Below are 52,454 nucleotides of genomic sequence, written 5' to 3' on the forward strand. Positions count from 1 at the left end.
AGAACATTGCCCAAAGCATCACACTGCCTCCGCCGGCTTGCCTTCTTCTCTTCTCAGTGCATCCGGGTGCCGCATGTTCTCCAGGTAAGCGACGCACCCAGCCATCCACGCGATGTAAAAGGAAACTTGATTCATCACACCAGCCACCTTCCGTTGCTCCATTTTCATGCTTGTAACACATTAACATTAATATATCCCACCAATAATACGATTATCGTTGTTAATCACTTCACCTTTCAGCGGTCATAATGTTATGGCTGATCGGTTGATTCTTCCACTTTAATAATAATAATAATATAAAAGTTGCCTCCGTTATTTCCTGCGATATGTAGGGGCTGTCATGTTGTCACGCAACATATTTTAAATGAATGCCTCACACAAGGATACTTGTGGTGCCCTCCATGTGAGTTCCGGGAGAGTCCATACAAAACCAACCGGTAGGAGAAACTGACTTTATTTTCCAGGGATCTCAACAAAGGACGCTGTGCATAACTCTCTGTACATAGACCGAATGAGATTATAACAATTACAGATTGCCTTGATGCAGGGCCGGCCCGACAATGGAGCCGAGTGGGGCAACAGCTCCAGGTGGCACTTTTGAAGGGGCGGCACTTCGCCGCCCCAAGCCCTTTTTTTTTTTTTTTTTTTTTTTTTTTTTTTTAAGCGAAAGAGAGAGAGGGGCGCCGAGTGGTTTTCGCTTACCAAGCTGTCATTACCCGCTCGGCGCCCCTCTCTCTCTCCTCTGCGGCGAGTCTCCCTGTTCGGTCTCGGTGCCGGCATGTAATGCTGAGTGCCGGAAGATTTCCGGCGCTCAGGATTACAAGCCGGCACCGAGACCGAACAGGGAGACTCGTCGCAGGACTGCTGAAAGGTAAGTACAAGGGGGGGGGTGGCAGGGACGGAGAGAGAGGAAGGGTAGATAAGGGGGGGGCGGCATTTTAAAATTCGTCCCAGGTGGCATTTTGCCTTGGGCCGGCCCTGCCTTGATGGCTAATTCTATAACACTTTCCTTAGGTAAAGCAGCCGATGGAAAGCGGTTTATACGTTCATTTGGGTAAATCTTATCTTCCGTAACATTCATGCAGAATTCATACTGGACGGAATCATTTACCTGGCGAAAGTCCTGTTAATTCATGTTATATGTTTATAAGGAAAGTTACTTTGAAATGTTCACTCACAATCAGAGATTACAGAATATCCCCAACTTTCCGGAAACTGAGAGTCATTTAATTAGAAGCCTGCTAATGCGAATGGCGGAATTAACGATCGTAAGAGCCGCCTCCTCTGCTGTCGCTGAAAATAGAGATGTGGTGTGATTAAGCTGATTGCAATCAAGCTGCAGCTACCCCATCGTATTCTCTTCCCGGAGTAAATATTTATATAAAATACCCTTTTCTGCCACACATACATTTGATGTGACCATAAATCAGTGTGTGTGTGTATATATATATAGATATATATGTATGTATATTCTGCATATATAGATAGTATATACAATATATAGTCACAAGGGACTGGGTGCTTAACCATCACAGCAGGGAAAACAATGCTCTAATTTATTGTTTTTTTGCGGATGTATTATGGTTGCGTGTACACATTTTGCACAAAAATTACTCTATCACGAAAAATGACCAACACTTTAACCTCAAATAACCTTAATTTGCAAGCAAATAAATGGGCCAAGCATTAAAAAAAAAAAAAACCTGCAGTTTTTATTGTACACAGAATAAAATCTATAGCAATTCTGGGCTAGGATCTTTCATTTGCATACAATACTTTGTTTTCTAAAATAATTTCTGGAATCATGATCATATACGGTATTTTGGATTCGGTGACAAATTAGACAACTTTGTGAGAGCATTTTTTTCTCCTCTAAAACTCAAATTTTCTCTCTGTGGGGAATACGTAGTCGGAGAGGGATGGTACATTCTAGCCCGGGTGCCAGGTAAAGCCGAGCGATTCCTGACCCTCTCTGTAACTAATATGCACACTAGCACACTTACACACACAGACACTCACTCTGACACGCTAACACTAGCACATTGGCACACTTACACACACATTAATATGTCCTCATACCATCACACCTCCCCACACTTACACATATACAATCACTCTAACACACTTATACATACTCACATTAAAACACCCTCACTCTATCATCACACTTTACACCGTCACACTTTCATTCTTGACATGCTGCTGGCTACTTGCACACACATTGCGCTCCCATCTCTTGGGGGGGGGGGGAACATTCCAACTATGACCAGTCCTATTTTCTCCTGGGGAAATTCCAATCCTGGCCACCGAGAACGTATATTGTTATTATTTACACGTAATATTTTAATATTTGTCACAAAGAAAATTGTAAAGAAAATACAATGAAATATGATAAATACAAAGATGATGGCTCATCTAGTCTTTCATGTCATAAAGACTCAAACCTTAACCCCTTAATCAAAATGCATTGTTTTCAACGGGTTTAGGGACTGCCCATTGCCCTTAAGGGGTTAATCAGCCGTTCGTTGTCTTCAGGAGCCGTATGCCTATCCCATGCACGTTTCAATTCCCTTACTGTATTAGCCCCTACCACCTCTGTTAAGAGGCTGTTCCATTTACTTACCACCCTCTCAGTAAAGTGTATTTGACACAATTGACACAATTCAGTAAATAAAAATGGGTTATAAAAAAACGTAATATAAAGAGAGTGTAGATCGGTTGGAAATTGGCTTGGGGTTTTTTTTATTATTGAAACTAGGCAGCTGCATCTAATGATTTTTTAAGTAATCTGAACCATCTGTCTCACTATCCTGCACAGTTCACCCTCTAATCCAGATTATGGCTGACAAACCACTTTTGGCGTATAGTCCTCATTGACAGAGCGTCCTTCACCGTCTCATGGCATTGGACGCACCTCATTCTGTATTCCTCCGTTCTTGGGTTTATGTTCAGAGATAGAGAATAAAAAAAACCCCAAAAAAACATGGCTTTTCTTATAAAGAGTGCGGTAAGCAGTCAGATGAAGAATTTGGGCCTCGGAGGATCGAGTGAAGAGAAGAAGGAGGATGGAGAGGCTTCTGACCCAGCAGCAGCCCAAGGGATGACCCGGGACGAATATGAAGAATATCAAAGACAGCTGGTGGAAGAGAAGTGAGTATATACATCCAACCTATGTACTATGCACTGACTCGTTTAATGTACGTGTTTGCTATATAACCTATATCATTTGTAAAAAAAAAAAAAAAAGAAAAAATTATAAAAATAATAATAAAATGTTTAAGAAGGAAAATTGTAATTTCCGAATGAAAGCAAAAAATGTGTTTTTTAACCCGTATGAGAGGAATACACAAACCCGTCCGTCATTTAAGATTACCCAATATGGGGATTTTTAGGGGCTCGTGACATTTCACGAATCCTGCATTTTTCTGATCAGTACATTAAATAGAGTGGCCTTTGAAGAGCCTGTTTTGATTAAATGAAGAGGGTATCGTCATCAGATTTATATTGAGCTCATTATCTCTTATTGGTGTCCGTGACAAAGCCGCAAGACTAATGATATTGCCTGATCGGAAAATGCAAGTTTGAACATCTCCAGGTGATGTATCCTGGATAATTCCTCGGATACAATCTCTTCCTTCCATTCCATTCCTCGAGTGATACGCGTTGAGAGACGTTAGACAATGTCCTACACGGTTGGGACGACCACTCTGATCAATGGTCATTGTTACTATGTATGTAGAATATTGTGAAACTGACCCTTACCAAACATTCCATAGTTTGGTATATTAAATAAACATGGGTAAGAAGTCTCCTCTTTTGTTTTGGTGTAAGAAGTATAGAGATAACATAGCTCGGCTTCCAGAAGGTAAAATGGTCCCACGGGTTTTGTAGGGGCTTGTAATACACGTCACTAGGAAAAGGTCGGTATCCACCATGGAGTACACGTCAGCGATATTGTCTCTGTAGGTCACTGAGATTGCACTTATAATATTGTGTTGTATTGTGTTGATTATAGTGCGCCTGCCATGGAAAAATAAAATGGGTGCAGGTTAAAAATGCCAAAATATTTTTACAGTCTAAATTTCTAGAACTTTTATAATTGATTAACGGATGTGGGATTTAAATGCCCGGGATGTATCGCAGGCACTGACATCTAGGGTTTCTCAAACTGTATTGCGTAGAAATATAATTTGATCTATACATTTGCTAGTAATTCATCTTTAACATTGTATAGATGAAAGTTCTGTTTCTTATTTTGTCATCCACTTGTCTGGGTGACAGGCCCATGTTAAAAAAAGACACAAAGTCAGAACTTAAGGCCATCCTAGCGGTAGCAAACCTGTGACGAACTGCATATCTGCAGGTTCTGGATGCCATTAGTCCTTATCCAGGCCTCTCTCGCAATGAACGCAAAAGTGATTGCGCAATGGCAGAAATCACAGAAGGTGTTTTTTGGATCCATTCTCTGACCTCGTTTGAAGCCAGAAATTCAAACACTGGGCCTTCATTTTCACTACATTCTTGGTTGGTGTAACTTTATGATTATTTCCTGCTCATCTAGCTTGATCTTTTGGGTTTTGACCTGGTGATTCCTGTGACCTTGACCTTGCCTAGTGATTTCGTTTTGACGCTCCAGTCCTTTGGTTATTGACCCGGTTTGTTCCTCAGTTTTGCCTCTCTATGCGGATTTGGCCTCTGACATCCTGGTTCCAGTTTCTGACCCAGTTGGTATCCTGACCTCTCTTGGTGGCTCCAGTGTTCTCTTTCCATACTTCCAGACTTTCCTGATCGGAAAATGCAAGTCTGAACATCCCCAGGTGATGTATCCTGGATAATTCCTTGGATACAATCTCTTCCTTCCATTCCTCGGGTGATACGCGTTGAGAGACATTAGACAACGTCCTACACAGTTGGGAAGACCACTCTGAGCGATGGCAATTGTTACGATGTATGTAGAAAAAGGTGGACCTGACCCTTACCAAACATTTCATAGTTGCTATATTTAATAAATATAATATAAGAATGCTTTTTTTCATTTAGATCATTTACATTGCGCTATGATGACTTCTCCATTGGTCACTCTTTCTAGATTCATGTTACTACTGCAATATGTGCTGATTTCTCTCTCAGGTTCTTCCTTAACAAGCTGGTGCTTTCATTCCATCTCAAAGATTATCCTTAAACGAGGCTTCCCAACTCAAACCACTCAAGAGTCACCCATCTGTTGTAGAGTAAACCCCACTTTTCCAGTGAGGCTTTCACTGTTTTTTGCAGATATTGTAGAACAACTCCAGTGCTGAGGTTTAGCTGGAGGTAGAATTACCTGCGTCATTTAACAGACTTGCGGGGAACAGCAGGCTGGCACATTATGGCCCAGGAGACAAGTAAAGCAAAGTTCGGATTGGCCTTTTTGGAGAATCTTTACCAGCCCTGGTGTGATTGTCTCCATGCCACCAGGCGAGCCCACCGATGGTTCTGTTCTCTTAAAATTCTGTTTTTACCTTCTCTGTATTCTGTTTGGTTTGCAGGATGGAGAGGGATGCCAAGTTTACGCAGAAGAAGGCAGAAAGAGCGACAATGAGAGTACATATTAGGGAAAAATATAGGCTTCCACAGGTAAAACAAAAGTATTAAAATAATCACCTACCATGGCCTCACTCCTGCTGTCTAGTGTCTCCCACCAAACCTTTTCACTGTTCAGCCAAATTATATAATTTATTTAAATAATGTCTACGCTGGGATACAGTTGTGTGGCTGGTCCAAGCCTTGTAGATCATAAGCTCTTGTAAGCAGGTTCCAAATTGTACAGATGGTGTTATAAAAATCAATGAAGAAATAATTTCCCTATGAGTCACTAACATGGTTGAAAACAGTGGGTTAGCCATAGTCATTGCAAGGGGTGCAGCTTCAACAAGACCCTAAATCCTTTTGGACTCGGTGACATTGTTCTTCCCCGGGACCATTTTTTGTTGGGTTTTCACCACCAGTTTGGTTTAAAGACATTCTGTGCGATGATGATGTCATAACCCTGCAGCCAGTACTTCCATGTGACTAGTGAGGTCTATCAGAAGGAATATACGTTCTCTGCTTATTCCAGTCGTTCATATGTCTTGTAGAAGGTACATCTTGAAATATTTTAAAAATTTCATACCTTAAAAAATACTGGTAGCTACATGTTTTTTTTTTAGATTTCTATTTGGTGTGAGCAGACATCTACTGGTTAATATTTTCTGGATTATTCTGTCTGCTCTTGGGGAGAAATCAGTTTTTGTTTAAGGATTTGACCTATAATGGAGGAAAAAAAGTTAAATATTACGTTTTTATTGACACGCAGGGTAGCCGGAGCCCACAAGTTCCCAGGTATGGTGACGTGGTTACAAGACGTTGCTATGAGAAGGATTTTAACAAGCTTTGTGACCTATCAACATACCCAAGTCTTCTATTCCCCACTAGGTTAACCAGGCATACATGTAGGGCAGTAGGTCCGGTCGGGCGGTAGCCCCTGGGTTGCTTTACTAGGGCCTATTCGGTGATCAGCTTCCGTATGAAGATGAGACAGTAACTGTTCTGCATTGTGATAGTCCAGTATTGTTTAAGGGCTAGTAAAGAATCATGGTAAGTGCTAAAAAAAAGCAAGGCACACAAGTGGGTAAAACTTCCTCCCCAAGCTATATTATGGAAGGGACTCATGTCAGGCTACCTACAAGGTCCAAACATCAAATTACTTTCTTCCAATCAGTAATACAATCTGTCTGTCATAATCAGAGCTAAAAAATGTATCTGGGTCAAACGCTGCTTATCTAGGGCTCCAGGTTAGTGTCTTCAATCTCCAAACGGGGCAGCAGTGTTTGGCCATGCTGATCTCCAACCCAGACCCTCCCTACTCCCTGTCCATTTTCCTTACCAGGCATAGTCTTGCCCCTGTGCATGGTTACTCATGCCCCCTTATCATAATGGGAGGGCTGCCACCTTCTGGCCCATGGGGGAGGAAAGGCCAAGTGGCCCCATCTGCCCCTTGCTTCCTCCCCCTGGTAATTAACATACGCACTAGAACACTCCCAAACACTTATGCTACCAAAGAGTTACACATTCCCATTCATTCCAACACACACTCATGCCAACACACACACTCCCACATATGTGCTCATCCTCATACACAAACACAATCATCTCAAACCCGTTTACACATACATTTACACATACACAATCATACTAACACATACACAATCATATTAATACACACACTTCCACATATACACTCATGCTAACACACTCCCTCTAACATAAACACTTACATTTCTAACATGTCTGACGCCCCGAAGGAACATTTTCTAAGATGAGATGATATTTAATGCTCATTTTCATAACACCTGACCAAGTGACTTTTTATTGGTCCCGGCATTAACTTGGGTTCTGTATTTTCAGAGTGAAAGGGATGAAAACCAGATACAGATGGCAGGTGATGACGTGGAATTACCGGAGGAGCTCCAAAAAATGGTTGCTGAAGATCAAGATGAGGAGGAAGAAAAACACTCAATTTTTGGACACATCCAAAACATTCAAAACATGGACATGGACACTCTTAAAGAAAAGGCCACAGCAACATTCACTGAAATTAAGCAAACGGCAGAAGAGAAGTGTCACCTTATGTAACTCCAGAGCCGTCCGGGAGAAATTCTGCTAGGCTTTGGAACTTTGGACACCATGTTTCCTAGCGTTGAGCCATTCTGCATCGTGTACCCATCCCCCTATGGAACAATATGGCTGCCGGTGCATTGAGGAGTGAAAATGAAATTTAGGACAACCAAAATCAATTTCAAATCCCCCTATCTTTTAAGCCACCAATAAAATATAATAGCTATTATTATATTCCCTGAAAAGGGAAACATTTGTTTGTTTTTTTTACATTTTGCCAAAAATGCTGTAATTTGGAAAATAATTCACCAAATAAAATATGGATAGTTTCCCGTACAAGGTAGCTGACTTATTTCATTATGGCTTTTTCTTGTTTTTTAATGATGAATGAGATCTGGGCCATTTCTGCTACAATGCTGATTCTCAAAGAAATTTAAGTTTTTCTAATCATATCAAAGTATATATTTGTCACAAATTACAACGTACATAATTCCTTTCCATCAGCAAATGTACTTAGCGTCACATGGCATCTACACTAGATCGTTTGTGTTGAATTTGGTCTACACTCACTCAAGAGTGAAGAAGATGGGCACGAGATGGATGCTCACAAATAAAATAATTAAGCCAAAATGTCTGAAAAATACATGTTCCTGCACCACGTTCCCAAGGACAGTTATTCGGTTGCGTTTCCATGAATTCTGGCAAAATCATCTTTTTCGTCCAGACCCGCATTGCAGTGGTTTTGGTTTCATAAAAAGAATGTTGTTTAAAATGTTTGACCATCCCTAGGAATTTCCTTAATTAATAGTGTTATAATAATTTAAGCAAATAAGACTAATAAATATAATACTGCTATATTATTTATGTTATGTTACTGAAAGGAAGGATCCAGCCATGGAGCATGAACCCCTAGTGGTTATATGTGGAATTGCATATAAAACTTTAACTTTTGGGGTATGGCGTCTTGCATCTGCATCGCTAACATAATCGTCAGTATAGAATTCAATGTTAGCTGTAAAGCAAATAAGAAGCTACTAGAAAGGGGTGCAAGGTACCCAACACAGAAGATCTTGAGAAGTTTTTAGTTCTTGGCACGTGCCAACAAAGAGGGTCCGTGGCTGCTAACGGGTTAACTGTTTGTATATATGTTATTATCAGCAAAGTTTTAGGCAGACCTGTATTACAGGTGTAGCTTGGTAGCAATCAACAAACTTTGCAGAAGAACTGGCTTCTTTAGCGTCTGGAGGATTAGGTCAAAGTGATTACCGACTAAACCCCATTAATCCTTTTCACATTAAATGATGCATTTAACAAACCGACTGACACAGTGTAACAATCAAAAGCCGTTCACCTGCACAAAAGAAGCGCTGCTTGCTAACAAGACAGAGTTAGTAACACCCAAGTAAGCATATTGTCAATACCCACTCCGCAGATAGGAGGAGTCATTTTAGTTAAGCGTCTTTAAACACAGATTTTTTAAAATAAAAAAATTGGAATGAAAATGTGATAAGCACGATGTCCAAAAAAACCCCTTTGTGTAGCCTTTATGAGTATGTGACGTACTTCTATATCATTTTTAGAATCGGAGATGTTACATTTTTAGCTCTTTTCTTCAGGGAATGGATTCAGCAGGGATTGGTCAAAAAAGGTACCGATCTCAATCTCTCCAGACCATGGATGACCAGAATGAATTTAAAAATGGACATCCTTATAAAAGGCTGCTTGAACCAAACAGCAACAATCAGCAACTCGACAACAGGAGAGAGATAACCTAATGGAGAGAGATAAAGACCCTGAGAACGGGAAGTAAAGATTACTGCTCCCAAGGTGCACTCAGCTTTTATCCCATATTATGATTCCTTTCATTCTTCGCTGGCCCCGAGAAAAAGTTTGTTATCCCAGAAATTCACGTTTGGCATTTTTATGTTGTTGAAGTGCTTGTATTTGCTCTAAAAAATCTAAGTGGTCTTGGGACCATCTTTGGGACCCCAATATGCTGGTGTCTCTTTCCTCACCCCGATGGCCCTCTTTTTCCTGATAAGTGTTTGTAAAAGTCCCAATAATGTGTGTATAAACAGCACACAATGTGTTAAATTATGGAAATTGTTCTAAACGCCCAATGGCATAAACGGCTATCAGTAGGAGAATTGCTTGAGGGAGAAAACTTGATCCTTTGGCCTTAAGGCTAAGGACCCAAAGAAGCCAGATGTGTATTTTTGGAGTCCCCAGGTGAGATCCCCCTGGGTGTTCATCACATGGCGTCCTCGGTGAGGGGTACACCGAGCACTCGCTGTTAATAGGGCTGGTTAGCGCACTCTAATACCACCGATGGGCTGGTGCACGCCCTGAAAACACCACAGAGGAGCCGGGTCCCTGAAAACTTGCTGGTGGACAATGTGGGTTGCGTTTTGGACTCCCACATCCCCTTGAAGTTTTTGGAGGGGGACCTAGAAGACCCAGCCCTGCTTTGTTTTGTTTTTTTTTGTCAGTGATATCATATCTCTTTGAGGAGTGTGGCCCCTGAAGAAGATTAGGGACCGGCATTGCTCTATAGCCTTACTATCATACTTGGGAACTTTATGGCCACCCTTTTGCAGGATGCCGGCAGGAAGTCACGCTGATGTCAGTGGGCCGTCCTGCTGATATTTCGCACAGCGGTGTTGAAGGGGAAATGGGCGGGGAGTGGCCGAGTGGGCGGGAATGGAGTTTTCCAGACCCGGAGACCCAGAGAAGTGTCTCTTCTCCCGGAGTTTCCAGGTATGCTTACTACCCATTCCTCAGCGACAATAAAAACAGTGATACCTCTGGCTCCTGAATTAAATTACTTTGCTCCATTTTTTTTCCCTCCAATACTTTTTAATGGAGTTATAAAAGGAGACCTCTCCCTGCTGCGTTTACTCATTAGTATGTAAAGTTCTTGCACATGCTCAGTAGCACTCCCATCGACCAGCTGCTTCAACTCCCATTGGTGTAAATGGGAATTCAGAAATGCCCGGCTTATACAGGGTTTATTTTAGGTTTTATGTTTATTTCAACATTGCAGGGCACTTTGTATGATTCAATTCCGATAAATGTGCTAAAAAAAACAAAAATTTAGGGAAAATACATTTTCAAAAGGATGCCTCCCCATTGCACCCTTAAAAAAAATAGAAAATTAATATTACAACTACATTTTACAGAGATGTTAAATACCTAAAAAAAAATTCTCCAAATATTTTCATACTAAATGTCAGACTAAATGTCTAAAAGTGTTATCAAAAGAAAGGCTGAGCTTAACAACAACAATAACGGTTGACATGCCCGGGGTTTACAATTCAAAATACCCTTATGGTGAAGAAAAGGGTTAATTCTGGAGTAGAAGAGCCCCTCGAGCTTCTATTGTATAGGAACAAGGGTCTGCAGCAAGAGGGGTCCATCTGTAGCAAACAGCTCAATCCTTCTGAACAATCATGCAGATGGCCACGAGAGACAAAAGAGGATCTGTCACTTACTGCTTATAACACAATTTACAGAAAGAGTAGTAGATAAGCAGAACAGCCTCCCAACAGAGGTGGTAAAGATTAATACAGAGAGGGAATCTAAACATGCATGGGATAGGTATAAAGCTGAGTCTTTACATCAGGAAAGACAGGCAGGCTAGATGGGCCAAATGTTTCTATAATTTATATAATTTACAAAAACTATCTCTATATTAATGTGTAAACGCTATTTATTTACAGTATTTCAACTACAAAATATGGGATTCGAAAAAAACTGATCCTCTAATATCTTACAATCATTAGGTTTGGACAATGTTAGGTATGGACAAGTTACAGGTTGGTCCCCAACGCACTCACCTAGTTCATACCTGTGATCAAGCAGGCACTGAATACACATCTGATGTAAAGTTTCATGCAGACTATTAAGCTGATTTAGAGACTTTTATGTTGTTATTGTAAATGTGCAAGCAGGGTGAGGGTTAACCTACGGTAATAGTTCTAGTATATACATTCGGCCCATTTAGCCTGCACAGTGATGTAAAGACTCAGACCTTAATCAGTCATCAGTCCCTGCTTGGATTCAGGTAGCCATACCATCACGTCACTGTATTAACCTCTACCACTTCTAATGGGAGGCGGTTCCATGGATCTAGCACCCTCCCTGTAAAGACCCTTTGAATGTATGTACTGTAAGAAGCGCTGCGTACATTGTCGGCGATATATAAATAAATTGATATAATGATGGAGGTGATAATAATACGCCCATGCGCGGGCTGCGTTGGGGGTAATATTTCGGTTTGCGGCGTGCGAAAGGGAAACCAGAGGGTGATCATCATAGAAAGTAACTGGATGGGCAGATTACTGGGCGAGTCACATGGTGCCTGTGGAGGTAACTGGGATTTGCATTCTTGCTGCTAATAGGATCTGCTCAGCTCAGACTGTCATCCCATCAAGCTAAACGTCTCTGTTGGGCCCTCTCAAGCAATCCGAATTCAATTAAGCTAATTGGAAAACAAGTAAAGAAGGATTGCATTAATATAGCTTTGCTTAGAGAAACTCCAAAACCATCCTCCGTTGGGAAATCACACACTGCGCGGTGCGCTATGCGCATTATTATATATGCAAGGGATGCAGAACTGCAAATAAGGACTGTGTGATGCGCAGCTTTGCAGGTGCAAAGTATCTTAAAGGCACCTTAGTGAAAGGGGGATGAAGAGGAGACCTTATCTCCAGGATTCAGTTGTGTGGACTCCAACTCTCACCATGCTCATCCTGCACTGGCAGACTAAAACTCCCGCCATGATAACCTAATCTGTGAGAGCATGATGGGAGTTGCAGTATGCAGAATGCGTCACATGCGAAACACGCATTTATTAGCAATTGTAATGCAACAACCAAGTGTTGGCAATCTTCATGAATAAGTTTATAGTGGGGTGTTTCATTAATACCATGGCACTGAAAGGGTTAAACATACAGCTCATTCGGGGTTTGCCAGCATGGCCACTTGGAATACAATTCTCATGGATCTTAACTACCAAGAATACATTGTTACTGATTGAATAAAAAATATTAACAAAAAAATAATTGGTGGCATTAAATAATACAATTTAGGTGTATTTGTAGGTATGACCAGAAAGTGCAGCCTAAATAACCAGTGCCTTGGCATGGTGGGAGTTGCAGTGCGGTGTCAGAGGCTCCCTGTTCCTGGCTATCGCACATTCCATAAGGAAATTCCATAAGGAAATACCTTGAAAGCTGGTGAGTTAGGGGTGGAAGACGTTTAACCTTTTAAGTGCCAGAGTTCTGATCACCTCTGACCTAGGATCTCCCCAACTGTGATTATTGGGATTCATAAAATACCCAGTCCTTTATTTGCAAAATTAATTATTATTCTACTTAAAATGTTATTAATGTTTGCATCTTATTAAGCAGCCAGGCTGACCCCCAATTACTATTAAAAAAAAAAAAAGTTTTAGCTGCTTTGTCATAGCTTAACAATCAGAACTTATTGACATAGCGAGGTTTGTAAAGATGGGGTCATCTTGCAACATCGACAATGAAAATCATTTTAGGGAATAAAATAAAATAATAATTAATAACATGTTTTATGTATACCTTAACAATAGCCTCTGGCCAAGTCTTTAATAACCCTTTATCTGGGGTTTATACCCAAGACAATGCACACCCTAACGTTTTCTTCCATGTCCTTGGGCTCAAGAGACCATGGAATCTAGTTTAAGTCGGCTTCTAGTTTTCAAGAAACAAGCAGAAAATAAAATAATTTATTATCAACGAATATCAAATACTGGAACTAAATTCAAAAAAATTATCTGAGGGTGGCCACACAGGGTAGTGAATTATATATATATGTATATATATATATATATATATATATATATATATATATATACATACATGCACATACATATGTATATCTCTATCTATATATATATATATACATATATATATGTATATATATATATGTATATATATATATATATAATAGATAGATTAATAGATAGATATCGATATTTTGGCGTAAAGTATAAAATAAAAGATTTTGCCTTCAGCACAAAACCGCATGTCTCAGAACAATTGTTCTTCTCTGAAATCCTGGGATTTGTGTTAAAATCCTTTAAGACATTATTAAACCCCTTAGTTTGCCAGAAGGGACTGCATCGGGAGCTATGGCCAATGTCCCTTATTATCAATACATCTGCTCAGCGGCTCGTAAATCATTTTTTTTGCATATTTGATTTTTATTATTTCATATATTTTTCAATTTGTTTTACATTATTAATTTATTTTTAGTTATTTTTTATTTTTGTACAAGTGTATTCAGTGCGTTTTTGTGTTTTTTTTAAAGTCATTTTTTGCGTTTTAGAGAGATAATTATTGACTGAAAATTAACTTAATATTCCTAACTTTTTTATACTGTAACGGGTAAATGAATTCCTTCCACATACTCTCTAATTTTAAAAATAACGAAAAAATACATTATATATTTCTGATATAACATTTTAAAGTATTGGTCGCTTCAGAATAATATCAGACATCTCCTAATTTTAGTAAGATTTGATTTTAGATATCCCGAAAATTAATAATTTTGTAGTTCTAAGGAAACCATTGGACACATACTTTCAATTTTAATTTAATATGTTAATACTATTTGTCTTTTATCATTTGTATGATACTTTACAAACTTGCGATCACTCAAAAAGTTGAGTAAAAGTTTCCTATTAACGTTTTATTGGATTTCTTACAGAAAAATATATTTTTAATGGATTTTTTAAACTCTAAGAAATCCTTGAGATATTAATATTAAAACCTTGACATTATATTCCTTTTAATTATTTTATCTTATAATATGGTTTAATAATAACAAGATATATATCAGGATAAACCAAACCGACACTAATTATTTATCAAACTCGGGTTAACTTGTATCTATGTAATTATAATCAAATCGCCCGAGAGTTTAAAAAATAGCAATTAATTTATTGGCAAAAATAAATAAAGATAACATCAATTAAGTAGGTTATATTGCCAACTAGAAAGCATTAAATGCCAAAAAAAAGAACTTTAAAAAACGTAAAAAAAAACAGCAAAGAGGGCAATAAAACATACATTTAGACGAAACATCTTGTAATTTTATAAAAATAAAAATATATAATTTCTTTTATAAAAAGAAAATAATGTCAACACAAGTTTTTGTCACGAGGCGATTCCAATATGTTAATTAATAGCATCAATTATTTACGTATGATTTCGATAATTGCCTGGCGACATCTGTCAGTCTTTGGACAGGTTGCAATGTTAATAAATTGGATAATAAATCTTTCGCACGCAACTAATAAATTATTCTTTTTTATGACCACACCGAAAAAAATGTAAAATAAATAATATTAAAATAATAATAATAATAATAATAATAATAATGATATATCACCAGCAAATGGCTTAACCTTTTAAACGCCAGGATCATGTGTATACCTTCTGTCTTTGCAATCCTACCTGGCACTAAAAATGTTTTTTTAAAAATGTTTCTACATCTTGATATAATGTAGCTGAAGTTTCATGTTGTGCCTCTGGTGGGATTCAGCCAAACCAAGCTACATTGTTATGCAGGACCCATTTCTGTTGTGGGGAGGGAGGGGGTTGTTGGGAAGATTTGCTCATTGCAGGTACTGTCCCCAAAAAAGACAAAAGCCTCATTTAATGATAATGTGGCAGCTTTGGAGTGCACAGCAGGGACAGATGACAAACCCACAAAGAACCAGAGCAGGAGTTGCTTTAAAATATCTCAGCAAGCTGTGTGTGAGTCACTCCTTCTAGAGAGGTCACAAGGAACTGATCCTCTCCACTGCAAGGACAGCCAGTCACCCAGAAAGTATCCAGAAGGATCTGATACACAGCCAGCTTAGAGGAATCAGCCATTCTTAAAAGATTTAAAGCTTCTTCTAGTCTGACACAGATGAATAAGCAAATGCAACCCACAATTTAACATTCTAGATATCTAAAAAGAAAATCAATTTCTATTTTTCTTGGAAAAAATTATACGTTGGAACCAGAAGCACCTTTGGAGGAAATTCGTGAAGAATAATCAGTGAATCACATGGACCTTTTAACTAAAGTGTACTTTAGCGAAGAGGGAATTGTTACCCAATACTGAAACTTAAAGGAGTCCAATGCACCTGCACAGTCCTTCTCTGATGGCTGATGGAAGCTTCTCTCTCTCTGGACACTTGGTCAGGAGTCCAGGAGGAAACACTTCCAGACTCCACAGCATAGAGGCCATCTTGGGATTTTCTAAAGAAGACAGTGTCCTGAGCTCCTTCCAGACAGATGACAGTCTCAGGAATGGCAAGGAAGCCGAGAAGAGAAACTCCAGACCTTGCCATCACAAAATGGGAGAGGACCTACAACCACAGCAGAATGATCTAGATGACAGACAGGATGATGGATATGGGGGTAAGACACGGTGAGATAGATAGGTAGACACAAAGAAATATCTCCAACTTATAGTGAATTTATAACATCCAAAGTAATTCAAAGATGAATAAAAATAAAGCTATATATTTATGTATCTGATTAAAGTTCTAATTTATTTAGGTTTAGTAGTAAGTTTAGAATTCGGGGAAAATTGCAATTTCGTTAGCTTTTTTAATTACCTCCAGGGTAGTGCCTGTGACTAACCATCCCATGACAATTTGTGTCCCACCACCAGCAGATACCTACTGCACCAAGGTGTCTGGAGACTGCCTAAGCCCTGGACTGGCCAACTCCAGTGACAATAAACTGGGTGAAGAAGATCAGCCCAAGAAAAAACACAGGAGAAACAGGACCACATTTACCACTTACCAGCTACACGAACTGGAGAGGGCTTTTGAGAAGTCCCATTACCCTGATGTCTACAGCAGGGAAGAACTGGCCATGAAGGTGAACCTACCAGAAGTGAGGGTGCAGGTTAGTAGATCCCCAGCAAAATGCCTCTCTGTCCTCAGTGCCCAAATTATTAAAGGGCAATCTACCCTTCAATCAAAGGGTTTTTATTCTGCTAATCCAGATATACTAATTATCAGTATTCCCTTCTCATGAGCTGATTAAAAATTATTATACCCCCCTCCCAGGGTATCAGAGTATTTGAGAAGCCAAAATAGGGTTGTTATATTTATACAGTGTTAAATATTCCATATTTTGAATGAAGATACTGTGAAATTAGCATGGTATTTAGGCTCTGTGAACAAATAGTGTTTTACAAAGAACAAAATCTTTAGTTGCGGTTAATTTTTTGGGCCATCAGAAAGAAAAAAATAAGTTACAGAAAGTTTGGAAAGGTCAGATACCATCTGAAGAAAATGCCTCTGAGGATTCAAAAGCTTATGTTAGAGCTTTAATTATTTTTTTTTACACTGTTCAGGGTACCTTAGTTTTTTCACACAGTCGTTACGTCATCAATCAATTTTTATAACATACCCGTTTTTGTTAAAAGTGAGAATAGTTAAAAGAAACCCAGAAGGGACAAAGTACAATTTCCGATTTTAATATTTCAAACATGAGATATTTTTTTATTTGTAGAGTTCTGGGCAAAGTGCTTGTTTCATTAAATGTAGTAGCTGTATTTATTGATTAAATAGCCTTTCAAATTCACTTATCTCCCCTAAAACGCCAAACCAAAAGTATCGCATAATTTTTATTTTCCACGTCCAATATTAGAAGCAATACATATATTTTAGGAGTTGAATTGATATTTTTTCCCTACAAAAATAAATTCAGTGTAAAAGATTGTAACTAGCACTAATGATCCTAAATTAATAAATGAATTATCAACTATTAACCACCCAAATTTTATTTTTTCTACTTGACATTAGTAAATTTAAACACCTTAATTTTATAAAGAGCTTTTTTAACTTTTGCTTTTAAAATTATATCAGACTTGTATGCATTTTTCCAATTTAGCTTAGTTATTTTAGCTTGTGTTATTTATCTCTAGGCATCGATGTTTTTTTTTCACAAAAAAATCTATTTGTAGAATTCAGCTCAATTTTGGTCTCATTTGTTTGTAGAATTTTCTACTATTACTGTGTATAAAATAATTCTCAATGTGTTGAATAGTAAAATAGTAAAATTAAAAAATTAATAGAAATGAAATATAATAATAATAATAGCATATTTATTATAATAATTATTATATTTGTTAATTCCAATAATATTTTACAACTTGTTCCAAGGGAAAATATGAACTAATAAATGAAGATTGATATGTAATGTATTATTTCTTCTTGTCTTCATAGCAAATGCAAACTTATAGCCCGAAGATATAGCCCTGCTCATTAAAAATAAATACACATAAACGCATTCTGTATTTAATCATAATCAGACAGTTATTTTCAGAACCCAATAAACCCACCTGCTAGTATACTCTATCATTCACAAATTTCTTCAGCCAGAAAGATCACTTGGTATAAGGCCATATCACCAAGTTGATACATAAGACTTATTAAATATCACTGCTGATGTATCCAAGTTTGAAAGCACTTGGATTCTGAGTTTGATACTTTTGGGTTCTACAACAATCTCTTTTTAATATTGCACATAGTCTCTGTATGGTCTTCCTGGAGTAGGTGATTCGGATTACACTAATGAGAAACTGATTTTCAGGTTTGGTTTCAGAACCGAAGAGCTAAATGGAGGAGACAGGAGAAGCTGGAGGTAACCTCCATGAAACTTCAGGACTCCCCAATACTTTCCTTCAATCGCTCTCCACAACCTTCAGCCATGAGTGCCATCAGCAGTAGTCTTCCGCTGGACTCCTGGCTAACTCCACCACTCTCCAACACCACCACTCTGCAAAGCCTACCGGGGTTTGTGAGCACCCCTCAGAGTCTTCCAGGCAGTTACACCCCATCACCAACCTTCATGAATACTGCACCCGTGGGACATGCTCTACAGCCATTAGGTGGCATGGGACCACCACCTCCATACCAATGTGGAACCAACTTTGTGGACAAGTACCCAATGGAAGAAGTAGATCCTAGAAATACCAGTATAGCTGCTCTCAGAATGAAGGCAAAAGAACACATCCAGTCAATTGGAAAGCCATGGCAAACACTTTGAACAATGAGGAGCCAGATTCAATTTTGGGGGTATTGTACCCACATTGAAGTGTATATAGAACATATTTCTGGTGAGGCACCCCCACCAGGTGCCAATCAAAGACAACTCACACTATATTCCCACAGGAATGGGACTATGGGGCTGGGGACTGGTCTATCATTACAATATGCATTTTTGGATATGAAGTTTTTTCACATTTACATAAATATCCAGTTACTAAAAGTATTTTTATTAGGGCAAATCAGAATAAATATTTCCAAGCTCTTGGGTCATTGGGTGTTGGTCATCATGGTGTCCCTATAGCATGCAGCAGGATTGCAAGGAGTTCTATAGGAAACTTTTAGAAATCTCACACCACATTGATGGGATCTTTGTCTCCATAAAATGTTATTATGCTAGTTCACCATTTTTACACATTTTTTAATGTTTTATTGGGAAATAACTGGAATAAAAAGAAACTAATATACAATTAAAATCTTCTGCCAAGTATCAGCGGGTTGACATAATTATTAATGACAGTATGGACAACTGGAATAATTTCAATATTTTAATAACAAAACACAATTTTCTAAATATGCCAATTTTGTTAACAGGAAATTATAATATCTGCAACCAAAGACAAGTGTATTCTTTTATTTATCCTCTTGAGCCACACAATTGACACTTTAAGGATAAATCTGTGGTTTTACTGGCATTTGGTATCAGAATTGCCTTTGCTCACCTGGATAGGATTTGTACCAATCGTATGTGTGTTTCATAGCGCTGTATAAATGTATATATGTTTTCTACTTTATGGTAGACAGCTTGAGTTACAGTAGTTTTGGGTTCATAGACAGAATGAATGTTCTGTTCAAGGTGAAGGAATGTGTTGTTGACCCTCACTGGGAAAGAGACATTAAAGATGATGTTGCACCTACTACCCTTAATTGAACTTTTTTACAATTAAATTGTTAGAAAATCCACCCCTTAATGCTGTTGGTTTCCCAGAAAAAAAAACAACGGTTGCCTCATTTATATACTTTCAGGGAATGCTTAATTGTCATGTGATACAAAAACAGAGTCTGATAGGCTGTTGCTCTAGAATCTCTAAGGTTTATTTGTTTAATGCACTAAAAGAAAACATGAATTTCAAAATCAGCAGCAATTTTTAATAACAACAATATCTAAATATGTGTTTAATAAATATTTTATGAACATGATCAGAATTTTTATTTTTAGTCTTCCATGTCACAGAAACAAATTTGATGGCAGATAAGACTAATTTGGCCTGTCTAGTCTGCCCATTTTTCTGGATATAAAGACTCAGACCTTAATCAGTCCTTGTCTTAGATTCAGGAGCCAAATGACTGTCCCATGTATGTTTAATACCCTCACCGTATTTACCTCTACCATGTCCACTGGGACGCTGTTCCCCTTATCTACCACCTTCTCAGTAAGTTAAAGTCTCATCAAGAGTAATTTTATGAAATTGGTTATTTTTAACTATTTTTAACTATTTATTTTCTATAATGGAAATTTAGTCCATGGTAGTTTAGATATTCCGAGGCAATGGGGAGGATGACCCCAAGTCCTATTATCCTCTGTCACTCAGACGGTGAATAATGAGGGGTTTGTTTCAATATCAATATATGGTCCGTAGGAATCCCAGAGCACCAGGACATAGGTGGGCAGTTATTGAAGTAAAAGGGTCATATTTGCACTTGTTGGGCCCCTGATATCTTTTATAAAGTTTCTCCATTTTATCATAACAAGAAAAATAGGTATTGGCATACTAGCCCAAGAGAAAATGGAGACTTTAGTCAAAGTTGATACTTTTTATTAAGCCAACATGCAAGATGTAAAGTTCCATGCGCTTTCTGGACCTCAGAGGTCTCCATTAGGTCACCATTGTGAGCAGTCATATGATATTGTAGGTTATAAATCCTGCGCAAACACCACGCTGAGCTCATTATGGCAATCCTAATGAAGTTCTTCTAGCCCAATGACATCCTTTCCTCCATTGATTTTTATTAGAGTGTCAGGGTCTGGGTGACTAAGACTCAGTCATTCTAATGTTTACCACAAAGCAGCACCATAAGGTGTCAGGGTCTAGCAGATTGGGTTAAGATCACAAAAATATAAAGATATTTACAAAGTGGATGTAAAAGTAGAAATGTTTCCAAAAACCAAAATGTCTAAATAAATTCTGAATCTGATGGCAGATATTCCTAGCATGCCATTCTTATACACTGATTGAAAACTCCAGAATAAATCACTCCTTTTAGTTTCAGTCTCCATTCTGTCTTTCATTTTATTCAGCTCTTCCCCAGGTGTCCATCATCTTCGCTCGTTCATCAGTGCCTCCAACCTAGGGGGTTTATTCACTAAGGTGAGATTGGGCAAAATAGTTTGCTTGGTTTCAGCTCCCTGAATTCGCTGCACATGATAAACGGCCATCCTTATCAACCTTCTCTGCAATCAGGGGGGGGTGAATCTCTGAATTCTGACAGATTAAGATATGCTTTCTACAGGGCCGCCTAAGCTATTCTTGAAGCTCGCCGGGGTTGGGCCAGTAACGCCAGTGAGATGAAACTGCAGCCCCCCTGAAATCTTCCTCTTTAGTGAATAAACGTCTTAGTGCTACGTGCCCCTGGGTATTGGTGCTCAACTGTTACTAGCGAAAGCCAAGTACTCCTTACGCTGTGTTTTCGTACGTTTGCAGATCATCCCTTCATGATCTAAGGTTACATTAAGACAATAATTAAATCCAGTCCCGGAAACCATCAATTCTGTTATTATTATTATTATTATTATTATTATTATTATTATCATTATTATTATTTCTGATTTATTGTTTTTTATAGCACCACCATATTCCGTAGCCCTGTACAGTGTTATTTTTATCTTTATTTTAAATATGTACTCCATTGTGCATTTTTTATGATGTCATTGTACATTTATGAGAAAGGAAAGTTTTTATGATGTCATTGTACATTTACATATACAAATATATTACAACATATATAACATTCATAAGCAAATATCATGAAATATTCAATAAAGCGCTAAAATAATTGTGAAAGCAATGTGAATTACAAAATAAATGAGAATGGCCTTTTTTTTTTTTTTTTTTTTTTTTAGATATTTTCACGGTAACTTGAAGAAAAAGTGAACAAAGTGCTCCATGTGGTAGGGCCCCACGGGAAACCAGGTCCCCAATCATCTGCTTCTGGGGCTGTAGATTCACAGCCACTTCCTCCCTGACTGGATCTTCTAGGGCCACCTTGAAGAGAGGACTCACTGAGGTCTTCAAAGTAGGTGGCAGCCTAAAGTTGCAGTCCACTTCCCCCACCAAAAACCAGCGTCTTCAGAGCCCAGCTCCACTGTGGTGTTTCCAGTGCAAAAAAGTGCAACAAGTAATAATCCATAAAAAAAAAACGGGCTCAAAATGACTAAAGTAGTGCTCATGGCAACAAAGTGAGGGGGAAACGAAAGAGCGCACGTTTGAATGGTCCTGGTGGATTTTGATGCTCTTTCCAACCCAAACATGTGTTGTGACAGATATATCATCATATAAATGTATCAATCCCCTTACGAAAAAATTACTGCAGTTTTTCTGAAGTAATACTGCAGTTTTTTGGACATGAAAAATCTGCAATACTGCACTTTTACTGCAGTTTTACTGCATTTGTACTTCACTGTACTGCAGTTTTACTGCAGTTATTTTTGTACGGAAGTACAAAAGCAATAAAGCTGCAGTACATTGAATTACAACTGTAGGTTTGCAATATAAAAAAAAAGTGCAGTAAATGTGCAGTATTGCATGTCCAAAAAACTGCAGTATTACTTCAGAAAAACTGCAGTAATTTTTTGTAAGGGTCAAGACAATCCTATATTTAGGAGCACTGGCTCGTTGGATAGTTACATAGTTGCAGAGTACATAAGGTTGAAAAAAGACCTAAGTCCATCAAGTTCACCCCTTCTACCTAACCTTCCTATTCTTCATCCAAAAGAAGGCAAAAAAACCCCTAATTAAGCTACTTCGAATTCTGCCATCAGGGGAAAAAAATTCCTTCTTGACTCCAAGAGGCAATCGGATTTCTCCTTGGATCAAGAAGCTCTAAAATATTAATTCTATTTATAGCCCTGTAATAGTGAGCTTTATAAATGTGCCCCAGTGATTTATAACATATATAATATATTTTTATGTTATATAAAATTAGATATAAAAATCTTGAAGGCTCCCGTGGCATGCATATATTTTTGGTTGGGTGCTAAGAATAAATTAAAACTTTTTGATTTAAAAGTCAGTTGCGTTTACAAGCGGAATTGACCAGAACTGTACCGTACAGACGCTCATGGGTACCAAAACTGCGAATAAAAGAAGGGGTTTTCGTTGACTCAGCTCTGGCTGACATTCCTCCATTCTTTGTGATCTATAGAGCTGGAAAATATGTCGGAAAAACAGATTAAAGAAGTCCAAATAAATCTCAACATAACCTGAAAATAAGTCTTTTCACCAGAAAACATCCATTTTTTTATGAATCAGCCTTTAGTGATTTCAAGGACTTCTATTTTCATCTTTTTAGCTCTATATCTGCTTACGATCCATTATAGATCCAGAAGGTTACTGGGAAAATCTGGAAAGCGGTTAGCGCAGGATACATTTCTTAAGCATTCATGAATGAACCCGAAACATACCAAACGCGTTTGCAATTAAACAGCAGAATAGCCCGAAACATTACTTTGTTTTAAGTGAAAACAAAATTGAAACATGGCTTTTCATTTTTCATTATCTCTGTTACAACATTTAATGAGGACGGGAAGTTTAAGAGGCATTTAAATAAAACACTCCTTATTTTCGGCGAGCAAAACGCTCAACACAATCTGGAAGTTGTGGCAATTAACGTTTCTCATTAAGCAGAAGTGAAGGACTCAGGGACCCGGTAATTGTGTCCAGAGCTGGTTCACTGAAGCCTGGGAGACCTTTTCTTTCAAGATTTCCCACTCATTGTGGAGAAACAAAGACCCGTCCCTAATTATATTTTCACAATCTGTGCTTAGCTTAAAAAGCCCCGTCTGAAGCGAGCCTGTCAACTTTGTTTAGCTTCACTTGAAGAAGGTTTCCACCGGCAGGACAATGCGCAAATATCTACAGCCAGGGACCTCTGTGCCCCGGCCGGTTGTGATATTTTCTGGGAACGCAATGTCGAGTTATGGGGTGTGCAAAAAAAGTGTTCTGTATACTGAGTCTAAGAAATCGTAGACGCCAACATAATGATGTCCACACTTTGCACACCAGAGGGATGCGCTCCACATTGGGTTTGGAAATGTTCCCCATCCCAAAGTTGGCTGTACCCTATAGACCAGGGGTTCTCAAACTGCGGCCCTCCAGCTGCTGCAGGACTACATCTCCCATACTCCTCAGCCAGCCCCTTAGCTGAAGGAGCATTATGGGAGATGTAGTCCTGCAGCAGCTGGAGGGCCGCAGTTTGAGAACCCCTGCTATAGACCGATTAGGGCGCTAAGGACCCCACAGATCATAGCTGACGGGTTCGACGGAAGGGTTTAAAGTTAGAGTTGTCAAATGAATTTGGAGGAGAGTTGAGGTTTCAGGTTCATCTCATCTCGTTGACTTCACTCTGTGTGCCGTGGAACGCTCCGTATTCCGGGTCGATCATTTTAAACTCTGGATATAGTATCGGTGTTTGGCCATTCCCTTTATTGAATGAGTAAGGCATTCAATGCCAAAAAATGGGGCTTTAAAGAGCATTTATTGGCCAGAAATGGGCGTTAGATTTTCTACGAAGAAACATCTCTTGGATAGAACCTCTCCCGACATGGCTTTTAATGATGATTCCAGTTAAAGGCCAGGAAACATTTCAGATGACCTGTGTTTATACCCTGCGAAGAAGCATTTAAACAACAGTCCATGGGTGATTTACCAGAAAATAACCCCAAGATAAGTTTTTTAACCCTTTCCTTCTTGCAGGTAAAACTCCCCAATGCCCACCTATAGTTTTGATCCTGTGAAGGTGGATTAAGCAGTTGAACAATTTGTTTCACTTATTTTTCATGCCCGCTGCCATGGAAACAAGTATAAGAAACAAAAAACTGCCAGCATGCAGCAAGACGATCTTCTGGGACATCAGCTTGCCAGCATGCAGGGGGAAAAAAACACCCCATGCCTCATGTAGAAATGATTGTCATATTTTAATGGCACTTCTTCCCAATAAAAATAGTTTGGTTTATTGATGATGATGATGATGATTATTATTATTATTTATTATTATTATTATTATATTTTATTTATTTATATAGCGCCAACAGTTTACGCAGCGCTTAATACAATACATAAATTCAAGGGGTCTGATGAGACGAGAATTGACAGCCTCAGACAAGCCGACACATTAGGTTTATCTGAATTAATGATCTGAGACATACAGTATGTGTCCTTCTATCTCATGATCGCTCAGTTTTTTATTATTCATTTTATTGGCGCATCAGTAAATGTATTCGTTGATTCTAATCAGCGAGCAGTTTTGCTATCTCTAATATGCCAGTTTTTCCACAAACCTTAATTTACGTTCAGGATACACTTCACGCCTATCCCACTCAGGTATAAATTCTCTCACTGTATTTACCTCTCCCACTTCTGCTGGGAGACCCTTCCACTTATCCACCACAATCCCAGAAACGCAAAAGCTAATTCTGGCATTAATTGTAAGGGTATTGTGGCCCTCTGAGCGCAGGACTCTAATAAATAGGGAGATAAAACATACAATTAAGGGCTTGGGTTTACTGATGGCCTTCACGTTTCAAACAATGTATCGAGGTAACGGTCTAAGTGCATTTTTGGGAATACAAAACTACACAAAATAGTTTTCTCTCCGTTCTCTCAAGTCTGTAAAGTCCAAGAGCTTGTTTGGTAAGAGTGCTTGCTGTAAATATCTTGCCCGGCTTAATTGGGTGTTGAGTCTAATAATCCTGCCTCAGCTTGTTAACTGTACAATAGCAGTCAGAGTTAATGACCCATTAGTGATTAATTCCTTAACCAGCATCTAATTGCTCGGGGAAAACTTTTTTCTTACAAACTGGATTAAATCATCTAGATCCTTAACCTCTTATTTGCTCTTATAAAGCTTCTGATCTGATTTAGCATTAAAGTTCAGTAAACGCCAACAGAATAAAATCTGTACGAGTCTATAAGATGCCAAGTAATAAAATGACATTATTTAGAATTTTTTTTTTTGTTCAATGCCAAACAAGCAATATTGTTCCATACATACAGAGAATATATTTATAACGTATATATATATATATATATATATATATATATAAATATATATATATATTTATGTATATCTATATATATATATATATATATAGATATACATAAATATATATATTTATTTAAGTAACTTTTTCAAGCATATGTTTATTTTTCATTTGTCTTTGGTAAAGAGTTGATTTTCCATACGTGTCTCTATAGGAAACGCCACCTGTCGATGGCAGATCTATTTTTTTTACCATAAGTCTAAGAGATCTACAAAGTTGTATAGGCCTTAAGACCAAGAAGGGAGTTCTTATGTAGACTGGTTGTTTGAACTGTTTATAGGAAACATGTTTAAGGACGTAACCCCCGAGTCTATATTCAGGACTTAATTCTTCTGAAACATTAGTTTCCCAAGAAACTGCAGAGCCCACAGTGTCCCATCCAATCCCGTAAAGCCCATTGTGGCGGGGTGTAATGTCCCCAGAGCCAAATAAACAACAGCAAAGATGCATTATGGGAGAGGAATATACATAAATCCATAAACATTACCAAATATGGAAATTGGGTGGAGCTGAGGAAAATTTGGCAGGGCAACGGTGTGGCCCCCCTAAAAAAACATGGCTTTCTATACACAAGTCTAGTGAGCCTAGAGAGAAAAATGGCCCTGGGTATCCCCCAACTTGTGGATGAACAAATAAGCCACAGCAAGTGTCATGATTTCATACATCAGCGGGAAGAAAGTCTTCTTTAGATCAAGCCATGGCTGGAGGTATGGGCAGGACCGGCTCCATCATAGAGGAGACCTAAGCATCTGCCTTCGCAGAACCATTAGGCGGCGTCAATATCTGGGTTTTTGGAGTTAGTAATCAAATGGGTGCTAGGGGATAGAAGTCCTTGAGCTAGCCAGGAACATGTGAGGCCACACTAGAGTTTGGATGTGGGTATATATATATATATATATATATATATATATATATATATATACACCCCCCAAGTTCTGCCCCCAATCACTTGCCGATTGAGCAGCTAAAATCCAGGAAGCTTCTGGACCCTACTAACCAGTCCCTGATTTAAAAATGATTATGTTCTATATGATAGATACACATGCTGTATCACATGGTTATTGGTTTCACAGAGGGGATAGGAACCCCCCCCCCCCCCACACACACACACACACACACAGTACATAGCCACCCATCACGTGTATATTTAAGTCCTGGGACCTTCTGAGAAGAACAGTTGTGCTTTCTTTGGCCATGGAATTTAAATAACATAATGAAAGACTGCCATCTTGTGGGATTTAGCGGTATTACATGATAAGGCGAGACAATTTATAGTTCAAACCTACACTGCTAAATTCATCACTTAATAAAAAAAAAAACCTGAATGCAATCATTCACAAATATAGTGTGTCCTCTCACAAAAAAGGGGCATTTTAAAAGCAAGCAGCATTACATATTTTAAATTATTATTAGTAGTATCATTATTATCTTTTAGTTATTCAGCACCAACAAACCACGCAGACCTGTAACATTTTATTGGAGTGATTAACAAATGCAAAACAAATATACATTAATATATACAGACACAAGAGTTGCAAACCCTGCCTGTGAGCTTGCCATCTAGCCTTATGGTACTTTTACACAAAGTTCCTGGCAAGAATGGTGGGCTTAATAGGGTCTCGCTCGTGAGCTTACAATCTAAAGTTGAACAACTAGCACATGTGCCTATTTTTAAAATGATGTGCCTTAAAAACAACATTTGCATTCAATCTGACAAATCCTGCATGTCACGAGACATTTTTATATGAAGAGTGAGCGAGAAGAAAATGCAAATGCATTAAATGTGTGAAATAATGTTGACTCTATAGAGCTTTAACACAGAAGTCAAAAAGCCAGTTTAGGACCTAGTTCTGCAAAGAGTTTGCTAATTACACACAATTGTTTAAATCGGTCTCCTCAAAAAATAGCGCGCTAACTTTTATTTTTTAGGTGGTTAAATAATTGAAAATTGTTCAGTAGTTTTTTTATGAGATCTGGGTAATGATGTGTGGACCATGTTATCGCAGCTTAGTTTGACCTTAAAATAAAATCATTTGGATCCATAAAATGATTGAATGATACAAAATAGTATAGATTATAATAACTAACATTTTATCACTGGAAATGATGATTTATCAAATATTATAAGAAAAAAGAACTTGCTTTGTGCAGGAAGTTCTTGTCAAGGAATATTTTACCCAGCGGTAACTAAATATATTTTTATTTTTTTTTATTTTTTTATAGAAGTATATTGACAACAGGTGACATGTTGCATGCCTTGCCTTTTTATTTTCTTTTATTTCCGGGCTCTCCATTGATTAAAAAATGTTAACTGGACAATACAAAAAGACAAAACACAGATGTATGGAATGGATTTCCTTAGCTGATACTGGCCCTGGAAGCTCAATGCTTGCTCGATATACATTATTATTATTACCGGTGTTATTACAGTTTCGCTTGTATTGGAAGTGCTCCCCCATGTGGTCAAATAGGACTTTGCATCCAAAACATTCTGGGTTCAGGGGTGCAAGTGCTCCCTCGTGTGGCGAAAGTGGACATTACACCTTCATAAATAAGTTGTAAAACCAGAACACTGAATATTTTGAACCAACTTTTAGATACATAATTACAATGACCTATTACAACATGAAGCATTCATAAATCACTGTTAAAGTGATTTGCGTCCGTCGGTCAACTTTTTATATGACGGCACTGCAGATGGAAATGGGCACATTTTTTTCTCTGCCCGGAATGGACTTCAGTATCTTGGGTGAACCCTACTAGCTTACACTCTTCCTCACTTATTAAAGGCTTCTGTCTAGATCCTTACTTATCATACATTTTTATTGCAATAGAAATGTAATAATTTAGGGCTGTTTTGTCATGAGCCATCTTCAAGGTTCCAGTTGCTGAATGAGTCAAAAGTCACTCCATTTTCCTGACTCTTTAAAGACACAACAGTCGCCATCTATGTATTTAGGTTGGGTGCTGCTTTAGTTCTCACCCAGGCAAACTGCAGCCACGCCAGGGACTGACTTCTGCAGCTGCTGTACTTACTGCTGAGCACCGGGTTATGATGTCATATCCTGCCACTCAGCCTCAGAAAGACACATGGAGCCAGGTGCAGCATGCAATGAAGGCCAGTCTGTGCCAGCTGGAGCAGTGCGCCCTGGACCACGATTGCCCAATAGGCTTTGTATCAGAGGGTAGACCTCTGTACGTGCCACCTTCGGCCTTGTTGGTCTTTGAAGTGGTCCATAGGTAAAGTCTACAGGCTACACTGGCTGTCAATCATACAGTAACCAATTTTTGATTCTAAAATCATAGTAAAAGAATTAAGAATTTCTATGGTACCTACATTCAAGACAAATGATCGTACACTTATATTAGACCTAAAGCTGCAATCCAGCCACCAAATGCGCTTTAATGTGAATGATAGCCGAGTGGTCGCTTTACATTTTCACATGGCCACCTTGCAAATGCATGGAGAAATTATGTAGAACCCTTCCCTATGCATATGAAACCATTATCCACCCCAAGCTCCTTGGCTTGCAGGAGATATGAACTTGGGTGGATTGTCCTCCAGTAGTTTGCTATCCCTATATGATATATTCCACACACAACACAATAGTTTAACATTGTCATCTCTATAGATGTTTTGAAGTACTGCTGTTATAGACTTAAATGCTAGTTTAATCACTCATAATATTTTCACAAACATTCCTGTAGTTTTACTTGAAATTAGGCAAAAATAGAAATCCTGGGACTTATGACTTTTAAACTCTGCTGCTCCCCAGACTCCTTAATCTGATTTGCAGCTTAAGAATGCGTTGGGAACTTCTACGTACTCCTACTTTTGTAAAAAAAAAAAATATATATTCAGTATAATATTCAGTTTATTCACTAAGACTCAATGTCATTATGCTTTAGGAACCGCCAACCCTGATGAACTTCTGCAAGTAGAGCTGAGTTGGCCCCAGATATCGCATAGTTTAGGGGTACGGTGATGTTGAAGAAATCTCACATATAAAAGTATGCATCTCGCAGGGCCAAGCAAGCCCTTTCTTGCAAGGGACGTTTGTCAGGGTTCACCCTTCGCAATGCACATCGTTGACCAACCCATAACTATCCTGCAAACTCCCGCTTTAGTGAATAAACCCCAAAGTTGTGTGAATGTGCGTATGATCCAATATGAGCAGCGCGTATTTGCGATTCCATTTTGTTGGAATGAAGTGATTGATACTGATTTACAGCCGTAGGGCCGTTATCTCTGCTCCAGTTCACAGGCGCGTAATGCACGTTAAGTGCGTTTTCTGACTCATATAACACATTTTCACTCACATCTCCTCACCAACGGAGCAGCACGGTGTGAGCGTCAGGTCGCAATGCTTTCAGGATAGGAATATTCTGGAATTATTTCTTCTGTTAATGCTCTGAGTTCCACAATGATGTTTTTTAAGTCCTGCTTATACAGTTATAGAGTGTTAGGTAGGCCTGGACTGGCTAATTGGCACGCCGGGCAAATGCCGGGGCATCCTGACCATTAGCTCCCCATACTCCCCCGATTTGCTGCAATTAAAATGTCAGGTCCGCCTCGTAACGCCAGTCTTCCCCGATGTAAGGTGTGCAAATTTACCAAGCTGTATATTTAATAATGACAGGACTAACACTCCATTTGGCCCTGGGCAACATGCCATTTGGGGCCCCTTCCAAATCACCTTAGATATGGGGCAATCTATCCCTGATAAAGACCACCCCACGATTGAGACCACCGTCGGCCCCAGACAGGCACATAAGTCCCCTTGCGTACAGGTCCTGCAGTTTGTGGCTATGGGTGGCTACTTGCCTTAAAGTGCCAGGCCCTCCTAATCCTCCCCAATCTAATGTACAAATATAGTATAACATCATTGTTTGATCATACATTTCATTTTTAACTAAACACCCCTAAACACCAATTTCCTGGTAAAAACCTGATATACGTATTTATAGAATTATATATCTTACTGTTTCAGGGAAGCATATTAATTATTTGAATTAGCATTCACTAAACCGTATAATATTAAGAGATTAAGGACGCATTTTACTACATTTTTATTTGAATTTTTATTGTGAATGTTAAAATATTTTGTGTCTACAAACTAAAAAGACGAAATCATCAGAAGTGTTAAAATATAATTATGCATTTGGAAGACCCTTCCTTGAACAATTATTTACAAGAAAGTCACTTAGACCTTGCTTAATGAGTTTAAAAAGATTGGACGAGGAAACGCATATAATTTACACAATAAATTGTATTGTTTACAGAAATAAAATCTTGGTTATCTGGTAACAATCAAATGCTTGTGAGATAGATCCCCTCAAAGATATCGTTTACGTCTTCCCTTCCGACGGAGCGAGTCCACTCAGCTTTGAGTTGTATCTCTCATGGCCATCAGCTGGTACAGATAATCCAACATCTGAGAAAAAAAATCCAGAGAAAAACATTAAATAAATATTATAAAAACAACAACGAAATCAATGAAGGGTATATATATATGTATAAAGAGTGATTCTGATGCAACGTTTGGAAGATGGTCACCAACATCAGCATGCAGGGCCGGCCTTAGGGGTGTGCGACCTGTGCGGCCGCACAAGGCGCCATGGCAACAGGGGTGCCTGCCCGGTACTTAAATTAAAAATATCGTGTTTTTTCCTCCATGTTTATCCTCCATGTTAAATAAAGTTTTTTTTAACTTTATTTAACACGGAGGATGTTAAATAAAGTTAAAACAAAAAAAACCCGGTGTTTTAATTTAAGTCCCGGGCTGGGGCACCGAGCGGTTTCTCGTGAAGTTTTCAGCAACTGCTCGGAGCCCCTAACTCTCCGTCGCGCTGCCGGCGTTTCATGCTGAGCGCCGGAATTATTCTGGCACTCAGCTGCGAAGCGCGCACCGCGGCAGAGAAAGAAGACGGACGCCTCCTGCTCCCACCGCAGGACTCCGGCAACGAGGTAAGTAAGGATAGGGAGAGGGAGGGTAGATAGTGAGAAGGGGCAGGGGAGGCAGTGAAAAGGGGCAGGGGGTAGATAGTGAGAAGGTACGGGGGTAGATAGTGAGAAGGGGCAGAGGGGGGAAGACAGTGAGAAGGGGCAGAGGTGGTAGATAGCGAGAAGGGGCAGAGGGGGGAGATTTTTTTCCTTTTTTTTGGGGATGGGGGGCACCAGAGGTGTAGTCCGCACAGGGCGCCAGAACACTTAAGGCCGGCTCTGTCACCATGTGTCATATTTTTTAACATATTATCTTTTGCTCCTTGACGATGAACTCCAGCGCTGTACGCAGAAATGTCGGTTGACATTGAAAAAAAACCTGTTTTTAATCTCATTTTGAGGCAATAAACTCCCTTCATCTGCAGTCCCAGAGGCGGCCATTGCTGTCAGTCATGTGACTTTTTGGTGGCTTTCCCTGCAGAAACCCGACAGTGAGCTGATTCCCTTTCCCACGACACCGAGTTTATAGCTCTTATCTCTCCAGCCACAAGTAACCAATTCACCGACCTTTCATTGAGCGTTAATCAAATAAGAAGAATTCTAACCACGTCGCATCACTAGAATGTAGAATCCGACATGTTCATTCAGACAGAAATACTATTGGATCTGAAGCCATCGTATGCCTCTACGGGAGCTACAAGTGTATGAGCCTAATCCTTGTATTTTCATACTATACCGCATTTAAAGGGACAGAACACATTTTATTACAACAGGCTGGAAACTATATGAACTATATGAACACAGTTTAGAAATCAAAACTGCTTTTAAAAAAAAAAAAAAAAAAGACCCCTCCATGGAACCTGAGATGATTCACCGGCATTCGTGTTGGCGGCTTACACCCGTTTTCATGCTAATTTTTGCTACAAGAGTTACAGCGGAACTAGGGCAATATATGAGGTTTCTGTTTGTCACCATTATTAACTTCTTGGGAGATTGTGATTAGCTCCATTCACTGCTTCTTTAAAGTTATTTAAGTTGCAATTTTGGTATTTTTTATATTTCCCCCATGTTTTGGGAAAGCGGCTTCTAGCTAAGAAGTTATAAGCCGCTCTCTCAGAGAATACAACACTTCTCCAATGTGTAACTTTTTACCAAGATCAGTAGAGCGAATGTTCATTAAGTACCCTCTACCATTTGCGAGCTGAAATGAGTGACCTTTGCTGCGGGAGCAATAAGAAAAGATCACTTAATTGATATAAATCAGGCTCTTTAGATGGTTGGTTGTTTGAGCTAAATTTTTGTTCGTGCAAATGTAGCGATGTTCTACGAGAGAATATTGGAAGTAAGACTGAGTAGTCTACGTTTCTATTAGTCTGTGGAATAACATTTATACAATAAGTTGCTCTGGGGTTTATTCAATAAACCATGGGTTGAGTTGCCTGTTGCAGGGCATGACATGCTTTGACCAAGTAGCCCGGAATACAAAGCCCTTGCACAGGGGCAGACTTGCCCTCGAGAGTCATTGTCCCGGACACCGGAGAGGGATGGGTCAGATACAGAAGGAGGACAGAAGACATTTTTGCTGTCTCAGTCTCCTGTTCTCCCCTCCTGATAAATCAGATCAAGTCTACATCTGCTTGACCCAACCAAGCCCCCTTTCTGTAGTTAAATTGGTGAGACTAAATCTCAACGTTTAGTCAACAAACTGGATTCCTCCTTTGAAATGTTCTCGAGTAATCCGTATCTTTTTTTATGGCAGCATGCTCCCTATGGCCTTATTCTGGGATTGGAAAGGAAAACAATATACTCTTAAAACTAATATAGAAACATTTAAAGGTGTAAAAATGTGGAACTATATAGAATGATACACGCACCTCTTTATAATTATTTTCTTCATTGTCCCAGGGCTTCTTGCTATAAAATGTTGTGTCTCTGACTGGCTGGGAGTTTCTGTAATCATTTGCCTCCAGCATCCTCAATACATTGACAAATGCCTCCTTCCACTGCTGGTAGCCCTCCATTGGCTTGTCTCCTCCAGAGTAGACAGTAGACATCTTCTCTCCTCCATCATATCCATATGGAAATTCCTCTATACTCTTCTTCCCCATTAGGTGACCTTAAAAGATAAGAGTGCGAAACAAAAAAAAGGTAAAGCTATACATTTATCGGACAACTCGTAGAAAACTCATAGACAACTCAGCGAAGCTGGATCTACTTGATTTAAAAGCTGATGCTGATCTATACATTGATTGGAGAATGCACTTTTCTGTACATTTTAGCCCTAATAAAGGTCAAGGAAAGCACACATTTACATATAAAACAATAAATATGCAATCCAATGCAAGACAACATAATATAGAGTAATACACGATACATATCTGATCTCTGCACGTTATACCTGTTTGGTTTTAGATCAAAAAAGAATTAACTATTTGAAGTACACTTATGTTGGTTTCTATATAATCAGAAAGAACTGATCATCGTTTGACTTGACTTGACTTGGAAATGATTTATTCTCATTTTCAATATACTGAAAAAATAAAGGTTTCCCACTAAATTCTGCTGTAAGGAGTTTAAACAAAACCTTGAAACCATCATTTTTTGAACGCCTATACGAATAAAATGCTATTTTAAGCAAATGGATTATAGTCTTTATATTTCAATTAGTAAAAACAGTTCATTATGGGATGAAAGTAGAAAAAGGTGATTTGTAAAAACCATTTGCCAATAATACATAGTTTTCTAATGTGAAAGAAATTGCCATTATTATTGTAATTGTAATTATTATTAAATTATTATGATGATCTGGGTTAGACGGATACTATGTAACACATTGTCAGCTTGAAATTTTCATAAATAACCAAGTAGAATCCTCTATCCATATATTTTAATAATAATAGTGTTTTTTCTTATTCAAATTTAAATAAATGTAATCAAAATGTATCAGTTTCAAAATATATAATATTGTTTTCTATGACAAGTACAGAGATGTAATGTAATAGTAACACAATCAGGTGTTGGCCAGTATAAATGTATAAACAATTCACAAATTGGTTTATTATTATGATATAAGGAATTTAAGCAGTTAAGCTGCGTGAATTACATAATGAACTTTTAATGAATTGGTTAAATTAGTTACAGAATCGCCGTTGTATGTCATTTTCAAGATGATTTCAATTATTTAGGATATTTCCAATTTCAATAAAACTACATGGGGGGGGTTAATACCCCACATACAATGTTACATTAATTTGATGATAAAATGAAATGAAAGCACAATATAATTACATGATTGCAGTTACCCCATTTGAAAGGGTTAAACTCGATTCAACAGACTGTCTACATAAATTGGGAAAACTGCATGGTTCTTTTTAGAATACAATGTATCCTGTTTGGTACATAGGCACTCTTTTGGGATCAATGTGCAAATATCACTTCATTTACATGTTCAGTATTGGGCAGTGAATTATTGATTAACTCCCTTAACCCTTGAGATGCTTGAAGCGCTCACACCTTGACTGTACCGACTACTCATTGGCTTCCAGCTTCTTCCTCTGTTATAAGCCCCATACATTCATATACATTTAATTATGTTACCAACATACCTACCAGTGCACTGGATGCTAGCAGTAACAACTACAGGTACTCAAGTGTGATATAGCAGCTAGTATACTCACCTACAGCCCAATGGCTTCCTCTGGGTGATATTTTGGACAGTGGGGGCGCCTCTATGTGTTGCTGGGGTGCAGGAGCTGATTGTGCTAAATGGACCCTAAAAAGAAGCAGGGTACACAGAATGAGAGAGAAGAGAGTGCGGTATTTCCAGAAGACCAGAGTGCCCTCCATCATCTGTCTGCTTCAGGAGCTGTCTGCGGGGCTGGAGTTGGAAGAGTAAGGGCTCTCAATGAAGTTTAGATCTGCAGCCCTCTGTGGTGCTGATGCTGGAGGAATCAGGAGCTTTCTGTCTGCTGCTGAGGCTGGAGGAATCAGGAGCTGTCTCCAGTGCTGAGGCTGGATGAAGAAGCAGGAGCTGTCTCTGGTCCTGATGCTGGATGAAGAAGCAGGAGCTGTCTCTGGTCCTGATGCTGGATGAAGCAGGAGCTGTCTCTTGTTCTGATGTTGGCTGAAGCAGGAGCTGACTGTGGTCCTGATGCTGGAGGCAGCTGGGTCTGGTACTTGGTGCTTCCCTTCCAATACTTTCTTAATTGTAATTCACTTTGAGTGAGAGGCACTTATAAATGAAAGAGGAAGGTCTGGTGTCAGAATTTATTAAACTGTTGCCTCCCCTCTGGTGCCATGCTGCTCTCAGCCTCAGTCATTACCTCCAATGCTGGGGCTGAGTCACACATGCCAATACCAAGCATAATCCATGTCACTCAAATGTTATTACTCTTTGTTTCCAATAGTAATTATTTCTACAACTGCTAGATGTAATCTAACCTTTTAAATTGGTCACCTTTCACCAAATGTTCATCAGCCCCAGGTATCAGTGTTTGCTGAGACCGCACAGTAATTAGCTTCCTAATTTTACTTATCAGTTGTTTGAAAAAATGTGAAAAAAATAGTAGGAGGAAGTGTATTAGGTGAAACTAAGAAAAATTACATTTTAAAATTAAATTAACCCTAATGACATGGTCCGGTATACCATAAAATATATTTAACACATGATCAGTTATTATTTTTATTATTATTATTATTATACACATATGTATCTGTGTTCTGTCTTCCTTAGGAAATATTTCTTGATTGAAAAAAAAGTTTGAGACTTTACTCAGAAAACATTTGCCAAATATTGTTTTTATGCTTGTGATGTGCAAACGTGTTTATTATTTTTTTTCCCTTTATATGCATGCCGGAACTAGTAAGGGAGGTCAGCAAAGAGTTACACGTCCTCCTGTTTTCCTTCTTATTTACCCTAGTCTGAATTATTATGCTTATTCTCGATGTATGTATGTATACAAACTATATATATATATATATAAGTGTGTGTTAGGGTGTGATAGAGTGTGTTTAACTGTGTGTTAGAGTAAGTGTGTGTTAGAGTATGTATTAGAGTGTATGTTAGGGTGTGTATGTGTTAGGATGAGTGCATATTAGGGAGTGTAACTGATTGTTTCATAACGTGCATGTGTTACAGGGATTGTGTGTGTTAGAGTGAGTGTGCGTGTTAATTACAGAGGGTGGGCACTACACACACTACAATATTGTTTCTGGTGTGTTGTTTTTCATGCCAAGCATCTGTTTTCCTGCTTTCCAATTTCCCTTACTGACCTTAATTCACTGGTACTGAACATGTTAAGTGAATAATATTGGACTGTAATAATACTTCAATAATTGGCAGATTGTGTAGCCTGGCACTAATACAAACAGCGTGTTTATTTATTTATCCTCCATTGTGTGTCTTCACTCGGCCGGAAAATCTAACCTTCCTTTCCAACCGAACAAATGACATTTTTTTTGTAACGTCACTGACTCACGCCGGACATATATTTATTGCAGTTTTCTATGTTATCTCCCACTTTTATAATTCTATCAGGAGGGACAGACATCCCGTGAATGAGCACTGAGAATACACAATGCCAAGGGGCATATAAATCAAGCACTAGAGAGGGTGTCACTTATCTCCCCGCCGCCCAGAAACCACAATTAACTGAGATTCTGTTTTACACCTTTTATATTATCTATTAAAGCGTCATTCATATATATGTCTATAGTAGAATTGTTTTTACTCCAGGTTATATATTTTGCTCTAATTACTACATAAGTATAAAACAAACCCTGGTATGGAAGATTGGGTTGATATCAGGCCCAGATTGGACATCTGACACATCGGGCAAATGCCAGTGGGCCGCTACGTGGCCATAAAGATTTATCTTCGGCTACGCTGGAGCCATTAGCCTTTAAGTGCCAGGGCTGCTTCGTTATCCCAGTCCGTCCCTGGTTGTTATACAGGGTATAAATAAAATAATTTCAAAGATTTTATAAGTGAAATTATTATAAAGCAGGTTCTGGAATTGAGTAGAGATCAGGGTTTTGCTTTCGAAACCATGAGTTTGTATGGGGAGTTTCAGCTCACACAATTGACTAAACAGAGAAAGTAAGCAGGACCCCTATATTCACCCCCAAAACAATATCTGGTGCCGCTCACGTTTAGTAATTTAAAACTAATTTAATAATCAAATCAAATAAAAAAAATAAATGGAGGAATCTGTCCAAAGTTGAGAAACCATATAAAGCGCCATGCTTAGAAAAAGCTGGAAAAATGAAACAGCATTGCGCCCCAAAAAACATACGTAAAAAAAAAGGCAATTTCTGTTAACTGAATCAAAAGAAGAGTTGATTTTGTGGGATGGCAAATAAACTTGTGCATGGCGAGCAAAATTGATTTGGACACATTTTTTCCCCGTTTTCGCCAAGGAAAAATTTGTTTCCTAACCTTTCGGTTGAGATGAAATTTGAAGGGTTTTTGATTGTAAAATTGATGTTTCTGCCGCCTTCTGGACTCACATTTACTTCAAGCACCAGCATCTCGGGGCAGCATCTGTCATCATTGAGGGTTACTTCCTTGTTAAAACTTAAGTTCGTACGAATCCAAATGTAATGGTGAAAGAAACCACAAGATTGCCTTATTGACCGTATTTCTCTCCAAAATCATTAGAACGGGCATTCCTTTAGCTCGTTTTGTAATGCTCCGTTATTTATGGTTGCTGGGTTCTTCTTCTCATTGGCTTCGTTCCACCTCAGGCAATTTTTTTGTTGAAAGGTTAATTCAGAAAGTCGACCAACATTTCCCACAACAATTTACTTTATATCTGCAAAGCTCTTTCTTATTATATCTCCCTGATCTCATGTGAAGGCTGATCCTTGTTCTTTAACACCATGACTGCCAGAGAGTTTATTTGTACGTCTACTGCACGGATCACACATTACTGTTTAATGAATAAATAATAATTAATGGTTCGTTTACGGCGTATCTTAAACATACAGATCTGTTCCTGACTTTGCTTACTGGTTGTTTCCTCCTGGTTGACTCTCCGGCTTCTTTCTTTGGCCATGTGGCTGCATCTTGAGAACGGAGGACAGGTTCAGTTCTCTTGTCAGGCTTATTTTGGGTTATTTTATTGTGTAATTAGATAAATGTGGACGTTATGCATCTCAGCGGCCCCTGTACTGGCAGAACAAAACATAGACTCAAACGAGGTTTCAATGCATTAAAGGTCCGTTCTTCAGGTGTAAATATATAGGTAAAGTCATAGGATGTGTTTGAGGGACCGTTTTATTTGGCAATGGGGCAGACGGGACAACAGCTACCTCAACTGCTCTGGTTCGGAAATTTGGTCCGCTTCCTTAACCTCTTTAATGTGCTATATTAGAATATTCAGAGCCACCAGGATGAAGACGGTAATTATATTGTGACTGATAGCTTCCGATTCAGACTCTTTTGGGTAAAGTTGGACAGGACTTGACCAATGTGTTGGGCTGGTTTTTGACTAAGACCACTTGCTTGAAATCGTATATAGGTTTAAGGTGGTTGAGGGACAACTACGACCTTGACTGCCCTAAGTTGGAAATTTGGGCCATTCCTGAACCTCTTTAGTCTGTTGTATTAGAACATTCACAGCCATCGGCAAGTACAAAGTGTGAAGACCTTAATTATATCGCAGCTGGTAGCTTTCGATTCAGACCTTCAGAGAAAAGCTGGACAGGACGAGGCCAATGACCAAGACCAAGACCACTTGGCTGAACTTTTCCATCTGGCTCACCTTACTCTAGAATATATCACACATTCACTGATGTAGTCGAATAGCAAACAGAAAGCCCCGGTGATACACAGCACCTGCCGTATAATTAACTTACGTTCGTTATCTAGGAATGAGCAATGTAAATGAACAACAGAATAAGTAATTGTATGACAAACTGCTAATGTTTCCTAGTGTTTTGACACCTGCCTGGGACACCTAACAAACCTTTGGCAACAAAATACGAGACGAGAGATACATCTCACATTGAGGTGACAGACTTATAGATATCCTGATCGGGTTTTCATCAATTGAACAAGAGTAACAAGCTACCTATCACAAAATACAATCAACACACAGCCTGTTCCATGGCGGATGATACAGAGATTTCTGTGAATGAAAAAAAACAACATTTGTAATCGGTGACATCCTTTTTCATGGAAAATCCTGGAAAGAACATCTGAAATATTAATCTACTCATTACCTAACAAATAAGACCTGCCGACTGCCTTCAGTATGTACTAATGTTCTTCCTCGCGGGAACTAAACGAACACAACGACATTAATTATAAAAATGATTGACGAAGGTTCCAAATTTAGGTTTTCCATCCTCATATTTATATAAGAAGATACTAGTATTTTAACAGGTAAGTCACCAAAAGACATGTAGCTGTTACATTATAAATATATGCTTGCAAATGCAAGAAATGGTTAAAATAGAGGAACTGGACTTAGAAGTTACAAAAAAATAGTATTATATGATTAATATAAATTAAATCTGTATTTTAGGTAGAATAGGTTTTTGAGCCTGCTGATGATGTGTGGAGGAACTTACCAGAAATAATTCTTTATTGTAATCGGTGATTAGAAATAGTGAATTTCTATCCAGTATCCAAGTACGGGAACATTTGGGAAACGGCGATAACATTGTATCTGAAATGTATTTTAGGAAAAAAATTTGTTTCAAATCAGTTACAACTCTTTTAGAAAGGCTAGTTTGGATCTGTAAGCAGTGTATCTCACGTTCCGCAATGTATTAAAAAGGCGTTGCGTGCCTTTAAGACACGGTGTGCCAGGATATGACATCATAGCATATTTTAATGCAGTCTATGGCATAAGCAGACCAGTTGGGGACATTAAAGATTGGGTAAAAATGTTTGCACAATTTTTAGTACATTGTTGTGTAATTATAAACTTTTAGGAAATACAGTAACAGCATCGTACTGTCATGGACTTTAACACTTAACATGCTAACTGTGGCTTGTGGAGTCTGAGATGTAACTGTTGGGGTTTTTGCAATTTCTCTGAGCATTGCACAGTCTGACCTTGGGGTGAATTTGTTGGGACGTCCACTCCTTGCAAGATTGGTAAATGTCTTGAATGTTTTCCACTTTTGAGTAATATTTCTCACTGTAGAATGATAAGACTTGATTGGCAGCAACAATTGCTTCTCTAAGATCATGGCTGATGTCTTTCCTCCTTGGCATCGTGTTAACACATGCCTGAATTCTGCAGTCCAATCAAAGGCATTTGATTAGCAGCACCTGTCTGCTACTTAGCATCTTCTCATGGAAGCAGTAAGGGTGTACTTGGTTTTTCACACATGGCTTCTCCATTTTTGCTTTATTTTTAATGAATAAATCACGACACGGTGTAATATGTCATGTGTTGTTGTTCAACTGAGATTGTATTTACCTGACTTTTAGACCTGCTAAGGAACAGATGATTTTTATTATGTCCTGATATGTAAAACCATAGAATTCAAAGAGGGTGTACTTTCTTTTTTCCTACAACTGAACGTATATGTATAAGTTGTGAGGGAAATAACAGTTGAAGGAACACTTAGCAACAACACGGAAAATGCTCCAGTCCCGTAGTGTAAAATAGTCCTGAAGGGCTTAATGAAGAATGATGAATGAATGTAAAAACAAAACAATTGTCTTTTAATGTTTTAAGTCAGAAGGGACAGAGACATCCTTTCAGAAATATAGCAAACATTTAAAAGGTTGTAACGGCAATAAGGTTAAAGTGGAGACTGAGAAAATGATTCCAGACGAAAGTACAACAAATGCTAACACATTTTTTCTCTCAAATAAATCAATAGCAAAAGAATGAAAAAGAACAGAAAAAGTTTAACCCCTGAAAAGATAGAAAAGTACGCCAGTTACAGATGACAAGCTCAACGCATAAGTGCTTATTATTATTGTTGGACAATATAAAACAGTGAAGAACCAGAGATCTCACAGTTAGAGATTAGAGAAGTAAGTTGGTCATCATTCATTCACATAAATGATTGATTGAATTAACTGGAGTTTAATAAAACACCGTAGTTCAGTAATTGACAGACCCTTATTATTTTTGTACCTTTTGCAACTGGAGATGGACCGGAGGAAAGCAAATGTGATTTCATTACTTAAAAAAGTACATGTTTTGAGCCTAGAAATTATAGACCGGTAAGAATAACATACTGGGAAAGATATTTGAAAGATTCCTAAGAGAGGCTACCAATAAGTTGTTCTATTCAATAACATCATTAGTGGAAGTCAACATGGTTCTATGAGTAATAGCTCACGTCAAACCGTTGGGTTAGTCCTAAAACATTATTGATTATGGATATTTATTACCTGTAAAAACTCAATAGTTCTTGACAGCACATCACCCTAAATATCTATGGGGGTAATTAAATATTTGTTGCGTCATTATAAACCAATGATTAAACTCTTCTCATGTGTACAGACTAAACAGATATAGTCCCAGATGAAGAATTTTAAACAATAATGGCAAGTTTTAGGGTTAGGGTTAAGCATCATGCGTAATGAAAGAGCCTAAATTAATATTTGGACTTCTATAATACATTTAGAAAATCCATATTTGAAATCATCATCAATACTATAAAATACATGATAATGGTAAGTTAAATCGAGATAACTTGCTTGCTTTCTATGATACTGTAAGCCGCGATACGGACCAGGGAGATACAACCAAAATAAATATAATTAATACATGTAAATATCTCATATTGGAATAAGGTATTTTGTACTGAGAATTGGTTGAGATACAGGGGGTTGTTGTTTTTCAGTTGGACTAAAGTTTTCAATGAAGCATTTCAAGGGTCTCCACCCGATTCAGTTCCTTTTAGTTTATTTATCAATGGTTTGGCACAGGACACTATGCAATATGAGCAATATGTCAGTATTTGTGAATGACACATAATTATGTAAGAGAAAATTACTAAGAGAAAATATGACACCGGTCAGTAAAATAGCAGATGCATTTCAACATAGAAAAATGTAAAAATACGCATTTGGGCATGAAAAACAGGCATGATAAAATTGAATGGCTGCGTATCCACTATGTAGAAGGATCTGGGAGGACTTGTTGGTAATAGACTTTCCAGCTTTGTAAAATTTCATGCAGTTACAGCAAGCCATGTGATCTCTTGCAACAAAAATCAAGCAAAAATTGGAGAAACTGTCTTTATTTAAAGGAAATATGTTTCTTTTTGTGTGTGATATCTTGTTTTTCTTCCACGTAATGAAATAGCTGAGTAATCTCCATAAGATAAATCTTTCACCAACACAATACTTTATTGAATGGAATTTTTTTGACCTTTTTTTAAATACTAACCTTTGAACCTTTAGTGAGTCATTGAGGACACATTCACAAAGTGAACGTTGATCAGAAAACAATTTGACTCTGTACAGAAAATCTATGCATGACAAATTGCTAATTATTACAAAGAAAAGATATTATTGACTTAACATCATATTGTAGGGAAAGTCTAAATCCATCAAAATAAAAAAAGTTTAAAAACCAACAAATTAATTTAATATTAAATATTGATTAGCCTGCAACTTTTTCCATAATGGGATCTGAGTTATACAAGCATGCTAGTTCATAAATGGCATTTAATTTATTAAGAACGGATCAAAATATACAACATATATACCAGCAGCCAGCGCCGATACACAAGATAAATGAAAAGACGGCCATGTTTGACATTAAGAGCACTTTATTCAAGGGAGGTGTCCCACTTTTATCTGCCTGGGTACTGGTATTTATGTTTATACGTTGCTGTATTGAATACATGTTAATTGTTTTTATATGATTTGTATTATTTCTGGTTTTACCCATTTTTATTTGTCTTTTCTTTTTACATTTTTAATGTATTTCCCAAATTTTGAGACCATTAAGACAAAAATACAGACAAATAAATGACAAAAACAGTGTTTTGTAAGAGGACGTTTATTTGTACAGGGCCAGGAGAGTTCATATTGCCTTTTGACAGAAAAAAATAGAATTAAACAAAACAGAATATATTAGATCCAGTGACGATGTTTTCATTGTTATGGGGGTCCGCTTCCAATTTTATGCTTCACGTTTTAAAAGTACAAAAGCTCCCATAATCGCCAAAACCGCATACTGTAAGAAAAGCGTATATATTAAAGGTTAAGCATCGAAAAAATATATTATATTGCATTTAAATCAATGATAACCTAACTGTTCATTAAATGGTTTCCGTCCGCTATGAAAGGTCTAAAATGCTGTCTAAAAAGATGTTTCTACCGTAAAGTGAATATGGTGCTTCTGGAAAAATCTCAAGCATTCGCAATACAAAAATTTACGAAAATATAATCAGATCAAACTCAACTAGATTCATATATATATATATATATATATATATAAAAATATAAAGAATATACTATCGGTAGTCGATACAGTATATTTCATTAGAATAAAGGGGGTCTGCTACATTAGTAATTATTTAATGCGTTTAAAACGCTCAACTAAAATATCAATACTAGAAGTAGTTACAGTTTAAAACTATGAAACTAGCCAATCAGTGGCTGGAAAGTGTTCCCACCGAGATCAATGGTCGCACTCTCTGTGCATGCACACAGGGGTCTTGTTAGCCCCCCTCGGAATCCGTGCTGAGAGAGGCAGACTTGTGTGCGGAGATTCTGCAGAATCGTGCATTCGCATGGGAGACCACAACTAAATAAATAAGTAAATGGGTTGCACGGCTATTATTTGCACCCCTGAGGCCGAGCTTAAAACTATAATGGTTGAGGAATAGTCTAAAACTATAGAGTCACAGGCTTAGATGTAATGTAAGGAAGCTCTACTTTTCTACGAGGGTGGTCGATATATGGAACAGCCCCTTGGCAGAGGTTGTAGAGGTTCATACAATTGGGGAATTTAAGCATGCATAGGATAGGCATAAACTGAGCAAGGATCGGAAAAAATATTAAAATCTTTTTTTCTTACCTTAAATTTTGGGTAATCGTTCATCACAATGGTAACCATTCCAACGTATGGCAAAAACCTTGAGTAAAACAGGAGAGATATTAAGCTTTATGAGGTCACAGCGGTACACTCTTTGGTGATAACAGAGCGTTTATTGATTCAAAACCACAAATTAAATTCTTGTTACACAATACATTGTTAAAACGTTCAATCCGATCTGTTAAATCAGATTCACATTTTAATTATTTCTTATGCCATTATTTGCATTGCACAGCAATTTGGGGAACCTCTTAGCACATTGTGACCTAAACACGTGGCGCATTTCTTGTAAAAGTGACAGACAGATATCATTTTTTAGCATTTTTTTACTCTGTCATTAAGCTAGGTAAACAAATTAATTTTCGAACAAAGCATCTGTTTGTCTGATATCAAGAGATGGCAGGAAATATTAGTTTCTTAAATAATAATTCCTGAGAAAAATGTCTAAATATGTGATTTGTTGGGAACGATGATCTAAGGCTGTCCAGGCGCGGCCATTCCTGTCCATCTGTTCATGGGAAGGGAGACTCCACAAGGCGAGGCTGAAAATCATTGTTCCGTGCTAAATATGACGAATATGCCCTAAGATAAGAAAGCTTCGCAAGATGATTCTAGACAAGTTGCCTTTATTTAGATCATATTACTCCGGCTTTACTGCCTTGGGTACTGCACGTACTCGCTTGCATAAGGCTCCTTGGAGAAATTTAAAAGCTTGCAATGTTTTCTCCTAGGTCTCTCCTGATTCTTTCATTTGCTTCTTCCGTGAGATTCCCTTCACCTGAAATTGTATTTCTAAAAGTCTAAGCTTGCTTGGCGAACCGGGATTAATACGCACACGAAGTCATTTGAGGCAAAGCTCGCTCCAACTTTAATGGAGGGATCCTGTGTAATATATGAGTAAAATAATTGGCCTTTTTGGCCGTACCAGTCTGTTGGAACATTCATTTATTTTATACTGATAGTATATGAGCCTGTTGCAAAGTAAGAGAAATTAAGATATACTGTGCATCACACCAGATCCCACTGAAATATTCTCTATATCTCTTTATTTTATTTATTATACAATGAGCATTAATAAATAAAATAAAAAAACTGCAAAAGTGGTTGGACGTTACGTTTGCTGCTCCCGTGGTATAAATGAGCTTAGCTTCTTATATATTTATATATTATGGGTTAATTTAATGTACTCAACTATATCAGCTTGGGAAAGTGATTTGCTGACAAAACAGTGAAGACAGCAGTATTTATGAGCCAGAATCGATACAATGTTTCCAAGTTCACCTCTATAAAATTCACCGTGAAAGCAAACCGTGATATGGAAGTCAATACCGTCTTTGTGGGTCAACCCAAGGAAACAAAACACGGATGCCGGGATTCCCTGCACTAAAACATGCAGGAGTCCCATGTACTTTCCGAAACCTTCTTCCCAAATATTTTATATTTCTAAACAAGCAATACATTGTAAAATAATTGTTTCCATTTCCAATAACTCATTGAGGTCTTAATCTATAAAGCAGATCTACAGAATATGTCTCGTTGAAAGGCTCTTACCCTCGTGCTCTCCCGACCACATCCTTCTTTTCTAGCCAGTTCTGGCCCTCCTTATATAAACCTCGATCATCAACTTCATTATTATCTCCTTTAGTCAAAAACTTTATATCTCCATTTTCTCTGGAAAGGAGAAACGCGTTTATGAAAAGTATGCATTACTTAAAATATACATATTTAAAAAACAAACAAAAAAAACTGTTCTTTATAGCGGATCTACTTATAAGATAGATACATGTTACAATAAAATGACAGATCGGTTAAGGTTTATGGAACAGCGCCTTAAAGGCAGTTAAGAAATAATTGGCTCATTCTCATTCATCTGATACAGACATTTGCCGCCTTCTATAGTTCGAGATACATGTAAAACTTGAAAAGTCTAGTGATGTCTGGTCACAAGCCGAGAAATATTCTCAAATCAGTATTCAGACACATCTGCTATTTCTTATGTATGACAAGTTCTGCCAGATCCTCTCTTTGGACAGTCTACTGCCTTTCTTATTACTTATGTCAGACTAACAGGTTTGTGGTCACTAGTCATTTAGGGATGTTGACACAGAAGGTCGTGTTGCCACCTCATTTCTTTTTGTCTCAGACTATGGAGTGTATTCTAAGGCCAATAGCTGATAAATGATGACCATGAGCCATAAAGTAGGTGGAGGGTGACCACGGGGACCAGCCTTGTGTCATTACAGCACGGCAGCTCTCTCTATATATGTTTATTTGCTTCCTACTTAGTGTTTTACAGATATCATCATATTAATAATTACTATTTTATATTTAATAAGAACACAGGATTGTTTTAAGATTGTAGAAAATGCTAAGAAAAAAAGAGTAATTACTTTTCATGAACTTTAATGACCCTGTGGACAATTGGAATATCTCTGCCTTCTACTTTAAATACCACAATTTCTCCAGCCCGGATAGGATCTTCCTGGAAGTTTGTAAGGAACAGCAAGTCTCCTCGATGGAAAGCGGGCTCCATGCTGCCACTGTGTGAAACAAAATAAAACGTGACATAATACACGAGTCATAAGAAAGCTAAGATAAATCAGCCAAACTTAAAAATGTGAACAAAGCATATAGACATTTTTTCTACTATGTTAATTGGTCGGTTTAGTTGGTAAGGTCAGGGCCAGGACTTCTATGATAGAGCACGGGCATGACGTGACCTTCCAGTGCTCAGTCATAGAAGCCCCGGCGGAAGTCCACGCGTCCACCGGCTGCCCCCACTCGACACCAGGGAGTCTGGAGCACGGGGGACAAGTCTAGGAATGCATCCATAAGTCGGGGGAGGCATATAGGGGGGTATAAGGCATATCAGGGAGGCACATAGGGGTATAAGGCATATCTGCTGGGAAGAGTGGAAAATAGGGGGGTTAATGGCATATCCGGGAGGCAGAGTGGCATATAGGGGGTATAAGGCATATCAGGGGAAAAGTGACATTTCAAGGAGGCAGAGTGGCACATAGAGGGGAAATAAGGCATATCTGGGGGGCAGAGTAGCAAGCCGTGGGGCAGATGTGCATAATAACGTAGGTTGACAAATAAAAGGAAATAAAAACAAAAATGCATTTTTCTCAATCATAGTTTTTATTAAATGTGAAAAATAGTTTACATGTGAATATTTACTAATAAAACTTTTTTTTTCCTATGGGGTTGTCTTATATTCAGGCTTTTTCTTTTTTTCTACGTTTTATAATCAGGGTCGTCTTATAATCGAGCAAATACGGTATGTTCATTTAATATCCTTTATCCCCAAAGAGAATAAAACCTCACATTTACAACATAAAGGCGTTGGGAAAATAATCTTAGTTTCCCCTCTTTACCTTAATACCACAACAATCGGGCTCTCGCTTCCCGTCACCACTATCAGGCCTTTCCATATCATGAGGGCAGACGACACGATCATGGCAAAATTCAGGACTTGGTAGTACAGCTGCGGGGTAGCAAAGAAAAGTGAACGTTAGTCATGGCGTTTAACAAGAACATCCATAGTCAAGAGCGTTATGTGTCAGCCAGAGGAACAACCGGGAGATATAGGAGTCTCCATGCACCTTTATGAATGGGTACGGCATAGGGGCGCTCTTCAGAAACCCTGCTATGGAGTTATATTTTAGGAGCCATGTCTCCGTGCCTCGTGCAAGATGTTGAGGGCCACAACCATAAATCTCTTTATAAAACAACGGCATTACACAGGGCCAAGTTGGCCCTTCCTTCAGGAAAAAACCCGATGTTCAGCTGCAACCTACCAATATATTGAATGGCCCCTCGGATTGAGCTAAACAAATAATTACAAAAAAAAATTATTAATAATCAGTTAATTATTTTAGAATTCTATCTGGCCCGTCAACCAAGGATTATTTCTAAATGTCATTATAAATAATGCCAGTTATAAACGATCCCTGCCTGACATTTCTATCAAAAATGTAGAAAAAAGTGAATAAAAAAATTCCCAGATTTTATGATTGAACTTTATAATTATATTAGGGCAGCAGCTCTCACATGTATGGATGGCATAAAGCATATGATGTGCAGCTGTCGGTAATGGAAAGGAAGGCTCTAGACCCCACAAATTTATGCATTTGGCATGGACTTTCTAGAAAATAAGACTTTTTGTCTCATTTAACTCCTTCCCCCGGCTGCCTCTCCTGAAACCAGGAAGTATAAGCAGGAAGTACCCCATACGTTTTGTTAATTAAAACTTTATAAACTACAAATGTACTCCGAGAGGCCAGAATAATGAAGACAGATTCTCACAGAAAGAGAAGCGTTTCAGAGGCTCTCTTTCTCCATGAATCTGTCTGGATTATTCGGGCCTAGCGGAGCACTTCCACAAAGGGGTGGAGCCACAGGAACAGCCCCTCCCCTTTCCTACAATGGGTGGGAGAGGCTGCGCACAGAAGTGCTCCGTGAGGCCCGGTTAACGGAGCCGATACCGGGGAAAAGCGGATGAAGAAAGACAGAAGGACAAGAACAGCAAAGAAAAAAGCAAAAACCGGAGACGGGACACAAAAACAGTCGGTGGAGGACGTGGGGAGACATTGAGAGAGAGCGTGAGAGCTGCTTCGTTTTCGTTTGTCTTGTTGGGGTCCCTCCTCATTTTGGACATTCGTACAAATTGACGAAATTGGCAACTTTTGTTACAATTAAAATCTGTACGAATAAGTCTGCAAACCAGGCGTTTTTGTTACAAGTGCTTTACGCCAATGCCGTGGGAAGGTGAAAGCAGAACGCTGAAAGCCAAAGGCGAAACACTTCAATGTTCCCGGCTTTATTATCCAGCCTGCTGTGTCACGCGCTGAATTCTAACCTGCCGGGGCTCGAGACATTTCCTATACCAGCCAAACCAGGCGTGGGCTTAATTACTAAGAACAATGCGTGCGCAGGTACACACTGCTACTTAAACGGCCCAGTATTCAAGTAACTGCAGTACGATTATCCTATAAACACACGCACGCTCACGGAGTGCTCGAAGAGTTAAATGTCCCACACTCAGAGAAGGGATGGATTTATTAACCGAAGGCATAATTAAGTTAAAAGAATAATATAACTCAAAGTGCCCGAGACGAACTCCCAGCACGATCAGGAACGAGACCAGACAGAGCCAGCTTTGGATTTCCCAAACCAGTCACACGATGATCTTAACGGGGAATCCGACAGGCGCACAAGCAATCGCTATGCACCTGTCGCAAAGGGTTAATAATCCATGGATTGATAATCATTCATCCATTGTTAATAATTCTGTTCTGCTGCAACGGCCACATGTGCTGTTTTTCAGCAATCGCCATAAAGCAGTCTCTCTTGCTGTTCCTAAATACTGCTGGATGCAGTAATAAAATTGCCTGTTTTATGCGGACAGCCTGTAATAAATGTGCATAATAATATAATAAATTGTGCTTTACTTGGCCTCTGTTCATGGACTTTAATGCATATGACAGCCGAGAGGTCTGCATCTTCATATATTTACTGACAGTAAGCCCCAGCGCTGGCTCCACGAACGCAGCGGGCAGGGGGGTCTATTTACGCAGGAGGAGCCCCCGTTAATTTAATTTGGAGCACTTTTCTGCCACCGATGGACTTCTTCGGTCAAAGAGTGGCAAGAATAGTTGGACAATGGTGGAGGATGGCAGCTGCAACTCTGCAGCAGCAGCTTCCGCCTCAGGTATGTGCTTTATTCTGGCCTCTTGAAGGAATTGCGGAAGTATCTGAATTACAGAGCTGATACCGGGGAGAAGCCAACAAAGAAAGAAGACAGAAGAACAAGAAGAAGCAAGAGATGAAGCAAGAGAAGCGGAGACGGGGACACGGAAACGATCAGCGGGGAAGGTAGGTAGACGTTGCGAGCAAGCGTTAAAGAGAGTGTGAGACAGCGTGAGTGACCAGCTCCTAGGTTTAGTAGGCCGTGCCGCGGACTCGAGGTCTGAATAAAAGACGACCTTGATTATAAGACCAGGTCGTTTTTCAGAAAAACCAACCATAATTGCGTTTTTCATTTCTTACGATTAATTACTTTTAATCATTTGTAAAGCTAATAAACTCTATATTCTCTGTAAAAAAAAAAAAAGTTGTATATGAAGAAGGGATGTCTGAGGTTTCGGAAATGTAGGCATTTCTGCATTTTATTTGATGATTCTTGGTCCGCTAAAACGCCTTGCAGACAAAAGTATTACCGATAACCCTAAAAATAACTAATTGCACAACTATTGTTATATATGTGCGTGCGATCGTAGCTCTGAAATCAAATATAAGTTCAACAAATGTCCTAAACGAAAGGAAAATGCTAGATATGCGTTTCATAGAGGGTGGTAGAGAAGAGGAACAGCCTCCCAGCAGAAGCGGTAGAGGTTAATATAGTGAGGGGATTTAAACATGCATGGGGTAAGGGGTACGGCTCCTGAATCTAAGACGAGACCAAGGGCCGATTAAGGTTTAAGAGCAGGAAAAATGGGCGACTAGAAGGGCGAAAGGGTCTGATCTGCTCTCGAATGCTAGAATACACAGGATGTACGAGGGTGATGGGAGTTGCTGTCAAATGACAAACTGCGGTATGTTGGAAATAGGCTATTCAGAGACGAAAAACCCTTCCCATATGGCGGATACTGTAATGATATCATTACCAATTATTCTAATAGCTGCACGATATGACGCAGAGTATTATTATATTATTATTTAATAAAAATTATATTAACCATAACAAGGCTATGCAATAAATTATGATCATGTGACCCTAGGCACTGGGCCTAGGGATCAGGGCACATGCTGACTGATGACCCGGTTTCTTGGAACAGTTCTTAAAGATTTAGTAAGGAAATGACAGCACAGGAGCCACACAATAAACACTGGTGCTGGAGCCCCATCAGATACCCCAGGGGCTGAATAAGCCCCGTAGATGCCCCTTTAGACACCCTAGGCGATGATGTCCCTTTAAATAACATAGGTGATGGTATTACTGATCGCTAGCGCCCTATGCGAAGTTCGCCTTAAATACCCCGGGTGTCCCTGTAGATGCCCCTTGTAACTCACCTGCCTCTTGTTCATTCTCCGTAGGTCCCCAAACAAATCCATGGTGGCTGTGTCTATAGTGCCCACCGTGGACAGGGGATCATGGGGTGACAGAGGGAGCCCGGGGACAGGCGGCAGCGGCTGGCAAGAGGAGGCACCAGGTTGTTGCCAAGACACCCAGGCCACCCCCTCCTCCGGCTCTCTGCTGTTCCATGTGGTACTCGTTCATAGGCCGCTCGCAAGGCACCACGGGACGTGTAGTCTATGGAGGGCGCATTGATTCGGCTAGCCAAGGCGAGCGTGCATGTAATGGACTACATATCCCATGACTCCGCACGCGATATCAGAAAAAAGAGAATACAGTCAGCTTTTAGGGACAGTGTT

The 52,454-nt window shown here is 38.7% G+C and overlaps 4 protein-coding genes across 5 annotated transcripts; 2 read left to right on the top strand and 2 right to left on the bottom strand.

Moving 5' to 3' along the window:
* Positions 1–2,857: 2,857 nt before the first annotated feature.
* CPLX4 (complexin 4) lies at positions 2,858–7,855 on the top strand. Its single transcript, XM_053457962.1, has 3 exons — positions 2,858–3,150; positions 5,529–5,616; positions 7,426–7,855. Exons 1-3 carry the CDS (start codon positions 2,984–2,986, stop codon positions 7,651–7,653), a joined length of 483 nt encoding a protein of 160 aa, XP_053313937.1. The 5' UTR covers positions 2,858–2,983; the 3' UTR covers positions 7,654–7,855.
* Positions 7,856–15,456: 7,601 nt separating this feature from the next.
* On the top strand, positions 15,457–19,353 carry RAX (retina and anterior neural fold homeobox). Of its 2 annotated transcripts, none has more exons than XM_053448164.1 (3): positions 15,457–16,085; positions 16,342–16,580; positions 18,276–19,353. In XM_053448164.1, exons 1-3 carry the CDS (start codon positions 15,803–15,805, stop codon positions 18,729–18,731), a joined length of 978 nt encoding a protein of 325 aa, XP_053304139.1. In that variant the 5' UTR covers positions 15,457–15,802; the 3' UTR covers positions 18,732–19,353. The 2 variants fall into 2 exon arrangements, with proteins under 2 accessions (XP_053304139.1, XP_053304140.1); XM_053448165.1 differs by having other exon boundaries at positions 16,345–16,580.
* An 11,752-nt stretch (positions 19,354–31,105) lies between these two features.
* GRP (gastrin releasing peptide) lies at positions 31,106–36,179 on the bottom strand. The gene is made up of 3 exons (XM_053448166.1): positions 35,670–36,179; positions 33,867–34,108; positions 31,106–31,483 (listed from the first exon to the last, which is right to left on the bottom strand). Exons 1-3 carry the CDS (start codon positions 35,839–35,841, stop codon positions 31,430–31,432), a joined length of 468 nt encoding a protein of 155 aa, XP_053304141.1. The 5' UTR covers positions 35,842–36,179; the 3' UTR covers positions 31,106–31,429.
* A 7,781-nt stretch (positions 36,180–43,960) lies between these two features.
* On the bottom strand, positions 43,961–52,249 carry SEC11C (SEC11 homolog C, signal peptidase complex subunit). The gene is made up of 6 exons (XM_053448167.1): positions 52,092–52,249; positions 48,395–48,504; positions 47,408–47,557; positions 46,569–46,688; positions 45,000–45,057; positions 43,961–44,153 (listed from the first exon to the last, which is right to left on the bottom strand). The coding sequence occupies exons 1-6, from the start codon at positions 52,131–52,133 to the stop codon at positions 44,100–44,102; spliced, it is 534 nt and encodes a 177-aa protein (XP_053304142.1). The 5' UTR covers positions 52,134–52,249; the 3' UTR covers positions 43,961–44,099.
* Between the last annotated feature and the right edge of the window lie 205 nt (positions 52,250–52,454).

This window comes from Spea bombifrons, chromosome 1, assembly GCF_027358695.1.
Source record: "Spea bombifrons isolate aSpeBom1 chromosome 1, aSpeBom1.2.pri, whole genome shotgun sequence".
In the NCBI taxonomy this organism is placed as follows: Eukaryota; Metazoa; Chordata; class Amphibia; order Anura; family Pelobatidae; genus Spea; species Spea bombifrons.

Coding starts and splice junctions, on each gene's coding strand:
- CPLX4 (XM_053457962.1), top strand. CDS start 2,984: ATGGCTTTTCTTATAAAGAGTGCGGTAAGCAGTCAGATGAAGAATTTG. Junction 3,151..5,528: donor AGACAGCTGGTGGAAGAGAA/GTGAGTATATAC, acceptor TTTGGTTTGCAG/GATGGAGAGGGATGCCAAGT. Junction 5,617..7,425: donor AAAAATATAGGCTTCCACAG/GTAAAACAAAAG, acceptor CTGTATTTTCAG/AGTGAAAGGGATGAAAACCA.
- RAX (XM_053448164.1), top strand. CDS start 15,803: ATGCACCTGCACAGTCCTTCTCTGATGGCTGATGGAAGCTTCTCTCTC. Junction 16,086..16,341: donor ACAGGATGATGGATATGGGG/GTAAGACACGGT, acceptor TCCCACCACCAG/CAGATACCTACTGCACCAAG. Junction 16,581..18,275: donor TACCAGAAGTGAGGGTGCAG/GTTAGTAGATCC, acceptor ACTGATTTTCAG/GTTTGGTTTCAGAACCGAAG.
- GRP (XM_053448166.1), bottom strand. CDS start 35,841: ATGATGGAGGGCACTCTGGTCTTCTGGAAATACCGCACTCTCTTCTCT. Junction 34,109..35,669: donor AGGAAGCCATTGGGCTGTAG/GTGAGTATACTA, acceptor TTATCTTTTAAG/GTCACCTAATGGGGAAGAAG. Junction 31,484..33,866: donor AAGAAAATAATTATAAAGAG/GTGCGTGTATCA, acceptor TTTTTTTCTCAG/ATGTTGGATTATCTGTACCA.
- SEC11C (XM_053448167.1), bottom strand. CDS start 52,133: ATGGATTTGTTTGGGGACCTACGGAGAATGAACAAGAGGCAG. Junction 48,505..52,091: donor GGAGAATGAACAAGAGGCAG/GTGAGTTACAAG, acceptor GCTACCCCGCAG/CTGTACTACCAAGTCCTGAA. Junction 46,689..47,407: donor GTCATTAAAGTTCATGAAAA/GTAATTACTCTT, acceptor TCTCCTTTCCAG/AGAAAATGGAGATATAAAGT.